Here is a 72,089-nt window from a genome sequence, read left to right as displayed (position 1 = left end):
TCTCCATTACACAGGCAATAAAAACATGGGTTAGCAGGGGACACTCTTCCAAAATGTATTTTCTATATCTTTGATAGTTTTCTCAGTGACAAGTTTGTTTGAAATCTGAATTCTGGGTCACTCACCCAGCTAATTATACCTTATCTTGGCCATATTTCTCTTGCTGTACAAGCCTGTCATAAATAACACTATCAAAAGCCCTAATAATGCCAAGGCAGATTAAATTTACAACTTCCTCTCTGTTCAAATGACATGTTATCCTAACAAAGAAATAAAAAATATTGGCTCAACGCAACTTGCTGATTATAATTCATCTCATTTTGGTCTCTTAAGTACTTATATATATATTTAGAATTGTCATTCCAGAATTTATCTGGAAATTGGAGATAGTTGACTGGTCTAAACCATTACCTACCCCTACTTTTCCTCTTTCCCTTCTTCCTCTTCCCTATCCCATCCATTTTCTCAGCACTTTTCCCATTTTTCAGAGAGTGCAAGCAGCTCTAATTTTCAAACAATTTCAAACAATTTTAATTTGGGCTTGAGTATTATGTTGGCTGATGCAACACCCTGCCTCTTGCTTGCTGCTCTAAATTCTCTTATTTGAGAGGACTACTATTGAATAGCTCTCAACGGTATAAACTGCAGACATATCTCCCAAAAAAGGTTTACAAAAGTTTGCACTTCACATAAAGTAAAAATCTGAACAGGAATATGTTCAAGTAACCAGTTAAAATTCTATGAAACTTTTACATAAGAATGTATCAGATAACCTATTTAAAGAAAGGGAAAAAAAATCAAGGACTGGAAACAAAGAGTGAAAAATATGAATATATTACAGTATTACATTTACACTAATAAGCATAATAATTTATTTCATGGCATATTTTTGTTTTCTCTCCTCATTTCTGAATCAAAGTGTTTGAATAGTCAAATAATACTAATCACTACATTTGCAAAAGTAGAACACAGAGTAGCCTGAGAAAGGAGAGAATTGATGGAAATGGAAGACAAGAAAACAATTCATATCTCATAACAGATGTCTGGTCTTTGACATTTTGGATATTCTTCCTTCATGTTTGCTGATTCATTTCTTGACTCTCTCTTTCCTGGAAGTCTCAACTACTTAGCCACACCCTTAATTACCCTTAATTTTTATCTTTAAAAAAACCCCACAATTTTTACCTAGTGCTGACAGCTTGTCATCTTCCTCCCAAGAACTCACACTGAGGGATGCTGATCTTGAGGTGTATCCAACCCTGAAAGGATCTGCTTTTGGTTTTCACTTAATTAGCTAAAATCTACAAAGAACTGTGGTACGTGAGGTTGCACTGAAGTACTGAAATCCATTTTCATCTACAACTCTTCTCAGTGCAATTCTTTAATTTTTAACCCTTTATTTTAAGGAAGCTTGTCAGAGAGAGCCTTCCTCGTTTGAGAAGAACTTGAAGGATTACAGCTCAAGGTCAGAAGGACATAGATTCATTTTCCCCCAGAGCAATCATCCCTACCTGGAACTCTGTTTTGGTGCAAAATACTTCCAGTTCCTTGTTACAGCAGGCTTTGACCTCCTCTCAGGACAAGGCCTCCTGGAGTAATTTTGCCGTTCCCAGTTCCTTGTTCTTTCTGCACTGAAGGGTTCAGAAATTAAGGGCTAGCCTACAGAAATTCTGGGGTTATATTGTCACTAATTTTCAAGCCTGAAAAGTTGTTTAGAAAGTCCACATAATTCACATGTGGATAAACTCAAAATCTTGACATTAAAGACAAATTGAGTTTTTATTATATACTAAAATCCTCAATAATTAGGCTAGGGAAAATCTATTTAAAATATATCTCACGTATTAGACCACTAAAATGCCATCTCATACAACTGAAGAAGATGACGTCTAACAAACACACAAAACCCCCTGAAAATCCTGAGAGTAGGGTGGATATGCAAAGGAGCAAATAAAACTATATAAAAGTAATGGTTTGTTTAGGTTTTTGGGTTTTTTTTGTTTGTTTTTTGTTTTTTTTTTTTTTTTAATTGAGAGAGAAGGTCTGGGTGGCCATAATTTAATTACAGGGAGCATTATCCATGTTTAATAATAAAATGGCAGTTCTCAAGTGCTTTTATGATGTGGTTGTATCACAGCGAATATACAAAACTCCCTACTTGCATTTGCAGTCACACAGGATCCCTGCCTACCCTGCAGAACTGGATGAGATACCATCCTGGAAGCACGGAGAGCCTGGAGCAGTGCCTGCTCAACATGATCAGCCAGCTGTCTGAAGGCCACCAACAAGTGTTCTGCACATCAGAAATTCCAGAACTCTTCAAGGAACAAATATTTAGTGCATCCATGTCTACAAAAATGTTTCCTTGCTACATTTTTCAAACCCACAGAAAAACGTTCAGAGACATAAAGGCAGGGAAAGGTTGCCAGAAAACACCATTCCGACATCTGCGCATCTTTAAAGCTCTGCAAAACTCATACAAACTCACACATGATCATAAATGGAATATATCATAATTTGTCAGGGCAATACAAATCTGAGGATAAAAATATAAGCACACTAGAGTGTCATTTACTTTTGACCTTTGCTATTTAGGAAAGGGCAAGCAATTTTTGGTTCTGCTCTGTTAGGAAAAGCCATCATGAAGAATGAAGAGCTGTGTTAGGACATTTCAGACATAACCCTAAGCCCTGCTCCTGCACAGAGTGGTGGTAGTACAGCACCACGTACTGAAAAAACCCCAAATCAGGGAGTGAACCTAACTTTCCCTAGCTTTGCCTATCAGGTTGGCTGCAAACTGCATAATCCCTCTCACATGTTGATTATCTGATTTACAACGAAGCACAAGTTTATATTAAAGCCACTCCTCCTGTCAAGGCATTGAGTCTCTTTCACCCAACTAGGAGGAACTGTGTATCTTCATGTTAGCCAGCTTGGTGTTCATATCAACCAATAAAACCAGCATTTTGAGATAAGAAGATACAAATCCTTTGGCAGCAATGCTTCAAAGATAGCATTAGGCTAAGAGGAGGGAGGCTGCAGAGACGATGTAGTGTGTAGGAAAGGACTCCTTTACACAATATATTTGCTTATGAGTCAAGTATTAGCTGGCTCTAAATAAATTCTCTTCAGTAAAGTACTGACAACAATTAAAAATTTCCAAAATTGACTAAGGTTGATTCTAGTTCTAAGGTTTGGAAGCCTTGGTTTTAACAAACTTATTTATTCTCTTGAGCCTTTGAAATGTTTTCCTCCTGACCACAAAAATCTTTTATTTTTTGCATAAAAAAGGTTGAAATGAGAGTTGTTCAATTCCTATATAATCCTTTCACTAAAAAGGAAGATCTAATGCAAAAAAATTAGAGATTATAAATGTTTTAAAATCTGCAACTACATACCAAGTGTTACCTGTACTATGACAGGATGTTTTGCATACTGGTCATTGGTAGTTGGTTAAAAATCAACTATAAAATACATTACTCATAAAAGTATTCTATCAAATGAGAAAGCAAAACCTCTGCTTTTTTGAAGACACTGCTTTTGCAATATTCAAACAGTAAGTATTGGTTATGGTTTAACTATGAAAGAAGCTTTACAGGTCTATGTCCAACAACCACTGCATTATAGTGTGACTCGGTGCTACAAGGAAGTAAGTTATTAAAAAAGTGAATCACTTAAGTTTATAAAAGAAGAATTTATGTCTTTCAGTGTTTTTGTTTTTTTTTTTTTTTGGGTTTTTTTTTTTGGATTTTTTTTTTGGTTTTTTTTTGGTTTTTTGTTTTTTGTTTTTTGTTTTTTGTTTTTTGTTTTGGTTTGGTTTGGTTTTTTTTGGTTTTTTTTTTTCCAACTCTGTCTTTCCAAGAATGAAGATCATGGATCCAGAAAGAGACATCTGTACAAATATGGCACATTAGGAAAGTTTGGTACATTTGGAAGGAATTAGACATTAAACTACTATGACAAGTCACTCAATCCATGTTTGAAGCACATACAATTTCAGATAAATACATAAAACAGGAGGTGAGAGTGCTATAATCTCAAATTAACCAGCATCTCTAGGAATACTTACTAAAACTTGTAGAAGTACACAGCATATCTGACCTTATTAGACTGGCATCTATTGACAGTTTAATTTCCCGTATATTGACAGTTTTATTGACATGACCTAAGCCAGAGATGAGCAACAAGAAAAGCTTCATACCCACTGCAGTTTCGTACTGAAGTACAAATCCGATGTGTAAACCATCAGCCATTTAAGTTTCCAAATTGGCAAGGCTACATCTCCACTTATCAGAGCACAGTATTTGGTTTAATCCTTAAAATGTGGGTTGTTTTGTAGCTAACAAAAAGGTAAACGTGTCTATGCAGAATTTAATTTTGCAGGGTACCTGGACTGCCAAGTTTCAGCTGCATGTGTTGGCTTAAATCTGTCAGACTAAACAAGGATTGCAGAGCATGTCTCTCCCAACCTCTGAGCAGTGCTCCAGTCACCTTAACCACAAGGCAGAAAACAGAATGACTGCTGGGCCTTTGTGGTTTTGGAGATGAGACTGAATATATATTCTCATTTTTTTGCAAGTTGCTGAATTTAGGCAACTTTCTTTGTTAAAGACCTACTCAGAATTCTCCAATATGATTTTAGATAAGACAAAAAAATAAAAAGGTACTTTTATTCAATAAATCTTTATTCTGGGCTCAATCAGTTTGTTATTTTCCCTACAAACACATCTGAAATAATAAGGCATCTTGAGGTGTACAATTATTCATTCTAATTAAAAAATATCAGGTGCTTTATGACCATCAGGTTTACTCAATGCGTAAGTGACAGAATTCAGAAGTTTTTGGTTTTCTGGGTTTTCTGAACTGTTTGACTTGAAGTTCCACCAGAGATAATAAACATGTAACAAATAATTCTTCTGGTTTCTAACTAGCCTTTCATATCCCATATGGAAGTATACTAGTATCCCATAATTATCTCCTACTTTGTGAAAATGCAGAGCACTACTGCTACCTAATGGGTCATTTTCTTCAGAGCAAGAGGCAAATGACCTATTAGATAAAAGACAATTTTATCTGCATGCTTCTTTTTCCATGCCAGAGAAACAATCAGGAGGACACTTAGCAGTGGTAGTTCTGAGTGTTAATTTTTAATGATGGTACTCACTGACAGCAACACTTGGAGGAAGCAGTTAACTGCATAATAATCACTGTGGTGAATGCCACTGCACTCAGTTAGCAATACACTTACCAGTTTATCAGCTTATTAATCAAAGGAACCATCTTTCAGCCTTGGCCCTTCTACTGATATTACATTTTTGCATATCTTATTCAGAAACATGTACCTCCGAAATCAATCTGCATCCATGGGCAAATCTGTATTCATGGGCAATCTGTATTCAAGGGCAAAACAACTGTCTCACAGGTGACACAGAAGGGAAAGCAAACAAAGTCTCCATTGGTTATTGAAAAGGAGGATAGGGAATCAAATCACTTGTTGATAAAGGACAAAACAAATAATAAATTACATAAGAAACAGCATGCAAATGTTTCCACTGTATGCAACACCTTTTATTTTGGCCCTAACTCCATTGAGCAATGAAACACTTTCCATAAAGCTTTTGCCACTCTTTCCAAGCTGCTCCAAAGCAGGTCCTTCTCTCCCACCCTACTGTAAGCACCGTGAAACAGCAAGGGAAGGAAGGCCATCCTTCAACTTTGGCACACACAGACAGACCCAGCCAGCACTGACAGATACCTGCAAAAGCCAGAACAAATATTTACTACAGATGACAGATCATTTCAAGTTTTAACTGGAACGTTAGAAATGTTTTGTGTGAGCTATGCCAATTTTCTCCTACCTGTGGGCAGCTAGAGTGAACAAGTTCCATCCTAGCAAGTATTTTTCTTCAGTGCTTCTCCTTTCAGAAGTCAACCAGCCTGTTTTTACTTAAATTTTCCTAAAATAATCTATCAATAGTATTGTTGGGTTGGGAACAAACCTCTTTATTCAGCTTACAGGTAAAGGGACATAAGAAGAAAGCAGAAGCTGAGAAGACCTTGGATCAAGAATTTTACGTATAACTAATGATAAAAATAATCAGGGTGGGGGGGTGCAGGGGGTTTTCCAGCTTAAAAGCTCTATTCTAGTCTAATTCCTCCCCTCAAAGTAGCCTTGGAAAAAAAAAAAAGATGTTCAACCTTTTTTGGTGAAGATACTAGTAAAGGATGACACTTGAGATATCCTGATAATAATAGAAGATAAAGACATCTGACTTAGAGAAACATGCAGTGCAACTTTTTTAATCTCCTAATTCTTCAGCATTCATTACAGAGATATTGCAAACTACACCCTGTATGTCAATCTCAGTCGTCACTTCCAAAAGTGTTTTCAAATAGTAAGAAACGGACAATTTAATTTTTAAAAGCACAAGCCCTGCGGAGAGCACCAACAGGCAGATCTCTCCTCCTAAGCGAGGTGACATATTAGCAACTTCCTTCTCTTGGGGCTGAAGTATCCTGCATTCCTGATTGCACCTTAAGCTTTTTCAGGGTGCCCAGCTCACAGCCTTGCTCCAGAAGTCACCGTGAGGCACGGAAACCCGCGCAGCAGCCGCTGCACCTTCACACACGCTGCTGCCCTTCCAGCCTGCCCTGCTTCGGGCACGTTTCTCCCCCGTCTCACTGGTTGGTTTAGCTGCTGACTCTGTCTGATTGCCACGTGGCACGTGGCAGGGTTTCACATGTGGCACAACCACAGCCTGTCCCACACCCAGAGCATCATGCAGAGAGCTGCCTGCCTGAAAGTGAAAGCCATTCCCACACTACCCACTCCTGGCCCTTCTCCTGTTATTTGGTGCCCCTGTTCAGACAGGAAGAGCCAACTGTAGAGATGCAATTTAACAAGGAGAAACCTATGTGGGAGCTGGCTGAGGCTGACACTGCACACTTATGCATGGCTTTGTCATTTTATTCTCAAACAACTTCTTTCTTTGCTTCCTTTGAGTGCAGTGATGCCAACACATGGTAAGAGGTCAAGGTGCTGAGCAGTGCCTCAGTCTTTGACAGGCACACATGGCCCCAGGCCACAGAGATTCATCCCTTACCCCTGGGGCAGTCAGCACAGGAAAGTCATGAACCAACCCCACCTCCATGACACCCAGCCATCAGCCCATCTCCTGCCATGATAACCAGACTCACATCTGTGTTTCAGGCTATCTCTGAAGAAGGAGTTATCATCAGACTGATTTCATTCTGGCAGGCTCCCTATGGAGTGAGGAGAACTGATAATGGAAAAAAACAGGCTAGCCCTTAAGCTTTTCCAAAGGAGATCTCCAACATTTTAATATTAATGTTGTACCAGAAAAATCACGAACACTTCACCTTCTTGCTATTCTTTTAAATATTATTTTAAAAGAAGTAGGAATCTGCCTTATTTATAATCTTCAATTCGTGTCTGTGGTGAGGCAAAATAACCAAAAGTATTCTCACAAAGTGATTTTGGAGCAAAAAGCAAAATGCTGTAGCCTTCTACTCCCCTGTGCCCACAAATTGTGCAGAAAATCTGGGAAGGGGAGGTTGTCACATTCCACTGCCTGTGAACATGGGACACTTTATCATTTCCATGGAGCCAGTTCCCTTTTAGCCCTCTCAGACTGGCACACCAAGCCATCCATCCCTGGTGCACACCCTGGGCACAGGAATGAAGAGGGAGGGAAGGAATCCCTGAATATTTGATAACTTTCTTACCAGCCGGTCTGGCACTGCCTTGCCTTTGGATAATCCTCCTGGTTCGACCTAAGCCTCTCACCCAAGCTGTGCTCCAGGGCTTGGTAGTGGTAACTCCAATCTCGACAATCCGGAGCACTTCTAAAATTTCTGGACCTGGCATCTTTTTGAGATACCTCTAGAAAAGGGCAATGAATACACTTAATTGTCACCAGAAGGATCTGAGAGGCAGGTGTCCCACTGAATCCAGACATCCAAGGCAGGGAAGCTGGCATCCCATTGAATTTTCTATAGATGTGCCTTGTGGAAAATGTCTTGATCACTTTCTGAGGCTTATGTTGGAAGCACCTCCCCAGCCAAGGAGCAGAAGGATGTCCTCCAGTTCCCCCTCCCTAATGGGCTGTCCTATCTTGTTCTGATCAATTTCTGACAGCAATTTCTGGTCAATGCATGGGTAGATATCTCCATCTGGGATGGAGACAAGCTTGAAAGGTCACTGTAGGATGTAAGTTTTCTTGACAGGCTCTTAGATAATTTGCCAAGGCAGAAGTTACTGACAATGGAGGGCTTCTTCACAGGTGAATGGCCAAAAAGATCTTTTGACAGTGTCACTCTTGTGCCGAGAATGACACAGGAACAGGTGAGAGGCAGTACTGCAGAAAGAGCAAAGAAGGCTTTATTCAAGAGAACCATGTGGTTCATACAGAGTGATACCATGCATTCTATTTGACTGGCTAGTTAACAAAAACACCTTTCTCATTCTCCATCCTTGAGAAGAACAGAGAGATGAAGTAGAAAAACATTATCTGCAGATTGTTTATACTAACAAGTTATTTCATTCTTACAACTCCCTGAAAATTCTCACAAGTTGCTGTGAGAAATGCTAGTTGTTTCTCTCTCTCTGTGTCCCATGGCATCCACACAGAATCAGGGAGAGGCAGTCTTCCAGGGACCTTAAGATTCCGGTTAACTTTTAACCTGGTTAAAAGTTATTCCAGAATCCTTCCTCAGATGGCTTCTAGATGACCAGAAGACACTTGTGACTTGACTTGTTACAGCCTTGTGCCACACATTGACTCCAAACAGTGTGATCAGGAAGGACAGAATAGGAAGGGACTGATAATCTTTGAAGAAGAAAAATGGAAAAGCTGGTGATACCCTAGCATTTCCCACGCACTAAGCAGCTCTTGGTAAGCTGTGTACATACAAACAGCCACATGTCAAAGTGCACTGAGAACCCAGCCCAAGAGAAATCAGATGGAAGATGGGAGATGGAGTCCTACTGGGGGGATGACAGTGATGCCCACGCACCATCATGTCCTCATGTTGTTCTTTGCGCAATCCAGCATCAAAGGAATGTACTTCTGGTATTCCAGTCCAAATTCTCGTATAATGCTGTCTTTGCAGTTTCATACGCTCCACTGTATCAACTGAAACACTTCTTGTGAGACAAACTTGGCTTTTAAACAGTTTTGTGACCTATTTGGATAGCACTGGTTTGTTTCTGCTATTTTACTCAGCTATGGTGAGGCAGCAGGAGCGGGGCTTCAGGGTCTTTGGCTGCTGTGGGACCAATAGAGTTCATGCAATAGTTTGGGTTGGGAAGGGACCTTAAAGATCATCTTTTTCCAACCTCCCTGCTGTGGGCAGGGACACCTTCCACAAGAGGAGGTTGGTCAATGCCTCAGCTGACCTGGCCTGGCTATCTCCATACTGAGACCCTGTGTGCAACTTCTTCTGGGTCCACTCTCTATTCACCATCTCCAAGTGCTAACAAGCCAAGGTGTCTCGGTTTATACAACAGTAAAAATTTCTTTTATTCCTTTACAAGAGTCATAGAATTTGGTACTTTCTTTGCTTCTGTCTCCTACACTCACATAGAAACTCTTTTCCTAAAAGCACACAAACCAAGGGAGTTCTCATTCTTCTACCTGCCAAATAGTAACAGTGAGCTCTGATTCCCACTGAGGAGAGGTTTACATGCCAGGGAAATGGAGGGGATAGCAATTTGAACTTGTGTCCCAGATCTGCAACTAGTGGAAGCAGTCCTTACATCTCCTGAACACCTCAGTCCAAATCCATGGAAACAAAGGTGCTAGTTTATTCACCAACTGGCACTGGGGAGGATTCTTGTCCAGGTTCACAAGCTGTGTTATGACCACCACTGGGTAAAGTATTTGCATTGAAAAAAAACAGAGCAAGGCACAGGAATATTAAGCTGGGGCAGGATAAATGCAAGAAGAATGTTCCATGGATTTGAGACTGGTATTTTTCCCAAGAGTGCTCCAAGTAAGGCTGCATTTGCACAGTCCCTTAGGGGATCACAACAGAAATGTGCAAACACTGTGGCACAGGATCTCTTGCCAGGGTGTTCTTCAGAAGCAGCTCAAGGCAGTGTGTGTGATGTCCCAGTATCTGCAAGGCTCTGTCTCTGTGGAAGATACTGCAGTTCCACCACAAGCCCTCCTGATTTAGGGGCCCAGGTTGCCAGTGGTGGGCTAGCATTCCCAAAGAGACCCCTAGCTCCCTGCTGAAACCCCCATCCACCTCCTGAAATGTCCCAGTCACACAGTCTTACCTAAACACATCTTCAGCTGCCTTGCTCACAGCCTTGCCCTAATCTTGGCCATACACAGACAAAAGGCACTAAATTCTATCATCTGGGTCAGGAAAGATAACAGATAATGCTGGGTGTGACATACAGAGAAAATGCCACAGCTTCTCAGTGCCCCTATAAAAACACATTAAATAAAACACGTGGCAAAATGGAGCTCTGTCTGTGGAATAACTTCTGAATTACTGGCCAGTTATTTTTCCTTCCAAAACTGTACAGCCCAGAATTCCAACAAATAAACCGGGGATGAGAATGAAGAGATGTGTAGTATATTTCTTTAATACCTCTAGAGAGGAAGGGGTTAAAAACTGCAGAATCAGGAAGCCTTTACTATTACTATACCAGCCTTTATTAGCTGCATCTCCTATTGGTGTTGTTTCTTCATAATTACATGCCTTTTTAATGAAAGAGAAAGAGACCCAAATCTTCAACACAAGGTGGGACATTCAAGAATATGTTTCTGAAATCACAACAGCCTATTAAAGACCAAGTAATTCAACAGTAGTAATTGAGGATGCAAGGTATGGAGAGTCTCAACAGTCATGTTTAGCTCGAGTCTTCATCACCATTCTGAAAAATGTCACTCTTGAATATTTTGGGAACAATTTGTTAATGAAATTTAAAGCAATAAAAATAAAGATCTACTACTGGCACTCACTTTTTTGATCCATTTTCTGTAGGTTAGAATTATTTCAGGTCTTTTTTTAAAGCTGGTGGTGTTATCTCTGCTGAGGGAAACAACACAAACCAAAGGCAATAAAAGCCCAAACATCTCAGAACAAGCACACACATATCCATTCAAATTTAGCCCTTTAAAATGGATGGATAAAACAAAAAACACAGTACCTGCACACTGTTCTTACGAAATACTGTGGCTAGATCTTCATGTAATATATAAGCATACATTGTTAAAAAAAGAAATTCAAGTCTCAGCGTGCGCTGTTTTGATTTGCCAGGTGATGGTTATTGGGCAAACTGCATTATTAGATCATATCTTAATTGTAGTTTTTCTTAACCACCTCTTTCTTACCCACCCCCTCCCACTGTAACCACACACAGATCACACACTCAAGGAAGAAAGACCCATTTGTAATGGTTTCCACTACTACTACGACATAATTTGTAATCTTCAACGATAGAAATGTGTTTGGAATTATTTCAAGGCAACTCCAGGCAGCAACAAAATAATTTTAAGAAATAATTCAAATATTCAAAGGGGAAATCTCAAAGTTCAAGTTTCAAATCTGCAAATTAATCTTTTGCTTACAAATAAGCTAGGTATGGTAAACTGGGGCTAAGCAGACACAGGTTGCAGGATTAGGCCCACAAAATCCACACTTACAATAAGAATTCTCTATTTAAAACCACTGTATTCAAACCATTTGTATAGATTTTTTAAAATTAAATAAATTTTAATTTAATTAAAAATTAAATTAAAATTAATTTAAAAATTAGGTTTTAAGAACAGGATTCCTCTTCAGGATAGTTTACCATCATGCAATAAACGCATCTTCTTGATAGTTAAGTGTTCATCTCATAAGGTTTTTTAAGTGGATGAATTTAAATCAAGTAAAAGTTGATAAAGTAAAACCATACCAAGGCTGGAAAGGTATGATTAGCAAAATCAAAAAGCCTGAAGTTCACAGAATTCATCATATTTAAGTAAGATTTCACACTGTGAAAAAGGAGTTAGCTTTATGTTATGTAGGAAGGACACAGAATATTTCTTCCTAAAATAAACATTTAATCAGAGAGGAGATTTCACCGGAAAAACAATAGAAAAACTAACAAACCCTCCCCTCCAATACCTCTTTCAGATGCAGAAAAAATGTCTTTTAATTAATTTAGGAACAGACCTAAACCCTTCATTGGATCTGTAATTGAACACAGACATTTATTAATCTAAAGCAAGGATAAAAATAACCTGCAGCGCTTGTATCATATTTCCAAGATTTAAGACCTGGTAATCATTCCTCAGGTAGTCTTCTGGTTCTAAAAAATTTGTAGATATTTAATCTTACTCCCTATCAAAGTGGCTCCAATTAAGTTGCTGTGACTTTTCAGGGTGATTTTCTGGCTGCCTTTAAAACCATCCTGGAGGAAGACTTCCAGTTTAAAAAAAAATTAATTTAAAAGCATATTAAAAGAAAAAAAGGAAAAGCTAAAAACTGGAAGAAATTGAGTATTATTTCAGGGACAGTTTGCCTGAAACCAACTCACTAACCACATTTTCTCAAAACGAATAATGGGCAATGAAGGAGAGGAGAAAATTAAAAAGTTCAATAAATGCGTTTTTGTACTTGTATATATAACACTGTAAAAAGAAAGACCACTAAGACACATAGGTTTACTCAAATCATAAAAAATATTTTATTATAATTTTGGAAAATAAACTCCTTAAAGCACAGCACCAAACTGAAAGGAAATTTCACAACCCTGAAATACAATGAAATTGTCATAATTTCAATATGGGTTAATATCTGCAATGATTATTGCTGTTACCAAACCTCCCCTCCTCCCTAAAAAGTCACTTATTAAAGTAGGTAAAGTAGAAGAATATGCACTGACAGAAACCAACAACCAACCCCTTCTTTCTTCTGCGCCTCTCTAAAGCAGGAACAGTATTTTCATATTTTTTTCCTGCCTGAAACATTCATTTCTCCCACATTCAGCCTCATCTGAGGCACCGAAACAAACAAGAATCTGCTCAAAGCCTGGCGTGGTGAGGAGCACTGTCCCGCTGGAGCTGCCAGCAGGCAGCGATGTGACCCGGGGCACAGTCCCGGCGGGGTTTCGGGCACAGCCCAGCGCCAGCAGACACCACCCTGGGGAGGGAGGCCGGGGCAAAGCCCGATCCATGCACCGGGCTGCCGGCAGCGAGGAGCCCGAGTGCCACCATCTCCTCACCACTGGCAGAGCTGCCCTTGGGAGACCTCCCCTGCCTCGTGGTGTTTTCTCAAAACACACTTATTTGGCGTATTGCTCTTGATAAAATCTTTATTGGCATCATCCTGCGCAGCAAGACAGGAAGGGAAAGTAATTGCCCCTTCTATTCTGCAGCTTGACAACAAAACATTCCTGTGAGTTTCCCACATGCCCATAAATCTTATCTTAATAGTTTTCCAGAAATGTTTTTCTCTTTAATTCTTGCCAAAGAAAAAGAGATCCATACATTACATTTGAAAGAACTGAAGATCTAATTCCACATTAAAACCTGTTTATGAGTCAGTTTGTGTGGTTTTTTCAGTGCTCACCTCAGTGACAGGGCAAATGATTTGAACACAAAAGGTACCAACAATAATTTATAAAAAGTGAGTGTTCTAGTGCCATGAACACAAAAGGTACCAACAATAATTTATAAAAAGTGAGTGTTCTAGTGCCATGATAATATTACGTCCTTTGGTGTAGCCCAAATGTAGCAGATTAGAACTTACCAGACCGGAGCATCAATGAGAGTTTTGGGTGCACAATAAACATAACTCTGAATCCCAGCTAAGTAGGGATTCTCTTGTGCGTTCAGATTTATTTAGTGGAAGGAATAGGGGCCAATATGTCTCTTTTTCTCCCCACCTTCCCCCCGTTAGTTACAAAAAATTCAACAATCAGACATATTTATTCTTAAAAATAAGAGCGTAACAGTGGTCATACTTTTCTGAACTCCACCAGTTTGCGGCAACTGGAGCATATATTTTTTATTCCAAAATGACATAAAAATATTTATGGCTTTTTAACTAATGTTATTCAATAATTCTAATGGTACTGTAAATTTGCAAGAAGCCTAAAGTCAAATCTAAAGTCATGATCAAAAGAGCTTTTCAAGCTGACAAGCAACATCTGGAATAAGACAGCAACAATCCCAGACATACTTAGTCTTTGGAGAACTGAATCGTAACAAGAAATTATGTGCTTTGCAATCATGTAGTTCTCATGTAGCAATATCAGTATTCCGGTAGAGGTTAATATGTAATGCCTACTTTTCTAAGAATGAATTTGACCATGTCAGTGTGATCTCTAAATTTAAACTTGTTTGGAGAAATTGTCCTCAGGAAATGTATTGAACGTGACATATGTTCATACACAAACAGCTAAAATTACTGGTGCCTTTCAGTTGTTAGATACACAATTTGCAGTACTCTCTTTTATGGCTTAAAAAGTTATTTTCAAAAATAGCGTGAAAGAGAAAACTACACACATTTGCAACAAAGCAATGTGTTGGACTACAGCTTTCCAGAGACTGCTTATTTGGTATCTTACTTAGTCAAATTACCTACATTATAAAGCTAATATATCATCTACTATTAAAACAGTCAGCTCTGTAAATTCTCCGGGTATGAAAGTGAAAAGGGACACCTAATGTCTTGGAAATTCTACAGAAATATTTCAGCTTTATTCTACCTCTAAAGGTTTTACCCACAGCCCCAGACAAGCTGCACCTAATTCCACTCCAGAGGAAGAAGTCTCTATTACAGCTCGGCATCAACTGTGTTTTGCAAAATAGGTAAAGAGATACCAGTCATTTAAACAAGGTAAGACTCAGCTGGGATAGACTTTTATATGTTCAGGACTCTTTTCATGATTTCTTGATTAAAATGGGTTGTTAAGACAATAGTCACATAATCAACCTTAAATTCTTTCATTTAATTTTTCAACTGGTTGGTGTTTGGTTTTTCCTTTAAAAAAATACAGAATTCTTCTGAACACTCAAATTTGATCTTTTGGCAGGTAATCTTTTCAGAAAGAAGCCCCAAATTAATCCTAAATCACTAAAAGAAAAACTTTGAAAACAAAATGCATATAGGGATTCAAGATCTTTTTAAAAACACATAAAAGTTACAGACAAAGTTTGAATATTTTACATACAAATATATCAAATACAAGTTTATGCCACGGTCCAGGGTTAGGTCACATAAGAGGGATTGACTGGATCTAAACACATGATATGGGGCAAAGTACAGATCACACCACCTACTTGTCACTTTGACTGAATAAAAAGTTTCCCATACATTTACCAGACTTCATCTTAAAAAAAAAAAATCAAATGCTGCCACTACTGAAGAAAAGAGCAAAACTCTTGTAAAAGACTGCAGCATCACCTTTCAGTCATATTTTCATTAATTCATTAAGCTTTTACACTGAATTCTTCCATCAATTACATTATTTAAAGAAAAAAATAAATTGAAGCAATTACCAGTCTTCCTGATGTTTCAGCCAGAAAACTAACATAAACAAAGAAGCTAAAAAAATATTTCCTTTATATTTTGCGCCCTGACAATCTGCATAAACTATCTCATTTTGTAAACACACATGTACTGTTGTAAGAAATTGGAAGAACTACCTGCCTAGAAGGAAAGTTGATTTTGGTGACACAGTTTTGTGTGACTGGAGCTTCATAGTGCAGTGTTTTCAAAACATTTGACTATTGAAAGTGCAAGTCTCTAAGTACCAGACCATAGAACAGATATTCACAAATTTGCTTGCATTACACCAGGTGCTAATCTCCTCCCATAAGAAGAGTCCTTTGGCATTCTCTGAGTCGCACATGCCAGCAAATTGAAATGCACAGAGATGTTTTAAGACAATATTTGACAGAAGAGAAAAAAACAAAACAGTAAATGAAAACAAGCAAAAAAGTGACACCTTAAGACACAATAAGAACTAGATAATTTAGCCATGAAAGAGGAAAAATCCTTGTTCAAATTCAAGAACTGAACACTACATCACATCCAAGCTGGCACTCATTTAAGGAACAAGCAAGCACAGGCGCTCCTTGTGTTGATACTGATCCCTGTTCTCTGCCCAAATCGTAGTCATGGGTAATCATTAGTGAAATCAAGCAGCTCAGAGCTGAAGGGTGGAAAACCTCCTCTCTCTTGAATCTTGACAGAATACTTCTGAAGAAGAATTGACTAAATTCTTTTCCAAAGAAAAAGAAATGAGAAATGTATAGCCAATCTAAAGCAGAGTCTAATTCACAGACAATAAAGGGGACGAAGGACCTCCTCACACAGGAAGGAAGCAGCACAATTTCAGTTCAAGAGAATGGGAGGAAGCCATCCTGAGCATTCCACATATTTGCTCCTTAATATTCTCACCTCACTCTCTATCTCCCGTTAGAAAAGCACCCATGTGAGAAGAAAGAGGGGTTAGGGAATCAGCTCTCTGTGCTCATGCAGAGCAGGAAAAGTGATGCAGAACTCAAAACTCAGAAAGTTTTTGGGCAGGAGATGTGAAGGGAACTCTACTAAGATATTTAATACCCTGTTTTATTCCAAGCCTTTTGAACTGCACATGAAAATTTTTGCATTTTGAATTTACCAAGAAAAGCACATCTTTCTACATGTTTGCTTTATAGAATTTGGGTGTCTTCCAGGCTGAAACACCTTCCTGAGCCATCCACCATTCTTTCTCAATCCTTTCAGATTCCACAAAATGATTTTGAGGGGGAAGAGAGCAGGAGGGTGAGGGGGAAAGGGTGCAGACGACAAACTGTGCAGAAACCGTCCATCTTTCGCTTCTGAGCCCATGCCAAGAGCCTGGGGTAACCCTTGACCGGAGACAGAGCCCTCTTGGCAGTCCCGCCTTCCACAACCGCTCCAAGGGCAGCTGAGGGAGCGAAAGGGCAGCGCATCAGCTTTCAAGCTAAGCCGCTCCCCTCTGAAAAAGACACTCCACAACACGCAGTGATTTTTTTTTTTTTTTTTTTTTTTTTTTTTAAGGATATCCTCCCCGCGGATGAGCGGCTCTTTCCACGCGTAGTGCCAAGATCCATCCTTCCCTCCCCGGCCGCACACACGGCACTCGCTGGGCGTGTAGCCGGGGCTCTATGTAACCCCGGGCGGCACAGCCCGGCCCGCCACAGCCGCTCTCGGGGATGCCGCCCGCCCCGGGGGCCGCGCCGCCGCCCCTGCCCGCCGCCGGCCCGCGGGCAGCACCGCCGCGGCGGAGCAGAAAGTGAAAGTGCGGCGGCCGGCGGAGCCCCATGGGAAAGGCGAAGCGCGGCCGTCCCGCCGCCGCTCCGGACAGCGCCGCGGTGCCCCCGGGCGCGCGGGCGCCGGGGGGCTGCTGAGCCCGGCCCGGCCCCTGCCGGCCCCTGCGCGGCGCTCCGCGGGCTGCGGCCGTCATGGCCCACGCGGCGCCGCCACCATGACCGCGGACCCGTCGGCGCAGCTCCCCGACAGCCTCCGCACGGACCATGTTCCATGGTAAGGAGCGCGCCCCGCACCGCCCCGCTCCGCTCCGCAGGAGGCGCCCGCCTCACCTGCCCCCGGGCCGGCCGCGCTCCGCTCCGCGCCCCGGCCGCGCTGGCTGCTCACCTGCTCCGCTGCCTCCGAGCCGGCCCGCCCGCTCTGCCGGCGCGGTGCTTCCCGGTGCCTTTTAAACCCTTGGTGACGGCTGGGGAAATTCCCGGTTTTGCTTTTTTTTTCTCTTTTCCCCGTAGAATGAAAGTAAAAGAGTCCGGTTCCCATCACGCCTGCTGCCGGGAAGGGCGGCTCGGGAGTGGCAGAGGCAGCGGGGCAGCGTGGGGCGGGGGAGCTGCGGGAGGCACCGCTCGGCGCCGGTCCGCGCTGCTCCCACCGCCCTTCCCGTGGGCACCTGCCTTTCCATGGGCACCTCCTTTCCCGTGGGCAGCTGCCTGCCGTGGGCACCTCCTTTCCCGTGGGCAGCTGCCTGCCGTGGGCACCTCCTTTCCCGTGGGCAGCTGCAGCCCCGCGGGTGCCCGGGGAGCAGGTGCGGCGCAGCGCCGGGGGTGCCTCGCCCCCGGGCGGGCGGGAGCGCTCGCCGCTCGCCTCTCCGCACGGGTGCAGCGGGACGAGGAGGGAAAAGAACAGCAGTGACCCGTCCCGTTCCCCGCGGGAATTGCGGGCTGCGGAGAGGGGAAGGGGGCAGAGGGAGCGGCCCCCGCCGAGATTGGGGTTGTGAGACACAGGGGCTGCTGCGAGGATCCCGCTGGGTGCCGCCGAGGACGTGCCCCCGGGTATATGCACAGGAGGGGGTTTTAACGTTAAAAAGCCAAGAGGTTTTGGGTTTGTTTTTTTTGTTTTTTTTTGTTTTTTTTTTTTTTTTTTTTGTTTTTTTTTTTTTTAATATGTGGAAATACTGGAAAACTAGCTCTTCCTGGGTTTTCTAGGAGAATTTTTGGGGCTTTCCAGATATGACTTTTGAGTTTCTGGGAGTTTACTGGAAAAATGGGTTATTACCAGTAATGCTGTCTTTCTATTGAATTGCTGGCCATATGGAGCACTATAAACTCCCATTCTTTCGAAGTTACCCAACTTCAAGAAAATCCCTTTCAATTTTCAGTCTAGATCTCATAGAATTTTTTATGACACATGTCTAATATTTTTTCCAGAGGACTCATTCAGGAATGTCTGAAAAATTTTGATTACCATCCTGCAGTGGCTCAAGGGACCATATGAGTGTGCAACATGTGATCTACTTTTATTCTGTAATTTCCTCATTTAAAAAAGATTGGTGATCTGTACAGTATCTTGTCTCTTATCTGTACTTGTTGCTGGGCAAGCCAAGTTTAAAGTGATGGAGTCAGATTGTTTTAATTTAGAGGATTGCTATTTTCGTCCCTTCAAGTATGTTTGTGAAGCAGCATATCCAAATTGTTTGTATTACCCTACTGGTGAACAAGCATTGCAGTTCATCTTTTGCACTGGAATCAAGAGGTGCAATGGGAGATTGGAAAAATGTTGCCCTATTGTTGAGTTCTTCAATGTTTTTTGTGTCTTTTAAAATACTAAATCTTAGTCCTTCAAACAGTTAAATCATTCAGCAGAGATACAGTTAGCATAGAGATTTACAAAGATAAAGCTCTGTGGAAGTCAGGTGTGTTCACTTGGAGCTTGAAGATCGTAATAGTCACCTTACAGAGTTTTAAAATTTACTACATGTAGCATCCATTTAAGATTCACTTAGCCCATCAGGTTAGATTTCTTGAGACATTAATAGACCTCGGTTGATCAGTATATGAAAAGGTCAGAAAATCTGGTTTTCAACCCATGAAATTTCCAATTAGAATTTCTCAGGCAGCTTGCTCAAGAATTCTGTGATTCAGCTTGTACGGGTAAAATCTTTACAGTCCTGTTTCTAGGACAGAGGTGTACATACGTTCACATGCAATCTATCAGAAAGAGAAGGCTTCACTAGTCACTATGCATTTTTCTTTGAGGATTCAGTCTGCTGTGTGTGGTGGGAGCTGGCTGGGATGGGCTGTAAGGGACTGTGTTTCTTTTAATGGCAGTGAGCATGAGGCGTGCCTGTGGTTCTTGCATTTTGCATTGCAGAGGATAGGTGGGTCAATGCAAATTATCGCCAAGTTTCATTGCTGTTTTATTAGTTGCTCAAAATTGCTCTCTGAGGCCATGATTTACTAGTGATGCCCAGGTCCAGAGGTGCCCATCTCTTGAGTGCTGGACTGGCTGTACCCAACAGCCCATCCCTGACAGAAAGGAAGGAAAGCAGCAGCTGGGGCCAGGGCATCCCCTCTTCCTTTCCTGGCTCCTGTCCCACAGCTACTCTGTGTGCAGTTGTTGTTCTTACCCAGTGGTGAAGATGGGCAGAAACACTGCATACTCCTCCAGGAACTTGCTGTGATCTTTGCTAGTCCTCCATCATAAATTTCTACCTTTGTTTTTCCCAAACCTTCAATTTAAGCATTCTCCTAGCCAGACTAGCAATAGGCCAGAGTCCGATTATTCCTGATCATATATTATCACGTACTTGGTCTCCTTCTTTCCCACCACCAGGTGAGTCACCTGCGGCCTCCTGTCAGTTTCTTCAGGCTCTTTTGATGTTTTGATCTTTTCTCTCTGCCCATCCTCACAGAACTCATAGTTTCCTGGATGTCATGCAAAGACAGAAGACCAGGGGTCAGAGCAAGGGAAAGCAGTCCAGTACAGGGACAAAGAAAGTGATGGGCAGTGAAGTTCGCTCAAAAAGATTGCAGAAATCTTGTGGAGAAGGTTGTGTTGCTGCTTTATCTCGTGTTATGGTCAGTAAGCATGGATTTGTACGTTTGGTCAGCCTGAAAATGTGTTTAAACACGCTTTTGTTATGGAGGTGTGTTCATGGGGATTTGTAGAAGTTGTCAAAGGAAAAATGGACAGTCAAGATCCAGCTGCAGGTTAAGACACTTGAATGTCTAAACACAATATGATTAAACACTCCTCTACATGTGTCCAATATGGTTACGGTCAAATAAAATACCATGTGAATTCAGTCAATCCTGAGGATGAATTCAGCCCAAGCAGTCACCAAGTAGCTGGTCAGCTCAATAGCTGTAGGCTCTTATCTTTCACCAGGACATTTTCTGGAAAATTCCTTCGCTAGGATTTTTCTCCTGAGAAGCTGAGAAGCCTCAGAAAAGAAATGTAAACAATAATTATCTGATTGCTTGGAATGTGTTCTGGAGGTGGCTTACCAACAGGTACATCTTTGATTGGTTCCATGTGAATTGATTTTAATTAATGACCAGTCCCAGTCCAGCTGTGTTGGACACTCTGGTCAGTCATGGGTTTTTCTTATTCATTCTTGTCTAACTTTCTGACGTCTCCTTTCTCTTTCTTTAGTATAGTTTTAGTATATAATTTCTTTTAATATAGTATAATATAAAATAATAAAATAATAAATCAGCCTTCTGAGAACTTGGAGTCAAATTCTCATCTCTCACCTCATCCTGGGGACCCTCAACAATGCCACAACACTTATCCACACTGGCTGAATCATGTTGTGGTATGGGGGAGTTTAGACACCCAAAAAGTGTCTTAATCTGGAGATGAATCCTTCCCTCTAGCAAGGCACAAGTAATTTGGTTGTACAAAGATCCCTTTTAAACTATTTTAACAGATTACAGAATGTATTTGTTAATACAGCACACAGTCTGTGACATTAACTAACATGTACCTTACTGTTCTTACAATCCAGCCTTTTTTAGATCTACCTTACCAGTTCTGCCACTGCTCCTTGTTCTGTCTCCAGTGAATGCATCTACTTGTGCAATGGGAAATAAAACAACAGAAATCCGTGTGAAGTATGAGAATGTACTAAGTCACGACATCAATGAGCTGGTAGGTAGCAGCTCTTGGGCTTCCAAAACATGCTGATTATTTTTATATGCTAACAATTATTAATAAAAGCTCTAATGTTAAAACATGATAAAAGACCAATTTAAAGTCACACATTATGCTGGAATGGTGGTTTTATTTGAGGAGGTGCAACAATTCAGTCTCTTTAAAATCTCTGAAATCTGTGGATAGTGCCTATTTGCATGTACAAATACTGTGATACAGTTTTTTGTGCCTGTGCATTATGTACAGACACATGTACTATTTGGCCATACATCATATATTTGATTAGAAAGTACTTTTTTCTAAAGTAATTTCATTACTACTTCTCTTTAAATGATTTTATCAAGAGAAGAAAGCATTACAGCTGTAATTTGTTCTACTACTTAGAGTTCTTGACTGAAGTTTTATGTTGTCCATTGAATACAAATGCACAGTGGCACAAAATTCATATGACAGTAAAAGTTTGTTTGTGTCCTAATAGGTTTCTTTGTACCTATTAATATATCTTATTTAGCCAAAACAAGTTATCTTTTCTAGATAGCAGCAGAGAAGAGCTTAACATTCTCATGTGTAAATCTCCTCCATTATGGCTTTATCAGCCACATTTATTATAGCTTTGCAAAATAATTTCTTAACAGTTTACCAGTCCATGCCCAAAATTTACCTTCCAATTCTTCCTCATGAATTATTAGCAATTAAATTAGTCTGTCAAGAACACTTCTATGGGGGAACACTTAAAACAGTTGTATTAGTAGAGGCATTCCCACAAAAAATGTGATTTTCCTGACAGATTGTCACTAAATGAGAATTCACCATACTGTTGCAGTCTTAAATCAAGATCTATTTGCATGAAATACAAATAATATGCAACCTTTTTCCAAGGGAAAAATCAGGAATCATTGTATTTCTTCACACTTATGAACTACCACCATCCTTCAGAGCATTATGGCAGTGGTCTCCAACCCAAGACACATCAACCCTCATCTGGAAACAAAATACCTTTAGGGTCAAGGAATGATCTTTTAACATTTTGATCATGTTATGTTGGTTGACATTATGAAGAGAGAAAGGTATTTCTCTGCAGATAAATGACTTTATCCTGAATGAGGCATCAAATTTAGAGAGAATATTAATGGCCATATTAGAATAGAGGAGTATTCCCTTTAGTTTGCTGTTATATTTTTGACAAAGAACAAGTATTGCCTGGAGAACAAAACCAAACTCTCTTGGTGAGCAGTTAGAAGATAGCTGACCTGTAAGAGGAAAGGATACGAAGGAATAACATCCTCTGGGAAGCAGATCCTGCTGCCTTCTGGTGCTGGGGATCCAAGAGGTGCATCCCAGCCCTGCTCAGGGAGGCTGGGGGACTCTCCTGGCCTGGATAGGGCAATGCCTTGCCACTGTCCTATTGTAGGATGGAGCTTGATGTTATATATCAAAATAAATACATAAATAAAACCTTAATGAATTAATATTTGTGAAAACTAATGGGAATGTACTGAGCTCTGAAGCTTTTACTTCCTAGAAGACATACACAAGCAACTACTATGTAAGTTTCTTAATTTTTTCTGCCTTTACTTTTCACTGTTTAAGAGAAATTAAGAGTTGTTTCCTGCAACTGCAGAGCCAAAGTCAGTAGGTTTCAGTTCCTCAGCCAGATGTTTGGAGCAGCTGTGGGTTTGCTGCAGAGCAGGATAGTGAGTCATATACTAGATCTCTGTAAGGTAATTAAATTTTCACTAATGCCTTTTCTGAGCTCAGGATTTCCCTTAGGTTGGTTTAGACACAGCCAATGAACTACCTTCAGATGTGGTTACTGTACATTATACTAAAGGTGATCTGAGGAAGCTAGAGAGGATGGGAAAATCTCATGGAGTTAGCAAATAAAGTGACAGATCTCTGTTGTGGTGCAAGAAAAGATGTGCATTAGCTTCCTGATGTTTGTGGTTTGGGCTTTTTAATTTGGTTTTGCTGTTTTGTGGTTTTTCCTTTGTCAGTGAATATTTGATTCCCTAAACTCTTGGTTTTAAAAATGCATTTTGGATAAAGTTCTGTTTATCTTGGGTGACCTTCTGAAATTCAGGCAATTTCTGCAGAAAAACTTTAGGAATTAACTGTCTGATGTGCTCATACGCATGGCTAAGTGAAGAGATCTAAAACAATACTGTTGTGAGCTGCCTTTTTTAAAGCCCTTTGGCTTAACTAGAATGTCTCGATACAGGCTGAAGACAAAGTTTCTATTGAGTTGACTTCCATTGTCATCTTGATGACAAGTGTGAAAGTGGAACAAAAAACTACAAGAGAGGATGAAGTGTTGATAAAATATTATAATCAGGCAAAAGACCATGTGATGTTGCTTAGGCCATCTTCTGTTATTACATATACAAAGTGGGTGCTGCCATCTGTTTAGAGCTGAGACATGTATTTATTGAGACAAACATTGACAAACACTGTATTCAATGCTACAATTCAATTGTAAGATTTAAACAGTGCTCTGTGTTTCAAAATTTCCAAAGAACAAAGCAATTTGATAGAATGTGAATATTTAAATTGAACAGATTTGTGTCCATTTCTGGGCTCCCCAGTATGAGAGAAATATGGAGCTACTGGAGAGAGTCCAGCAAAGGGTCATGAAGATGCTGAAGGGACTGGAGCATCCCTCTGATGAGGAAAGCTGAGAGAGCTGGAGCTGTTCAGCCTGGAGAAGAGAAGGCTCACAGGGATTTCATCAATGTCTAGAAATACCTCAAGTGAGTGGGCAAAGAGTGCAGAGCCAGGCTGTTATCAACAGTGCCCAGTGATGGGCCCAGGGGCAGTGGGCACACAGCAGCACACAGGAGGTTCCTTCTGAACATCAGGAAAGAGCTTTTTACTGTCAGGGTGACTGAGCACTGACACAATACTTCCATGTCTAAACATATATGATATTTTACAGGTAAATATGTCTGCAGAGAATTATGACTGGTGCTGCAAGAAGAAAAAATATGAAAATATCAAAGTGTTTTTCTGCAATGATACTGAGGTAAAATTTAACTTTTCAGAATGTAGAGAATACAAGCCCAAGTGAGTTCTTTTTACAGTCCAGGATAAAAGAGGGTGATAGGGTAGTATTTGGTTTTAAAAGTCAAATCACAGTATTCAGGATGGTTTGTTTTTTGAATCTGGAATTATATGTGTTGAGTAAATTGATATTTTAAACATTTAAATATTAAGCAATTCCATATTCAAGAAATATGGGGTTTTATTCCCTACTATGAAGATTCTTCTATATTTTTTAAACAAAATAGATACTTTTCTTTTTACCAATGGAAGTAAATATTACAATTTCCCAATCTCTTTTTAAAATTTTTTTACAGAAAGTTTTATTAGCTAAACTTTTCACTTCAGACCTGAAAGCTTTACAGTAGTAGTTTGGGCAGATCTCAAATGCCAGAAAGCACAATTGTCAGCTGTTGCTACAGATGTTTTCACGACTTGGTAAAAGGACTGGCTGCATAAATCATTTGTTTTCCTAACTGCATCAATTGATTTGATTACAGCTGTGATTTCTCCCTAACATACTTATGCTACTATTATTACTACTAAAAGCTGCTGCTTTAAATATCTCAAAAAGATGGCAGGTAAGTCAGATTACTTATGTATTTTATTGAAAAAGATGTATACTATGAAAACAAGAGAAACCAATAGTAATTGATGGAGAGTTTGGGGTTTTTTAAAGATGGACCAACATTACAAATAATTAATGGTGCACAAACTTTTCAGGACATATTTTCCTTGCTCTCTTGACAGGAAATAGAATCACTACAGAGCATGGCGTGCAACATGCTCAGGTTCTTTTATAAGCAGAGGATCAACAAAGCCTTTAGACAGAAAGCAGCATTTGTCTCATGTGGGACATTACAAGTTCTACAGTGTAAATGTGAAAGACGTAAAAAAGAAAAGGTGAGTTGTACTCAACTTTAGTGAGTAATAGTTTAACTACTCGCCTTATTTTCTAGAGCTCTTCAACACAGACTGCTCTTCAACACATCTGCCTCTAAAAGATACAACCATCTTGCACATGTTCCATGCCAAAGGAAGTTTCCTCTGTATAATATTTATCTTGTAATAGACATTAAGCCCAGTGCAAAGACTCAGAAAATCATCTGGAGGTCTATGGTGAAGATACCTGCTCTGGTCCAGTGGTGAACTGAATTTCACTAACTAATTCTCCAGTGAGAGACAAGGACCAGACCTGTGAAAAGAAGGCATTTAAACTTCTCTGGAGTATTGTCAGAGTTGTAACTTCTCACTAACTCTAAGAGTAATGTTTAATTTGGTTTCTCTCAACAAACAATTAGGGTGAGATTCTCTCTTTTCTGTAATATCTTTGGTCTTTATTTTAACCACAATCTCTCAAATTCAACAAGAACCATTGGGTATGATAATATTTAGGTTTTTAGTCTTTGGCAGAATCTTCTTTTTGAGGTGCTACTTAAATGTAGCACAGTGTTCTACCGACTGCTGTAGCAAAGGAAGAATGTTCTTTTAAGTGTGGCTCAGTGTTACCTATTGAACACAAAAATATTAACCAGCATCAAAAAGTCTCCTCATAGGCACCAAAAATATAATGTTTAATCACATGGATTGAAGGCTTCATTTAGCTTTTTACTTTTCTCTTTGAAGTAGAGAGACAGCCTGGGACACGATCTTCAGAGAAATGTTGGTGTTTATATTTTGCTTTGTCACCTCTGGTGAAGCCAACATTTGCCTTACTTTAAAGGTATCCCAGTCAAGTCACAGAAGTCAGTGTCACCCTTGCAACTTCTGCCTAACCTTATGGATTCCTGCTTTTATTTTAAATATTTAATTTTAATTAAAGTAATTTAGAAAAAAAATATGAGCAGTCATTGAATATGAACAAGAACTACAGTAGTTTTGTCTGGCTGAGATCTTGAACATTAGAGCACAGCATCAGCCCCTGGAACTGTTCTGTCTTGTTCCATTGGTCTTGACACATACAGTCAAAGTTTAGCTCACAAATTAATTTTCTCAGTCTTTCAGACAATGGAGGATAAATTTTAATCTGTGATGGAGGATGTACATGTTCTCGGTTGGACACGCTTGTTTCACATGTCCTTATTTGCTCTGAGTTAAAGCCACATTCTCACAGTCCCATGGGCAGGGTCTCTCCAGTATTCAGGTGTAAAGCAATTGGTTTGCTTTGAAAGGTGGCTACACAAATAGAATAAGCAGTTCTCAGATAACAATTCAATCTGTTCTCTTTCAGGTTTGCTCAGATGTATTTAGTTTAGAAGATACAGAGACAGGTGAACAGTCCAAAAAGAAATGTAACCAAGAAGTTTGTGAACTGAAAGAAAATATATCTAGCCTTCGATCCTGCTGGAATAAATTTGAAAAAATAATTTCCAGGTGATTCCAGGTGCATCCTGCTCTTTTCTTTCAAAGTGGCATTACTTGGTACCTTTGCATTTTATATGCATTCTTCAAGTAAACTTGCTCGCTTATATGAACACTTTATGCTAGCATTCTGATGGGAGGCTACTGTACCTTGTTCCTGGAGATGACAGAAACAGAAATGGCTGAACCAAGCTGCTGAAGTCCGAGAAGTGGAAATAGAAGACCAGCATTTGAAAAAAAGAACTCTGCAGAAGTCTGTGTCCACCTTTTGTGCTCTGGAAACTATCCTGAATTTTCCGATTCTTCGAGTAACTTTATAGTACTGTCATATGAAAGCAGCCACTTACATGTCTACTGGATTTTACAAAAAAATCATGGAATCTGCAGGTGAAGAAAAAAAGAGTATGAAAAAATAGCTGGTTTCTTTATATCTATGCAAAACACACCAAGGACCAAAAGTAACAATTTACCAAAGCAGCAGATTATCTTGGATATGTTCTCCTGACACAGAAGTGGTTTTGGTGTGGGTCCGATGAGTCTGCTAACTGATTTGGGTTTGGAAAAACAGGGAAAAAGTTAGCTTTTTGAAAAACTGAAGAAGGGTACTGAGGTACTGATTTTTGAGAGATGCAGCATGCCTCTGCTGGCTGAAGCACAGGCAAGACTGAATCCTGTGGAAGAAGAAAAAGATGCCTGAATGTAAGTTGTTCAGTTGACTGGAAACAGCACTACACTCATTCATTTTATCAACCCAGTGTTAGCTGCAGGAGGAGCTAGAATTCCTTAGCTTCAGATTGTGATTTCTTATATGCAAATATTTTATGTAACATGTTTTAAGATGTTAGGCAAACATGACTTAAAATATGTGAATATTGTCAGAGAATAATATATTGGCATTTAAGTAATAAAGTGCTCATATTTTATTTTGAATAAATAGAAGTATTTTTATAGTTATTACACTTTTGCAGTTTCTTACTTTGATATAACTCCTTTGGTAATAAAATATTTGTCTTCTATGAAATTGGGCTGTTCACTTTTTGACTACAATTACTCGTTTTTTAGGTTTTATTCAGAGATAGTCAGTCATTTGAAGCCCAGCTTCAAATTCTCATCCTGAAATACCCATTTCTTAGCTGCTTGTAACCTGCCCAGTTTAGGTAAACATTTTCATACCTGCCTTGGACTGAATACTTCAGGAAAGCTTTAGTTTAGTCAGCCTGTTGTTTCCTGGTTTGAAGTAAACTAACATAAATTGTTTTATCCGTGCTAAAAGAATTTTTCTGTAAAACTACTCTGTAAAAATGTTGGTATTCAGAACAAACACCCTAAAAACCAGTAGGATGTGCTTCACAGACGTGTTTGCTCAGTTGATTGTAAACAGCACTAGTTTATGTATTTTACTGGAATAAGATTGCTGTACTGAATCTGAGAGGGAAGAGGTTAAGAGCAAAGCATGCCATGCTTTCCTGAAATACACCCTCTCCAACCCCCCATGTATTTATGGTGACGATGAGGCAGGAGTGGTAGCTTTGTAAACTGTGACTGAGAATTTCACATATCCTCTAGCTCTTTGTATAAGAGATAGCAACTTGCTCCAAACACCTTAAAAAACTGAAACCAACCCCAACCCATAAATCTTTAATGGAACAGGGAAACATTTCCCAGTATCAACTGCAGATAAAGAGAATGTAACCACAATTGTAAGGACTTCACTGGAAATCCTTTCTTCTGAAAGAGGACCCAGGAGACTGCGGATTCAGTTGGTCTCCGAGACTGAAGAACAGTTGTTTTGCTATTTTTTTGGAAATTCAACAACAGCTGAAAGCCAGCACTTATTTCCTAATCACCATTTGGCAAGCAAAGAGCAGTGTGAGTTAAAACAAAAATACACAGATGCAGTATTAGCTACTACAAAACTGAAAGGTCAGTCAGTTTAAGTTACTTAAGCAGCAGTCCACAACTTAAGTCTTGAGAGAAATAAAGCAATTCCAGGACTACCCTGGGCCAAAGACCAAGGGTAGATCCAGAGCAGAAATTTAAATGAAGTGATTATGAAATTGTGGATTTCTTCTGATTACTTCTCTTAATGAATATCCTGCCTGATTTTTGTTGCCAAATTTCCTGTTGTCACCACTTACATGTAAACGTTAACTGCTAAATGCATTGATTTGTGCTCTTTGATTTGTTCCTTCAATTTGAGAACTTCCTCAGGTTTCCTGAACTTACAAATGTGGCACTAAAGCGCTTTTCAGCAACTGGCAAAGGAATGAAAACTGTGCATGGTATCATCACCATCATGCCTACCTCCCTGCCACCTTCACTTATGCATTTAGTTACTTATTTGGCCACAGAAAAGAAATGAGTAGGTCAAAACCATGATTTTGAAGTACATGGAATTTATGGGAAAGTGTCAAGGATAAAAATAGAGGTATTTAAATGGAAAGGATTTTCACAATGTTGTTGCAAGAGGTTCAGGTTTGAGACCATCTAAAGAACCTGCACAACTCCATGGGACCTGATGTAATATACCTGTGGGTTCTGAGGGAACTGGCAGAGGAAGTGTCCAAGTCACTATCCATGATATTTGAGAAGTCATGGCACTCCAGTCCCTTTGGATGGCATCCTGTCCTTCAGCTTGCTCAGGGTGCACTCAGTCTCACTGTGTCATTGATGAAGATACTGAAAGAGCACCAAAACAAGAGTTTTAAAACAAGAGTCCTGAGGGACAGCACTCGATACCAGCCTCCACCTGGACATAGACACATTGACCACAACTTTCCAGCTGAATCCATTCAGTCAGTTCCTTTTCCACTGAACAGTCTACCCTTCAAATCTATATCTCTCCAAGTACATTAAAGAGCTCAGTAGAAGGAAGTTTCCCCTAAAAAAAGAATGATAAGAGGCATTGATCTCTATTCATCCATATTTAGCCAAAAAAAAAAAAAAGCAATCCAAACCCTTATTGAAATTTTTGCTCACATAAATGAACTTCTGAAGAAAAATATACACAACTTTCCTTTTTTTCTTAATAATTTCATCAATACAACAGTGCTCTAATGTCATGAAGGAGAACAAACCCAGATCAAGCTAACTATCCCTTACAGTTTTATTATTAAGAAGAAGAAAAAAAAGAAATACTAAAGATGTCACAGTGATGGGCTCTACATAAAGTAAATTGTCAGTATAGCTGGGGAAATAGAGGAGATAGAGGGTTAACTTTATATAAGCAGATCACACTGATTAAAATATCCGGTATGTTTTTCAAGGTGACTTAGGAATTCAAATCTCACTCAATTAAAACCTCTATTCTTTTGGTACCTGAGATCAGACATCACAATACAATTGAAATTATATTACCTACCTGTATGCTGTGTTATAGAAGATAATTTTACATTTGACTACAAAAAATTGCACATCACAAGAAGCTTTATTGGCATATTTGCTTTATTGTTAACAAGTGCCAAATTAGCATTAGGTGGTGATTTACATTTATTAATTAGAACTGACACTTTAAAATAAACATAATATAAAAAGTAAGAGGCAAACAAATCAAGGAATGCTGGCAAAAAAAACACCTCACTGGATGGTCGCAAACAAATATCCCATGTACTGAGGGGCAAGGCAAACATAATAAATGCAATGGTGAAAAAATTAATCACGTCCAACACATGAATGAACACACAATTTAAAAACACAGAACATGAATAAATAGACTTATGAAGAGAAACATTTATGTGTCATATGAAGGATGAACACCAAGAGTTAAAGCAATCAAATAAAGTAGGTTTTGTAACAGTTGTACTGTACTCAGCACTTTACAGATCCCACCCAAATCCATTCATGGTTCTGTCAGAAAGCCAAACTGAAATACAGAACTATGGTAAACCATGCACTTCTGTTTGGAACGTGCATTCACGTTCAGTGGATTCAGTATTCAGCCATATTAAACTGAGCATTTGATTTGCTGACTAAAATGTTTAAATTAGGAAAATATAATTTCCCTATTGATTATTTTTGTTAAGAACGAACACTTATTAAGAGAAAATATGAGGAAGCTGCTTTCTGGCAAGATGAAGTAGAATGGGACTGAATAGGATCCTCCAGAAATGTATATTATTCTGGACTGATGTAACATCAAAAAACCAAACCCAAAACAAAATAAAAAATGAACTAGTATGCAAGAGTAATCTCTTATACTATGAATACTGGAACAAAAATATCAACCAAGTAACTACTGAATTCAGCTAATGAAGTCTTTTACCTAACACTTCTTCCAACAACACAATTAGGTCACTCAAACCTTACTTAGCAAGATGGAAAAAAAACAACCAAACCAACCAGCAACAAAACAATCACAAGTTAGAATAAGCTGTACTTGAAAGGCAATTAAACTATTTTCACCAGTCACTGAAACAAATTTTACCACAGATGAAAATTCCACCTTCTCATACAACCCATTTAACTATTCATAGCTTAGTCAAACTGGATAGAAATAAAATTGAAAAAAGTGCTCTTACTAAACACAATTTCTTCAGCCAAGATTAAAAACACTCATAACAGGTTTGTTCTTTGCAGATATACAAAGTCTATGTGATGGAAACTAGCACTTCTTGTGACCTTTGTAATACATAGACAATACCATTCTATTTTATATGCAGACTGTTTACACAGTCTACATCAGTGTGCATGTATCTTGTTTATTTGAAGTACTGCAGTCATACCTCCTCCCTCCCGCTGACTCGGTAAGCGGGCATCACGGAAACGCTCTCCCTGCATTTCAGGCACCAGCTCTCAGCTGTGATGGTGAATTAGGAGCTAGTCCCTTGCAGATGGCAGAGCACTTCCATGATCCATAAAGCCTGGGTCAGGTGTTACAATACACCCTGTGCCTTGCCCTGCTGTGAAGGCACAGGACGTGTGGCTGCACTGGAGCAGCCGCTGCCCCAACACGCGGGAGAGGCTCAGAGCTGGAGCACCAAGGAGAGCTGCCCGTGCCTGGCCCCCTCCCAGCCAGGGAACGCTCAGGTGGAGCTTTCCCCCTCCCTCCAGTCTCTTTGGCAAATTTGAAAAATTCTGCCTGTATGTCATTTCATAGTTAAAACCTGAAATGGGGGTGAAGCACTTCCCTGTGCCCACCTCCCTGCAGTGGTGTGTAATTATTCATATAAATACATATTTTAATTACTGTATATTTGGAGATTCCAGTTCTGAAACTACCTAGGTTGTGGGCATCATGCATAAATATAAGCCAGTGTAAGGTACATTATATAGCAATCAAGCTTTATGCTATGCTGTTTTTACTACTGAAGCTGGCATTTTTCATAACTCCATTGCATTTTATCAGCATAGTTCCAATGATCCTGCACTACTTCCTGGCTCAGAGAGGTCCTTCGTAAAAGAGAAAATCACAAAAGTAGAATGGGAATGCAAACTCCCTCAAGCCAAACACCAAAAGCAGCCTCTTCTTGTTTCTATAAATGGAATTTTACCGTTGACCTTTTACACCCCCACCTTCTTTAAAGAATGGAAGAACCTTGGTAAGAACATTAGGAAGATAAAATGGCAGACAGTAAATCTGTCATAAGGTTATACACTGGTATGGGAATCATCACAACGATTGCATCACTATATTTCACTATAAACAGACAGTGCATAGTTCATGTTTTTTCCTCCCATGAAAACCAAGGCATTAGGGTGTAGAGAAGACTAGGGCAAGAGGGTCTGGATGTAGATCACCAATAAATTAAATTTGGGAACTTCCTGACACATGTAATATACTAAAGATTGAAAATTCAGTCCAACTCCCTGAATTTTTTTTTCTTTAAATATAAAAAATTTGTTTCCCACATTCAGTTTTTTGGGGATGTAATGAAAACCAATCCACTGTATGGTACAAACATCCACTGAGATGAAATTACACCGATCTGTGCTGATACCTTGAGTAATACAGGCTAGGGTCTGGAACATCACAGAATTCAGAATACTATGTCATTCAGTAACAAAACCAGTTGATAAACACAAAATATATTGGGCCTTGTAAGTTCTACCATACAGCACCAAACTACACAGTCAAAAAGAATTTCATTATCTGCTTATATTTACTGTGGATTACAACACATACACATTATCCAGTTTTACTATCAATAGTCAATTTTGTTTCATAGACCTTCTTTGTAGGGCCAGATAAAAAGATCAGTCTTAAAAACCTTTTTTTCTGTTCAGGTTAATTCCCTATCTAATCCTCATGATAAATCACATAAGTGTAAATGAAACAAATTATGAGCTACTCAAGTAATTTACTAAATGCTGCATTGAAAGCAAAGAATCTCACAGAAGCTCACAAAGCAGAAAATACAGTAACTGTATGAGTATTGATTTGAAATTAGGAGATCTGCCACATACAATTCAAAGGAGAAAGAGTCAATATGTTTTTTCCTGGAGTTACAATAATCCTGGAAAACCTGAAAGATATTTAGTGCTGTACTAAATATTCCCTTTGTAGAAAGTATTTTTAATAAATGGAAAAATGCATTTTACAGCAGAAACAACTGCAGCTTCATCAGGCAGGAGTAGATTCACTATCTGATCAAACCTGTTCTGGATTGGTATCTTTGCTGTTGGACTCTCAGCTCACAATACACCAGTCTGCAGACCTCCATGGCCCAAGCCCAGGGCAAGATCTCCAAAGCAGGCTTATCTAAGTAAAGAATGTAGAATTCCAGTTTTTTCTAAATACAAACATGAATGTGCCATAATATGGATCCTAGAATCTAAACTCCTAGAAAATAAACTGGCCAGGATTTGTCAGTTCTAAGTATCATTACCAGTCATCCATCCTATCATGCTCAGTAGCCAGTTTACACCAATTGTGAAAAGATTACACTGAATGAAGTATAATTTATTTTAAAAAATGTATAAAAAGTGCAAGATATTCACTGAACTTATTTTAAAACATGAATAGCTTGTGGCTTGCAACAAAACTACATAAGTCTCTTAAATCACTCACTCTTAGATTGGTATCTGCTTTGAAGATGTTTTTCTTCAATCATGCTTTCTTCCAAATTGGCACCATTGATAACCACAATTTTTGAGAATGTAAGCAAGGACCATAAAACTATCATGGAGCACTACATTATATTTTATCTAAGTTGTAAAGAAATTAAATGAATTGAAACTAATGGTGTTTGTGAGCTGAAAGTACCAGTTTCTAACAAAAAATGTATTTACTGTGGGAAAGGCACAGTTAAGTTATTGCAGATTGTTCTGTTACAAATAATGAAGATGGTGCAAGTACTTCAAAGCAAAACTTCACAAAATAAATTACAATATTAAGATACAAGTTAAGTGATTTGGCTTGTGAATGGTTTTATTACTAAATGTGTAATTTACTAATTTACTGAGTAATTAGTAAAAAACCCTACAACTTTGAGTCTCTCCCTTCTTCCCAATGGATTAATGTGAAGTCTATTACTAACTTGAAGAAACTGCTGTTTTGGGATCAGAAATACATAAAATCACCAAAAAAATTAAAATTCAGGTATTGACACATATAGCAGTGAAGCACAGTTACTCCCCTATTCATTCGCATGTGTAAGCTGTGCTATTTTCACAGGAATAAGAATAAAAAAGACTCACTACTTACATCAAGATCTACTGCTCTAATAGCATTCCTTTTTATAGAACTATTATTTTTTTGGTATTGGATACATCAAGAAGGCTGTTTTCAAAATAAGAGTTCAACATTTAGGTAGGATAAGCATAGACTTCGACTTTGGTTGAGGAAATGAGGGAAAAGGAAAAAACTAGGAGGACCTTTGGAAACAGGTCAAAGCACAACACCTTTAGATATGCTAGGCATGGTGGAGCACAGGAGGAGGAAGACAAGTATTTTGAAACAAAAGGAACTTAATAAAATGAATAATAATAAAATTAATAACATATTTTTCCTTATAAATACATAAAAATATTAACACATTTTTACTGAAAAACAGAACATGGAAAGCCACTAAAAGAAAATCTTGCCTTTCTTCTTAGATGCAAAGAGAATTCTCAGGTAGTCTTTCCACTTTGATTCTTTAAAAAATCCTAGGAAGCAACTGGAAAGTCCAATTAGCATATTACTGTTAAAGAGTTTAAAGATCTAAACTTTTTACACTTTTATCTAGGAATTTATAAGGAGTTCCTCATGTTGTTTTCACTTAGAACACAGCATCTAAGTTACTGTCATAGATGAAAGAAATGCCTCCACAGAGAAACTTTTGAAGCCCAAGTTTTTCATGGCTAGTTCCCCACAGGTAAGCATTACCCTACATAAGAGATTTAAAAAATCCTTTGCCTAGTAGGATTTACAAAGAAAAATAGCATTGAACCTCTTCTGCTACCTAGGTTATTTAAAGCATTTTTACCTTACTTTTAAATATTTTCAACAAAGAGTAAAGAGTATTTCCTTGAATGGCACAGTTTTAGGTAGCTGCTATTTTATATACAGTATATATCATTGTTTATAAATAACTTTGTAACCAGAAGATTGCACTCAGAAAATTAGGAAGTGATGTTTTGACTTTTTCAGCATGAAGTCTAACTGGGTGGAGTACTCAAGCTTTCCATGCACAGTACATAGCAGATGTTCCAATTTCTTGTTTCTGCTTTAAAGAATGTGTTCACACAGCCATTCTTCGAATTCCACACTCACAGCAGAACTTTGCCCATTCCACTGGATACTTCGTTCCACATTCATGGCAGAACTTGGATAACTGCGCAGGTGAAATTCCTTCGCTGCTTTTTGCACTTCCTCCATTCACTGAGGAAGCGCAGTCTCCATTGTCATACCCAGTTTTCCCATCAGACCTGAAAATTCCCAGATGAAGAACATTCTCTGTTAGTCAGTTCAGTATAACAATGTAAAATTAGTATAATCCTTGCAATGAATATAGTTACTGTTACTGTCATTTTAATTCCATCACTTCCTATAGAGAGTGGTATATTTTATATACAATGCTAGCCAGGCTCCCATACATATCTCCAGATACCCACCTTCCCTGCAAGAAAATAAAAACCACCAGAGTTTGAGGAGCAGGATCAAATATTTCATTGACTACTTAGATTAACTGGAGTGTTTGAAAACTTAAAACTTAGCTTGTCAAAAAGGAAGACTAAACCAGCAATACAATTTTCATCCTACCTTTTAAAAGGGCAAGACAATTTGTGTGCTTAGCATGCAGATTTAATGCAGTTTCTACAGAAATAATATTTGGTTATTTTTTCAACAGCTCCCAAGCAGTTTTTCACATTTCCAACAGGGAAAATGCACATGACAAATGATAAAGGCGTGCTGTCCGATGATAAACATGCAAAATATATCGAGCACCTTATACAAGACAAATAATATTGATCATCAATTAACTGCAGAGAAGAATACATTCCCTAACCTCTTTTGTGGTAGGAAATCCCCTTTAATGAAGGCTCTATCAATGACAAAGTCCACAAAGTCAAAAGCTACCTTAAGTGAATGTCTGAATTGCTAGTTTTCCTTCTGTTTGTCAAAGCACCCGTGCTCATGGCTCTTGCCACACCAGGAGGGGTTGAAGTCCGGGTTTTTGTTGCGCCTCTAAAGTAGAAGAAATATCTGATGTTTTATACACACACAGAGAAATACATCCAAATATATATGTAGATATATACACACATATAAAAGGGCATCAATCTACACATTAGTTATCTGTATGAAAAATAACTCATTTCCTACCAGCAGACAAAGGAGCTTTGGCACAAACTTGCATGGTTTAAACTGTTATGAATTGAACCTTACAATGACAAGCTAAATGAAACAGTAAGTCCCTTCCCATTCATGTGTCTTACTTACTAACAGGTAGATCCTGCATTACTGATTGCTCAGTACATTCTAATGTCTACCTTGACAAATTGTAAGTCACTTTTTAGGACTGGCAGGTCTCTTAGGGAAATAGAGAGCAGATGACTGCAGCTTTTAATAGTTTAAGATCTGTAGAAAGGATACCATATTTTCAATACTTTGTGACCAATATGAAGTGAGTGAACAAGACTTTTTTCTTCTTAGATAATGATGTAAATACTTTTTCTTCAAAGCACAATTATATTTATGAATATAAGTAGAAGGAGAAAGTGTATCCAGGTGGGCATTAGGGCCTCAATTTTTTCTAAACTGTCACAGTGTTCATCAATAGTATCCCACTGTCACAGTGGGATCAATAGTATGACCACACAGATATGGAAACTGCTCCCCTCTGGACTCGTAAGTATTACGAGAAGTCAGTATACAATGATCAGCATATCCCAAACACTGAGAACATCTTGCTGCTGGCTTTGATGAGTAGAGGAACATCAGAATACCGCAAGGAGCACTAAGAAAAATAAATTGGAAGGGGCATCATTTTATCATTAGTGATCAAGGACAGAAGTTTTCATCATTGCTCAAAAGAACTACAATACACTGGGATTTCTTCTTCTTTGGCAAATTTTCAGACTATGACATCTTGTGCATGACCGAATTTTTCTGTTCTTATTCTTGAACACCAATACATAAATAAAATTTAAGTTGGGACTCACTCAAGGACATTAAAAAAAATTAAAACAAGACTCCATAAAAAAAATTAGTCACCGAGACACCGAGAGACCATTCACCCCCTTCAGATAAACCTAACTGCTCCTTTAAGAATTATAAACTGCCTGGTCTTGGTTTGGTTTTCAAACTACATACAAGGAAATGCATTCAACTCCACAAACTTCAAATGCAACGCTGACACAATTAAGGAACATGTAATAACTCCTTAATTATAGACATGCTGCATAAAACATTTCTCCCTTCATATCATGCACATGGAATAAAGATGGCTTTTCAGCTCCTTCTATCACTTCAAACAGTGGAGAAGTGATAAAATAATTAAGCACAAAGGTGGAAACCAGCAACTAAATGCAAGATTATTTAAATAGAAATTATATCTAACTAAAGCATTCAAGTTTAAAAATAATGGCTTCTACTTGTAGCAGGTAGAGTGGAATGATCAAACATTATGGATCACTGGGCAGAACACTAACCTTCTCCATTAGTTTCCCTGTCTGCCCCCTTATTTTGCAAGGAGATTCTAAAGATGGACCTAACTGAAAAAAAAAAAAAAAATTGTGCAGACTGAAAAGCACTACATCAGCTATATCAGAATTAAACTTAGTAGAAGTTATGTCAGTCTTTCAGGAGTTACAGAATTCTAGAATAAAAGTTCTAAATGTAACCTAAGTTACACTGCTGCGATGTACAGATGCTCAATGCTCATTTTGTGCTATTTTCCCCATCTCATTATACAGTGAAGAGGGACCTTTGCTTAAAATTGAGTAAAACTCTTTAGAGTTCCATAGTAGAAAGAACATACTGGACTGTTACTTTACCTGTTATGGAAGACAGAAAAGCATATAAAGAAAAAAAAGAACATTATGGGAAACATAATAACACAGAAACATTATGGGATCATCATGGATCAGGGATGATCATGCAATGAAGCCAAGAATAGAATTGTGCCTCAATTCCTGTTCAGACAGTTTAAAGTAATTGGAAAACAAAAATTCAAAATTATTACTGATGCCATTTTCTCTGCATTTTCACATTGGGACCAACATGCAGCTTTTTCAAAACTAACAACATTAATTTCCTAAATTGAAGTCTCTTCAGAGTGTACTTTGAATCAATTTTGAACATTATGTTAGGAGTCCCAGATATTTGAAATAAACTGATGTGAAAACCAGTCCACTATTCTCCCCTGTATTTCAACTGTATCAAACACCCTTATCTCACTAAGTACTCTGAAAATTCACATGGTGCTTTTGTACTAGGTGTATACTAAAGAAATGTCAGAGAAATCAGTGTCTTAATACAGCATTCAGGCCACTGAGCTGGGGAGGGGAGGACATCGAAATACTGAAAAGCAGAGTGCAGAGTCCACCCTGTATAAAGGAGTTAAAGTCTCATGAACAGATAAAACATGGTTCATTAAAGGTTTAACAGGGCATCTTCATTCCAAGATGTTTAAAAACAGCTTTTTGCATATTTCTGCAGTCTTTTTCCACAACTAGTTTTCTAAAAATATAGAAGAAACCTAAAATATATTTTCAGAACAGAAACTTCCCTTCCAACCTTACCCCTTCCGTGATTTCTGACATTTTTGATGAGCAAATGAACACAAGGAGTAGGCTGCCACTGTCTACAACTTTACTCAGCCTAAATCTGGACACAAAATTAGCATCAGGTTTCATGTATGTTTGGTGACAAATCTTGAAATTGCATCCTTAAGTAACAATCTGATCTCTAGAGACAGTTGCCTTCCAACAAAGTCAGGTATTTTTGGTTATTTCAACTTGTCCCAGCACAGCTTGTTTTCTTCTGATCTGCCCCATCTCTGCCTTCTCTATATCCTTGTCCACTTCTGTTACTTTTCCTGTTTGGTTGGGTTTTGTGTTTTGTTTTTGAAAAGATATATAAATTCCTGCTCTACACTGTATCACATGAAGTATGAATAGAGCCTGACAGCAGATGAGGCTGTGTATGAACACCAGCAGGAACTCCTAAAATCTAGACATATTCTGAAGAAATTTATTATCCACTTTCTATTTTAAAAGAAGTAAGATTGAAAGTGACTACCCTTCCTAAAGCAGCTCATGTTGTACATCTAGTTGAATTACCACTGCTTGCAAAACAAAAATCTGAAAGTAATTTGTAAAAGAAGCCTGTATTTTTCTATGTATGCATGTATGATTTGGTTGAATTCTATCATAAAAAACTGACACATAAATCTTGCTTCTTAGAGTGCTTTCAGATATCCTTGTTACCCACAACAGCTCATAGTTCTGTGTAAAGTCATAAATAACTTTCTGCTGACTAATGGCATGCGTCCCAAAGTCCAGAAACCTTTGCCATAAACTGCAACCACCCACACTGTTATGCTCAATTTAAGAAAGTTTAGGAACTATTCACACTTGCTGAATGCTGTTGGCATGCAATATACTGAATAACTTACTGCCTGTAAGCCAGATTTAATTCTTGAACTAAGTAGATACTTGAGTAACAACAGGATTGTATGAAGAGCAGAAGAAATGCCTATAACTTTCAAAGAATTTTTCTTGAGAAGAAAAATCAAATCACTGCTCTATGCATAGGGCCTGTTTTAAGCAAATGTAGTAATCCACCAAGCTAAATTTTCAACCTCTTAATAATGTATTACAAAATGAAAAACAGAGCTAATTTTTGATGGTTCACAGGATTTATAACTCTAACCAAGCATGCAAAAGAGCAAATAAAAACAAAGAAATTCTGTTTGTCTAAGAAGAGCTCCCATTCCTTTTATTGCTTTTGATTCTTCAAAACCAAAGTCCCTGTCTCAAAGATACTACAGCTTTGGTTACAGCATTAAGAGATTCAGACACATTTCTACTATGTAAAGCAATACATTCCATGTATGTGCCACATAATTCATTACTTATTTCTCTTTTAGAATATTAAAATGCAGCCTATTTGAATTTGGCATCTTCCAAAATACAACAAAAGCTTAACTACAATTTAGTATCTATTTCCTTTCTAAAAGGTTAGAATAATTGGAATAACCTTCCTTCCTAACTTAGACCTTATAAAGACTTCTGAATATCCAGAAATTTTATATGAGGTAAGTTGGACTTAACCAAAGACTTCACCTTTCATTACAAAGTCTGCATTCCTCATATTTTTGGATCATCACAGCTACCTTACAGATGTAGGAGTTAGAGAAATATTTGACCTCAAGAGAATAAAATTACAATTTTACTTTGTCAAAAACCAGTATAGTTATCAGGCATAAATGCTTACTTCAGCTTTGCATCATGCAAATCAGTTTTATCTCGGGTTTAGAAAGGCACCAGTTCATTACTTTTAATCTGCAATCAAGATGCAAATTTGTTACTTTTAATCTGTAATCAAGCACTGACAGAAGAAATCAAATCTAAGGGAAACCTTCATCTACCCTGTCCTATGAGGCTGTTTACCTCACTCTGATACTAATGATATAATCTACTCTTCTCCCACAGCATTTATATGGAGGGCATACTGGCAAACTGGTGCTCATCAAGGACACACTTTTCTCCTCAGGAGAAACATTTTTGCAAAATAGATAAACTACACTGATTTGTAATACTCACTTCTTTACTGGCAACAACTCATCTGGCCTTTTGATGGTACTGTCTGTTTTTGTATCAGTGTCATAAAACCTTTGCACATCTCTTCCAGTTCGCAGTGGTGGGCCTAACTTGTCCATCTTGCTATCAAAATATATAAAGGGGTGCTCATAAAGACAGCGCTATATTGCTATTCAAGTTATGCAAAAAAAGAAATTAAAAATACTCACAATTCAACAGTTATATTACCAAAGAAATCCCATTGACTTAAAAATAAAAAAGAGTACAAATCAGACTTTAATTATCCAGCAAACAAAAGGGTTTCTTATTGCTTTGATGAGGAATGGATTTCATAGACATTGGATTAGGTCTCCAATATATTATTTAAAATTCTTTTTCCAACAAAACACTAATGCCAGTTATTCTCAAACTCTGCACAATTTATTCACATTTGGTTTCTTTAAAGAACAGCTTCCATGATACAATACAGCTTTCCAGCTTTCACACAACACATCTAAAAAAGGGGGCTCATAATTACAAGTCACAATAAATTTAAACATTAGAAATATTTAAGAGATGTATAAGTGCAACTCTAGAACTAGCAAGAAGAAAAAATTCCTTTTTCTTTTTTTTTAAATTTGTAATAAGAATAGAAGACAGCTTGAAAGAAACCCAGCTTTGTTTTAACAACAAAAACCTATCAAAATAGATAATACTATATACACAGCCAATAGTTTAATACTTATTTTTTAGTATTATGGATAACATTTCCAAGCCAAAAAGAATAAATCAAAAATCAAATTTTCAAAACATTTTTAAAGAAAGGCAATCAACAAAATAATAAAAAAAATCCCTCACATCATCGTAAGGAAAACTTTTAGCTTTTCAGAAATTGCAACTTAGATTGGAAAATCAGATCTTCAAGTTAAGTTCTGCATTTTTATCATCTAATCATCATAAAGTAAAACCTACAAATAGCATCCCAAATAGATGCTGTAGTTCAAACTAATTAACTCCTGTTTGACCCAATATATACTCTCTACATACTCCTAAGAAACTGAGAAGCAAGGCTGAGGTCTTTGACACTGTAAGACACATACTCCAACCTAACAGGATTTTCTTAGCTATTTTTGAACTTTAACAAATTATCAGCATAATCTGTGAACTCCAGCATTACAAAGCATTACAGTATTCTTTCACACCTTAACAAAACCAAAAAACCAAAGGTGACAGCGCTTTCACATTCTGATGAAAAAAAAAACGTGATTACAAGAATTTTTGAAATGCAAAGATCTTGAAGACAACTACTTACATATCTTGATTTCATTAAACAAAGTCCTGTAAGTTACGGTCTTCATAAAAGGAACAAACCGCTTTAAAAAGATAATGCTTTTAAAGGTTACAAATGCTTTATGGCAAACATGTAAGTGGAATTTAAAATTTACTGTTATTGATTTGGTGTGCTGCTCATATTGTATTTCAGCTGTAAGACAGTAGTGGATGTATCACTAGCAGACATGATTCCCAGGAGGGAAACATTAACATTAAAATGTAGGTTTCATCCCCAAAATAAAACAAAAATTAAACATTAATTTCTAAGGGTTCATTTGCCATATTAAAAAAATATAATTTCTAAGTCTCATTAAAAAAACCCAAACAAACATACCTGTTCACAAATGAAACATGTACAGACAATCTGTACACACAAAAGATCCCTGTCTGGCCACAAACGGTGTCCGGTTCTGATGGACAAAACAGTTTGCTTGTGGGTGTGGGGTTCACCTGTTTGCTTATCCTTAGGTTAGGAAGAACCTACCCAAGTTTTTCTCCTGAACATCTGATTACTTCTGACAGCCATATACCTCAAGAAATGTAAGACACCACTAACCTGTATACTGTAAAAAAAATGCATGTCAAACTTTGCTTCATAACATGATATCAAATTATAAGCCTAATGACAGATAACTTATATAGAATTAATTTTCCTTTTTTCAGTTCTTCAAGATCAAAAGGATAAAAATCTATTTTCATCCAAATTAATGAAGATTTTCCTACCGACTACAACAGTCATATGCAACTCCTCACTCACTTCTGTATGACCCTGAAATGATGCCCTTATGCAACACTTTCATTCATACTGGAAGGACTGTCTGTGTCCTTTCTCTGTCCAGGCAGAAAAACAAAACTCACAGCAGAACTCAGCTGACACATCCTGATCTACTCACACAAAGCCTGACTGGCACTAGCACAGCTTATGTTGATGATACTGTGCTGTGTTCTCTCAGTAGTTCTTCACTTGGGGAGCAGAATGGGAGAATTCAATTTTTTTTTTTAAAAAAAAGGACAGTGCACAGTGAAAATAGCTTACAATAACTGAGGTCGTAAGTTAGGGTTTCACTCCTGCCTGTACACAGTAACAGTGCCAGCTGCTGCTGCGGTGCTGCACAGGAGCTTTACAGGCAGGGATTCAAAGCTAGGGCGCCACCCCTGGCGGTGCACAGTAGAAGTGCCTGTTGCTGCGATGCTGCACACGAGGTTTACAGGCGAGGATTCATAGTTAGGGTTCCACCCCTGGCCGTACACAGAAAAAGTGCCTGCTGCTGCTGCTGCTGCGGTGCCGCACAGGAGCTTTACAGGCCATGGATGGGTAATTCCCAGCTCCCGCCCTGGACCGAGCTCTCCCGGCCCGGCCCGCGCTGCGCCAGCGCCACCTGGCGGGCGCGGGCGGCACTGCGCGCTCAGCACAGCGCCCCCTGCGGCCGCTCCGCGCGTCCCTGCACGAACAGCGACCGCGGCCCCACAGAACGCAGCGGTGTCCTCATCACCCGGTACACAGAATTCATCCTTGATATTGCACAGTAGAATTGCAATTCTACTGTTAAGCCCCTCTTCTACTACGTCTCTGGGAAAATCCAGAATTACAAGAATCTGGGCAAAGATGGAAGGTTACACCCTGAAGTAATACCTCAAAACCCACCAAAGTTACAGCTTCCCTTACTGCAAACTGCAGGAACTTGTCTCTTATACAGCAAAACCTGAAATTTAACCTGGTCAAAATAACGTGTGTAGGCTCTTTAATATTTGTCAAGGAGAAAAGAAAAAGTGATTGATTAACATTCCATTTAAAAGATTGCCTTTAAAAATAACCCCACACAACACTGCTCAGCAAATTGTTTCACTATCAATTCAGAAGAGCACAACATCTTATCCTCCAGCATAAGCTCTGTCTGATTTCAGTGTAACAGAATCCCAAATCTCACACTAAGGCTTCATTCTACTGGTTAAATCATAAATGTAGTAAAAGAAATAGATCTTGTTTAATCCTACTGAAGGGCAATGTTCAAAAGTTCTTCTATTTTAGAAAGTAATTCCAGCTGCACTTATCTATAGGCTAAATTGTAAGATGTTTTAGTGTTTAAAATCTGCCACTGCAGTATTAATTACTTTCACTCTCATGCAGGACATTGACTGTCAGTGTCTCTATCCCTGCTTTGGTAAAGTTCTGTAGGTATTTCAAGAGAACCATATGTATTTCCCCTTCATGCCCCAATACTGAGGCAGAAGTTGAGATGATTAAGGTCAAAATTGTCACCAATGACCAATCCAACAAATCCAACTTTTCCATGATGTAACTGGCTCCTACAACTCTTTGCTTCAATATAACTTCTGACAAATTTTTCCCCAGAAGTGAATACAATGAAGCTAAAAAAAGAAATGCCAGGTCATAGATGCAACACTTAGGAACCAGGCACATGTAACAGCCACCTGTGGAAGGTTGGTTAGTACAAGCAGCAAATGCCAGAAGGGCGAGTTGGAAAACAGAAGACAATAAGTTTTTCAGAAGGACTGCAGGCAGAAACACACTCATCACACCCATATTCTTTAAATGTGGAAATTGTGTAGGCAATTGAGGTTATAAGCCAAGCTAACACTTACTGTCTTTCAGCACAGATTATCTGAGAGCTGTGCCAGCCAGAAGCCATCTACTTGTGCTTAGCAGAATGCATAAACAGGGAGAACCTGGGCAAACACCTCCCCAGCTGCCATTTGGCTTCATCATGTCACAGATTCTTCTCCAAGCAACAGTGGAGAAAATGGAAGACTACTGAAAACAAAGTCCAGTAGGCAAATGTGGAAAATTGCCAGACTTACTATGTCAAGATACAGAGATGCTGTGAGTTTCTGGGGAATTCATAAGGCTGAGCAAAACTGTGAGCTGAGTCACTTGCTAATCTTGCACTGGGCTGGAGCAAGGCTTAACAACTGAATGATGCCTGGGGTGAGGCAGAGGTCTCAGCCCAGTGGTGTACCAGGGAAGCACAGGAGCGCTCCCAGACCTCAGCATCAGCCTCACTCCACCTTAGCCATCCACAACCAGCCTCTGTCACAAATCTGCTCCTTTGGGAAGATGATGTGAGATGGTAACATGCTGACAGGAGTAATGTCAGGCGGTCTTCACTGCTCCCTCACCTGGGTGGAGGATGATGCTGAATTATTAGGGATCTGTGCTGCCTTTGTTACAACCAATTCAGCCAAAAGTATCCAAAGATAACTAATACATTGGAAAAATGCACCCAGCAATATGAAAATGAGAAAAAAGCTGCTTCTCCACCAACTAGGATCACAGTAACTGGTAAGCAATTATATTTGACTACAGTAATACCTCCACTTTTCCAAAAAGTCTAGAACTGGTATTTTAAATCCTCCATTTTTAGAGTATGAGAACATGACCTTACTTCATAGACAATGGCCTTGCTTCTCTCTCCCCTCCCCAAAGCAGGGATGACTCTTTGGTAAGATTTGTGCCTCTGGCTGCATCAACAGTATAGCTGGGAACAGTTATACAACATTTTGGAGATCTACTTCATTTATCACCAGCAATCTAACAAGAGTCAATGATCTGCTGCTTCAATAAGCTACATTATTTGTGAATCTGGAATTGTATAAGTTCATATTGAACATAACTAGCCACAGTGCCTAACTGGTTACAATCAGAAATGAAGCCACGCTGCCCTCAGCCCCTCTGATCTCTGAGGAATAGATGGAACACAAGGGTGTTTATTTTCTACCAAATTTCATATGCTTATTGCAACACAACTGACTGGTAAAATTACATAGAACTTCCTTGTTAACAAGTGAAGATCAAAATTGCTGCATCCTCACTGACAAATACAGACTTCAATTAGGAATGTTCAACAGGAAAAAACCTTTCCCAGACAACTGGATTACACCACTGGATTCAGAAACATGCCTTCAAATTATTTCAGCTGACTTTTTTTACTGTGGTTTGCAGACCTGCTTGTTTGCCACTCATCAGTAGGTGCTAATTCAACTTCTAAAAAATGGAGAAATAAAGAAAATCACTGAGCAAGGGGCTGGGATTTTCTGACAGTCACAGCATAGATGCCTACAAATGGTAGTGAAGCTGACCAAAGACTAGTGAGACACCAGGAGAGGGGGGAAATAAAAAAAGAAAGATATCTGTCAACCTTATGAACTCTACTTGTGACCTGTGTCTGAAAGAGTGATCATGAGTAGACAGAGCAGGGAGGGACAGAATTGAATCCTGATCCAACAGGGCATTAGGAGAGAAGCATGACAGAGCTGTAAATTCATATTCATGTATAACCTGTAAAATTTAAGAGTGATAAATTAAAAATCTCTAGTTTTATGTAATTGCTGTCCAACCCCACGAGTTTTCAAAATGTCCTTTTTCTTCCTCAGGAGCTTAAGACACTGGTTTTCTTCACATTATACTGTCTTCATCAATTGGATACTCATTTTTATAGAAATAAATCTTTTTCAACCACCAATGTTATAACTGCAACCACTTTTATGTTTTGTGTTTTCAGTGCTCCTTGGTGCTCCTCAACAATTTCTTTTCAATCCCTTCCACAGATTTCTCTATGAGATTCTGTGAAATGTCTACCCCTCCAGCAAAGCATGAGTCACAGCCTTGATCACAACAGCATTTACACTGAACAATAATAATCTCCATGTAGCACTCCTTGCTGCTGTAAGTGCACTGGTTTTCTCTTATTTGTGCTCACTAATTTGTTGCCTCTTAGGAAAGGGAAAAGAGAAAGCCTCCATCCTTTTGTGCTAAGAGAGAAGATCCTGTCACAATTGCCTTCTAGTCTATGGCAGAAACCTCTTTCCTATATTTCCATGCAGTGTAGGAAATTATGCCTAATATTTTCTCCTTTTTTAAGACCCTTCACTTTTACCAACAAAAAATTCATTACTCCAATCACCTCTGCCTATTCCTTCATTTTTAGTATATTTTATTTTTATCGCTTGACCACCTTTGTTGTTAAATCAACTTGATAAAACCTTTGCCTTCTCCAATGTTCCTTAAACATCAGCTGTATTTACAGATAAAGAATAAATGCAAAACACTGTACTTCCAAAGCTCATAGGAAAAAAATAAAAAGTAAGTGAACCAAACCATAAAGATTTCTAAAACTAGAACAACATAAACATGAAATAAAGGACAAATGACAACATTAGATGGAACTCACCCTGCCTGTGGGTTCACCGCTCCCGGGGAGTTTTTATGACCTGGTGATAATGTCTGAATTTTGCTCCCACTGGATCCAGATGAAGACAGTGCTTTACTTGAAGAGACACCTTGCAGTTGAAAAGCAAGCACAAAAATATAAGAAAATGTAAGATTTTGCCGCTGAAATGATACAATTTATTAAAAAATATTTTAATTGCAAAATTCCTAACAAGAGTTTTAGAAATACAGAGGTGTGAGTCAGTATCAAGATAATACAAAAAGAAAATGTTTCATGAAATGTATAGAAAATAGGTAATTGAGATATAGTATTTTATTCTAAGAAAAGATACTGTATCACAATTACTTTGCTCAGGAAAAAAGGGGGAAGAAAAGTCCAAGTATGTACAAACAGAACATGCTTGATATCTGAAACCCAAATTAGACTGCTGTTTGCATCATTCTAATATACATGCCTTGACTATGTATTTTCACCAATTTATGATCATATTCAGCAGACAAATCAGTTACAGAATTAAGCATGAGAGAGATCAGTTTTTGATACAATCATGCATTACTACCCCAAAAGATTTTTCATACTCAATTCAGAAAAAAAAAAAAGACCTGGTATATAAACCAGAATCCTAAGTGCTCAAGAGTCTTTTTAGAGAGATGACAATCAATGCCCCTTCCAAATTTATTTTAAATGAGATTTTACAGACCACTATATCAAATAAACAATCAATTTTTACTGCATAGTTTGAGAATTATTATTTAGAAAAGACATGGAACAATTCATAACATCCATTTCATACCTACAACAGTTTTGCTAACACCACTTGGCTGTGGTAAGCGTGACGATGGTGATGGTGTTGATCCTACAGAAGGCATCTTCTTAACTGGAGCAGGTTTGTACTGTAACAAAATACAACCTAGAAATTTAAGCAATTAAATCAAGCTATCTCTATAACACAACAGGTAGTTCTTTCAGGTACTGTGGGAGAACAGAGGATGATTTCCTACCAGGTAACCTGTTTCTGGTATGAGAACATGCAAACGGTTTCTGATAGTCTGTTTTCTAATACCTACAGATGATACTAGCAGGAAACATTCCCTAACTTAGTGGCTTTGTTAAAAGTATCATCTCATTGCAAATTAATTAATTAATTAATAAAAACCAAAGCGAATAGTCAAAGGTAGAATTATTTTTGTCTTTCAAAAATCCAAATCTTACTTTCACCTGTGTGGTCTGGACCAGTCCGTGCACTAATTCAAAATACTGTGTAATACGTGTGAATCCCTCTAAAGCCTCTAATTAACCACTATACTGCTGTCAGTTGTCCTGTAGTCAGGTACCTTTGTCTGCCCCTTAAGCAAGTCTTCAACTGAATTTAGAAACTAGCACAACAGAAATTCAACTTCCTTTACAAAAACTGCATCTCTCTTTCCTCCTGCTATCTTTACTTGACACTTGAATATTTCTCAATTACATTTATGACTGGTTTTCATTTTGCAACTGCTGCCATCTGACTTATGGATCTCTGCAGTTTAAGAAAGCAAAAGCCTCATTCATGCTTAGTGTCTAATTTCAGAGAGTGCAAATAATAAAATTACAGAATGAAATAGTTCATTCTTTTTAAAAGCAGCACACTATTTAACCAGCTTAATTTGCTATTGAATGCAAGTTACAAGTTAAGAAAAGTGTTTTAGCTCACCTGAGTTCGAGCAGGAAGCTTCCCTTTGGTATCAGCTGCCAATTTCCCCTTATTGGTAATACGTGCAGCTTGCTCCTTACAGAAATTGATGTGCCTGTCAGCTGCATTTTCATTAAATCTCCTCTGACAGTATGGACACTGAATGTAATCTTAAAAACATAGAAATATAACATTAATAATCTGTTTTAAAAATGACAGTGTTTTAAAGTCTTTTAAAGACCAGCCTCCTCTCCAGGGGAAATGATAGCTTTTTGAATCTGAAAATGAAATACTGATTGCTAAGTAAAAGCATATTCTGATTTGATGGATAAGAGTAGCTGAGGATTAGAAATAACCTAAGCAAAATCAGAAACACTTTAAGTGATGCTATTGTGCAGAGAAGGTAGCCAAAGAGGTAAAGGGACATGGCACAGAGATCAGCTGGAAGGAAGGAGAGAAGAAGCTAAACAAACAAGCAATCAAAAATTTAAAGAAACTATTAACAGTTCTGTTTGTTCAAGATACCGGAATACATTAAAACCTTTCCCACACAAGCAGCAAAAGACAACAAATCTGTTTTTTCTGACAAACTTGAAACAACTGAGAAATACCAACTGCAATACTGGAAGTGATCATTATAAAAAAAATTAAAATTTAACAAATAAAGAGAATCAGAAGAAAATCAAAATAAGGAGCTATCTCTAGAGAGATGCAAAAGAAAGTAACCGGTGGCCGTGTTACTTCTGCAAGATTAATTGAGTCACATTGCAAACAGCATTACACACATGAATCTTACTCTCATTGGGGATAAAACAGAAAGAGCTACAGAAATGCTTAATATATTAAAAGATACATAATCTGTACACTGGAAATACACACCTTAAAATACAGTGCCCTTGGAAAATGATATGTTCGGACTACAGTTTCAGACAACTGTGTATTTCAGTGCCCAGAGATATAAATGCTGTATGCTTAGATTAGACCATTCAAAACCATGCAAGCATCACAAAAGGTTGACACCAGCAAAGCAGGGTAAATTAATGTGTTTCTAGATCATTTTAGAATTGTATTGAAGAAAATGAGATGAAATCCAACAGTCACTGCCTCCAAAATTACAATTAGATATCATAAAATCTAAAATAAGTTTTGGATTAAACGTTACTAGTCCAAATGCAGAGCAGGCTTAAATACTTGTTCCTTTAAATATTTATAAACAGTTTTGAGTAAGTTAAATGATGTAATGGCCACCAAACCATGGACTGTGACCCAAGAAGTGTGAGCTAAGGACAGAGGAAGAACACAAAGAAGTGACAGCATGGGAATCTCATGGGGTAACAACAATAATATTTTATTTATTTATTTTACATATATTCTGCTACTGTCAGAACACTTGAACATCAATTATACCTTAGGAGACAAAAAAATCCAGAAACAGAACTGTAATAGATATGTAGTTAAACCAAAATTATTCAAAAGAAACAAAAAAAAAAAAGAGGAAAAAATAAAAATAAAGCAGCTGTGAAAGCCCTTAGATAATATGCCATTATTGGCTAATGCACAGCTCAGTTTCCGCAGAAAACTTTCAAAGCCCACAAATGTATCAGACTAGAGAGGATGAATGTATACTTTCAGGAACCAGGAATTGTATCATCCTTTTGTAAAAACATAGTGCCAGTCAGACACTTTGCTCTCTAAAAGTACTGCTCATACTGTCCAGAAGAACCTCTAGGATTCAATGTAAGCTTTATAAAACAAAAATTAATCAAAATAAGAGGGCAGTACACATACAGTCAAGTTCAGGGTGACTTAAGGTCCTTCTTAACCTGAGGCCATTCTGCACTTTCTCAGAAAAAGTGGAAGAGGAGATGAAAGATGCAGCAATACTTGCCAGCTCAGAGCAGTTAAGTAGAAAGTATGAATATGAGACTCTTTCCATTAAAAGGAAAAAGACTTGCTGCTTATTAGAAACAAGTGTGCCCAAGACAGAGCTGAGTAGGAGAGGAGGGATACACATGGTATGTTCACAATCTTCCCACTCTCCTACATGATAAGTAGAAAAGGAGCATCAGTAGCTGCTCCTGCTCTGTTTGTAAGAAGAATATGCACTGATCATTTTGTGCATGGTCTCTTCATTCCTGGTTTCCTCTTCCTAAGTCTAGCCCACTGCAGTGGATTGAAGCAAGGAGAATAACAACTACGACTAGACAGATTATAGATATGCTTTATAGATTATTAATGATTCTTTCCATGATCAAGCCTTGTGATTCTCATCCAGAAGCATTTCCAATTGGCTTTAAGATGGCTTTACTTTTTAAAATTAGTTATATGGTTTTTCAGGATTGTGAGTACAGAATGATGAATAATACATCCTCTTAGAATGAATGCATCATTACAATCCTAATGCTGGACTAACACATCTTCTGCAAAGAAACAGGGTAGGGAACACTTCACATCCTCACTTGACCACAGAGATAGGCAGAAGCAAACACATGTTTTTTTTCCAATCCTGCTGGAAATAGCCATTCAGCTAATCAAATGGTTTAGCTCTTAGGACAAGAGAAAGAAATCTATACTTCAGCCTATTATCATATCCCAGAAGTTAAATGAAAGGTGTATTTCCTTCTCATTCACATCAAACTGCTTGAACACTTTACCCAGGCTCAGTTCAAAGATATCCAAGGACTGTCCTGCCCTTGCTAACTCCACACATCTCACATACCAAAAACACACGAGGCATTAAGGAATACACTGCATACATTAAACTAAATGTGAATTCAGCAAGAAATGGCAGAGATTACATTTGAAAAACACAAAAGTGCATTCCCACAATGTTGATATGTTGTGGGTGTCAGTTAATCAAAAGGGCAATCTGCTACTGCTGTGAGCACAAACAAGGTATTAAACAATTTGTCCAGCCTATGGTGTACAAGACAGTAGCAAGCTGCAAATTTGCCCCAGCTATCTTTCCACACGTTAAAAACAAAGTCATGGGCTTTGAAATCTACACAGGGTGTGAGCCAGCCAGACCCAAAGTCACAATCCAGCATCTGCACAGGGATAGTGAGTCATCTTCAAGAACCTGTGAATGTTGCATTCCAACAAATTTGTTTTCAATTCAAACTTCTTCACATTAACTTAAAAATCTCTAAGGAACTTGACTGTTTTACATACCGGGGTCATATGATGGTGGAGGTGGTGGAGGGAGTTTTCCACCGTCTTTGAGATTGAGTCCTTTGGCTGCTCGTATAGTTGCTATAAATTCCTCATGCTTTCGTCTCCAGTTAGAAGGTTTTTTGGGTGGTTCTGGCTAAGAGGCAAAAAAAAAAAAGCTTTCTCTATTTGAAGTTTTTACTTGAAGCTAAGTATGCACCTTATTTTAGCACATAACATCATAGTTAAGATTTCTTCCTAATCTTAGTTGATCTAATTAACACGAACTGCCAGTAGAAATAAGTCTTACTAAAATGCATACACAGTATGCCTAAAATGCTCATATTCAGAGTAAATTATAACATACCCGTGGCTTAAGAGGTTTTACTGTGGGAATGTCAGTTCCTTCTGCTCTCTGTCGGCTGGAATCGAATGTCTTCCTTTTCTTGGCAGAAGTTTTTTGGCAAATGGGTCCATGCTTTTTCTGTAAGCAGAAGCAAAATAAAAGAAGAATACAGAAATTAGTTTTGAAAACAGAACTTATTAACACATTATTTCCCTCTTTCTTGATAAAAATATTAGCAAAAAATCCCCACCTCTTGATGAATAAGCTCAGACTGTTTTCCCTCAAACATTTATGCCAGCCACTACCTTTAAAACAGAACTACAGGAATTCACAGATGTATATAGAGAGTCACAAAACCACACCTGATAATGAAGAAATGTTGAAGGCATCTACATTTGCTCCTTACACATAAAAAACTGATGATAGGTAGGCAGCTTTTGGTGGCCATTTGAGTGGCAAAACAAATCACAGGTGTCTGAAATTCATATTCACATTTAAGGACAGACTGATTTCTATTAGCAATGGAGATGACAGCCATGGAAATGGCAAACAAAACACTTCATTTACTAGCTGAGACTTAAAACTACAGAAGACAAGGATTGATTCTGTAATCCTAGAAAAGATGCTTTTAGAGGCATGTATTTCAGAAAATGATGGGATCTTAAAAGAAAATTAAACCCCTTCTAAGGAGCTTCAAACCTGAGCCAACTGGAATCAGTAATTACTTGGGAGGGGAAAAAACACAAAACCCCTACCAAAACAAAGCACCTAGATCCATTTTATTTAGCTATAGTAAGCCCTGCTTAACTTTCATATCAACTTATCAAATCTAAAAGACAACAGGGCTCACACCACTTACCAGCGCTGCTGGAAAGAAAGTTCTTCCACAAATCTTACATGGCAACAGATCTCCAGTTTGCACTGCAACCTCACCTTAAAAATAAAACATAGTTCTTTAAGGAAATTTGATTAATGACTAAACATTATTTCAAAAAATGCTAACCTCACATACACTTAGCCATAATAACATTTGTTACTGTAACACTATACATACTTTGATTTGTGCAGAGGCTATGCAGATGAGAAAGGCAAAAATTATACCAAAGTCTTTAGGTACTTTTGGAAGGTGTCAGGCCCAGCAACACGTTACCAGCAATTCTGTTTACTTATAATACATAACTCCCCTCCCTTAAAAGGATGCATATCAATATGGAACTAAAAAATCCCTTGTAAGTCCCAATGACAGCTCAAATACACATCAAGAATAAAGCTGGTTAGTGGGTATTTCTGTGCCTTTGGAAAAGATCAAATTTAGTATCAAATACAGAAAGGACACATTCCATTATTTATTTTGCTCTACTAAGACAAACTATTCCACTTTCCCTGGTAAAGAAAACAGTCCTGATGCTGTTTTTACTATATATTTTATTCAGACTATTACTGATGGTTTACAGAAGTATTTCTGATGCTGCTATTCAAGCATTGGTAACAAAAATGTAAACAGCACATTTGACATACAGCAGATCCACAGAACCAGACAAAAGACCAACAAGTCTAAGTATCAAGACCTGTGCAAGCAAATATATTTATATGGCATGCATTATGCAAGAGTTGTGGCAGAGACAAAAAACTGCAGGGCTTCCCAATAAAAGGCATCTATTATATCTAGTAGTATACCAGAGGAATACAGGGATGTTTTTATATCATGTATACATCAAGAAAGAAGCAGTAAATTTGGATTATGTTTGAGATGTACTAGTAGCTTTCTCTGTACTCAATCTGACTATGGCAGACAATAAAACTGCCTCTATTAACACCACATTAAAATAAAACCACTGCAAATTGACTTGTATTTTAGGTGAAGCAGCATCTTAAACTAACAAAGTTATTAACATAGCAATGTTCAATCATTTCATCAGCTTTTGTTCCCAGCTTCCCAGTACAAAACTGTTTTCCATCTATATACTGTTTTCCATACACACTTGCTAACTAAGTGTATGACCAGTCCTAAAAAGTGAATCATTTAATTAAATACTTCAAAGCAAACATTCAGGCAGCCATGTTTCCCACTGAAAACCTTTTTTGCCCAAATGCAAAGATTAAAACTGAGTGAGTTCTGTATTACCAGTAAGCAATTATTGCCTATTTCTGATTTTTTCAATTCCTTAAAGCAAATTCACCCCCAGTAACTAACTGTATGCAATGTAATAGTTGTATGAACATACTACAGAGCACAATGCATTTTAATAATCATAAATCACATGAAAAGTGCAGTTTAAAACATTTAGTCCATACCTTTAATTAATTTATATACCTTTTCCATGTAGATATGAATACAACTATCCTTACCACAGCACAGCAAGACTGCACTGACAGTAACCAAGTTCTTCAAATGGAAACCATAATCAAGTTTCCTTTTGTGCCATCTAAATATCTGTGCATTTAGATGCACACAAGTACGAGAAGTAGGAAAAAAACCAAAACAGGCAGATGAATATTGGTTTTTTTCTATTCATGTATTTGAAGTGTACTTGAATGCGATAAGGATTTACTAGGAACTTGTTTTTTAACTGTATTTTTTCAAACTCTTTTTTAAAAAATCACATCTGAAATTTTTTCCATAGGTCTGTTTTCTTAAATCCACAAGCCTGAGCTCATGAACACTGGTACAAAGCTTAGATGGCTGGGAACCTGCCCTCACCACTGATCTGAATGAAGGGTAAGCAGCAATGATTTTAACCTTTTCTCAATTAGTTCACTCAAAAATACAAAATATGCACAGCTTTGTTTATTTTATTACTTCATTCTTCAGACTCCCTAGCACTCTTAATAATGATAACCTACATCACTGCAAACTCACTTTTGCTAAAGAGTTCAACTTTTTTTTTTATGACATCATTCTGATACAGCCCTCAACTTTGCAGAAATGAGTGGGAGAGGCATTTTCCAAAAATATGAAGTGACACTGTTTGTGTCTTCAATAAATTAGCTGAAATAAATCAGAATTAGTGGTCTTGACACAAGGTATACAGTATGTGATTAAGAATTTGGCTGAGAAGAGAATTCTTTCAAATACCTGCCTTTGTAAAAGAAGCTACATATCACACAGTTTTCTTCTGTGTTGTAGAATTTGAGCTGGTGTTTAAATTCCACATGAAAAGAGGCAGACTTGAGAGCTGCTGACCTGAATGAGCAGTATTTACATATGACATACCAAAGCACGAGGAATGCCAATTACCACTTTGTGCAGCTGCAGTTACAGAGCTGGATTTCCTCACAGCATTCCCACCTTCCCCTGGTGCTGGCAGGTAATCACATCTGCCTAGAGCTATTTCTACTGCCAACACCTCCCATGTAACACAAATCACTGACCCAAAGCACACAAGGAAGTTCTTTTTAAAAAATGAAAGTTCCTGAAGTTTTGTTGAAAATGGAAAGCCAAGTGTCTTTTATGAAGGGGCACACTCACCCCTTCAGCTTAACTCCTCTGTGAATTTCCTCACTTTCAAAGCAAAAACACCCCAAAACCAAATAAATCAAAACCACAAAACCTTAACATTTCTTTTTAGGAGTCCATGAGTCTTCTCTTATAGAAGGGTTAGCAATGTTATCCACATGAAATTTGATAACTTAAAATTAAGGCATGGGAATAAAATTTTGAAAGTAGCAATTGAGTTAATTTTGGCATTGTTTTATTTTTTACAAAAAGACATTAATGTGTGATATCTACTGCAATTTTTTTTCCTGAAAAAGTTAACTGAAATAGTTTTCAATCTGGGATGCACTGCAGAGAGGAGGTTAAGGAAAAAAAAAAAGGAACACTCAAATCAAGAATCAGAAAGAGGATATGCTTGAGAAATTGGTCTTGAGAATAGAAATTGGTAGTAAGATAGTGTCATGGCAATTTTCTTCAGTCTCTTTAAATTTAGCAACAATGCGGGACTTTTTAAAATAATTTTATTTATACAGCAGCTACACTTCTTTTCCTTTTTACCAACTTTAATATCGCTAATCACCAGCAGTTGAGATGCTTGTATTAAACATGAATGAATCTAGTTAACTTGAAGAAGGACTGAAATATTTATTACTGTTTATCTAATCAAAACGCACCTCGAGAAAAGATCAATATGATCAAAATTGTTATGTGAATACCACAGAATACTGAGATAAGCTCACAAGATGCTGAGCTTTACATCCTATTCTACTGCCTTCGTGAGACCAGGTCTCAGACAAAACCACAATGCACAACCTACTATGATGCTTAACCAGACTGGAAGCTCATTAGCAGGACTACAATAATCTTATCATTCATGTTTGTAAACTGCCCCTGTCAGGGCTCCTCGTCCTCCAGCTCTACTTCCAAATCACAGGGTTGGCAGCTACACAAGTTACTGCACACAACCCTTCTGAGTATGGCTACAATCCAGTTGCCTGTACTTTCTGATGCTGAAGTTAAGAGTTCAGTTGTAAAGTCTGAGTGGACCACTAAGTCTGACAGCACAGCTATACAGTCTCCAGATGTATCATAGTACTTTCAGTATTATAGATAAGCTTAGACTTCTTTGAAACCTAGATTTCAAGAGAACAACTTCATTCTTTCTCTTCTCTCATATTCAAATAGCACAATTGATTAACAGCAGAAAGGGCAAGCTGCCAGTTCTATTTATCTTTCTCAGTACAATGTGGGGACCCATCAATACATACAAGTTTGATCTGACACAGTTACAGCCATAGCTGTCACAGTCACTTGTTCTTGCCGTCATGCTTACAGATAAACCAGTTGTGTAAATAGACTTCACACCTAGAGGGAGCAGAAGCCTCCAGTATTGCTGAATAACTGAAATTTTGTTACACTTTTCTCATCTGGAGAGCTCTATATACCCAAATATGTGGTTAAACTTAGATACAATTTGCAGAAAACAAGGCTGCACCTTGTAACAGTATTTCATCAGGTTGTAAAATCTGACTGCCCATCAAAACCTTTCATTTATGGACAGCAGTGATAGCAGTAAACTGTTTAGGCCAGACAACAGCGATAATCAGAATCATCAAGCCTCTCTGAATTCAAACATGCAGAAACAGCCTGGTACAATTCCCTGCCTTGGGACTACTTGAAACCAACAAGTAATCTGCAAGTTTGAAAGTCATCACTTGAAGAGCACTTGCCAAATTATTCCACTAAACTGTATTTATTGCTTTTAGCATAACTCCATTCTCATCTCCAAAAGCAAGGTATTTGTCACTTATGAGTACCACATATTTATAGTACAATAAAAAATGCTGTTCATTCCCCACATTAGTTAGAATCTGCATCAGCAAGCCACAGCATCTGCTTCTCTGAGGACTGGCCAGTCTCTAACATATGTCCAACAATCAATAACAACTAGGTTATATTTTTTAATCAACACACTAACTAATCATAGCCTAACCAATGGCAAATACTACAAGCAAGAGCCACCTAAAAATTAAACCAATGCAGTGACACAGGTAGGGAACACTTCACAGAATCATAGAATGGTTTGGGTTGGAAGGGGACCTTGAAGATCATCTAGGTCCAACTCCCTTCCTGTGGGAAGGAACACCTCCAACTAGATCAGGTTGCACAGACCCTTGAACATTCCTTTAAATGAGAGCATTAATTTTTTTGATTTATAGCATTAATTTTTTAAAAGCAGTTTTGAAGAGAATTAAATAACATAATGGAAATATGAATGTACCAAAGTAGGAAAAAAGTATTCAAATTACGATCAAAGTTTTGCAAATTTGCATTATTTTGCCAAAATGAATTTTGAAATGAAAATGCAAGTAAGGTAAATACACTGACTGTAATTCTTAACAACAGACAGTACTTGCTATACCTTGGTCAAGTCTGCTTGATAAATGATACTGTGCATGTTTTATCCCACCAAGTACATCCCTTCTCACCTGTGCTATTCTGCAGTTTGCAGAAAAGACAGAGGAAGAGGAAATCATAGTAAGTCCTGCTTCTTAGTATTCAACCATCCATATACTTTGAAATTTTTAAGCAGCTAAGTTTTGACAATTGTCTAACAAACAGCAAATCAATCTACTTTTATCTATCTACTCCCAATTTTATAGGAAAGCCTCATGAATTCTCCTGTACTCCTGCATTGACAATCTTGTATAAACCTGTCACTTCTGTTTCCAAAAGATAACACCTTAGCACTGTGGCATCCATTCCCTCAAGCTGAAAAGACTTTCATAGTACCTCTGCACATTTTTGTACCAGCTTTTCAGTCTGACAATGAAAATGCATTATATTTCAAAAACCCTGTTATTGCACTGAACATGAATGAGTCTGATGATGGCAAATTTCGTTTGCATTTCTTGAAAATAACACATCAAGGTGAGACCCATTGCCTCAAAGTGACAGCCTGGAGGAGGATTCTGTATAGGTTTTTTTGGTGACTGAGAAATGAGTTCCATGCAGTCAAGAATGATTGTAACAGCAGCACACACAACTCACATCATAGTGAGTTTACTATACCTTTTACTGTAACTGTCTGTCCTTCTTTGCTTCCTTCCTCATATGAAGTGTAACTTTTAATGTGAAAATGTGCCACTCACATTATACATCCTTAAAAATAACCAGCTCTCTCTATGGCTGTTTCTCATGGGACTCTTGCAAGCAGATCCCCAAAGTCACAGACTGCATTCCTGAACTCTGGGGCTGAGATCTATTTACCCAGCTCCCTCCTCTCAGGATCCTGAATTCAACCATCCTACAGTCACTGCAGGAAAGGCTGCCCCTGACCTTTACATCTCACATGTCTGTGCTTATGAAGTACTGCAGCACTGCCTCCCCTTGCCAGCTCCTTGATCACCTGCGTCAGGAGTTTGCCATCAATGCATACCAGAAGCCTCCTAGCTGCTTGCACCGTACTGATTTGTCCCTCCAGCAGATTAAAAGTCTCTTCAGAGGCTGAAGTCTCTCATGAGGACCAAGGCCTGTGAATACACTGACCTCTCCAATTATGAGGGAGACTTCATCTTTTTCCTGATCAAGTGGCTTTTAGCAGACAGCCACAATAGCTGTTCCCACACTGGTCTGCCTGCTAACCCTGATTCATACTCCCCAGGTGGTTCTACAGCAAAGCTCCATTGCATTCTCACTGCCCTCCCACGTAAAGGGCAACTTCCCCCCATGCTGTCCAGCTGGTTCTTCCTGAAGAGCCTGTAGTCATCCACCACAGCAGTCCTGTGTAGGTCTGTGAGCTGTCCTACCACCTACACATGATCCCAAACAGATCCTAGCCCTGCAACAGAGAGCAGACCTCTGACTGCTCCCATTTGTTCCCACACTGAGGGTTAATGTGCAGGCATTCTAGAGAGTAACTCAGTCGTGACGGTCACCCAGAAAAATCTATGAAACCTTCCCCTGCAAAGCCTACAGAAATGCAACTCAACCAAAATGGTGAACAGGAAGTACAATTTGACAGATCTGAATTCCAGATAAAGCTTGTTAATAGAAAGCCAGATGATGCAAGATCAACTAGAAGCACTAGAAAGCATATGACCCGCAAAACCTATGTAAATGTTACACAGTTCTGCTCTGGCTTCATAAACACACTGTTCTCCTGTATTAGGCTACAGGCACTGGGATGATGTGAGGGCAGTCAGGCAAACACTTGCCTTCTCACACCAGCCTTAAACCAAGACTGTCTTGCCATAGTGATCCCCAAAGCAAATCTGGGCTCATGCACTCTACAACAAGTGTAATTGGACAGAGCAATCCATACCTAAGTCTGCTTGCTTATCAGAATCTTAATTGGCAAAATATGATGTGTTAAAAAAAACCTGATAATAAACTTAATTTATAATATATTGATTCCTAGTTTGCCCCTCCCTCAGGATTTCTTTAGAAAGCAAGCCCACTCCTCAGCTGCTCCAGTCAAATGCTTACCACAGTCCTGAAACAGGTTTCAATGAGATGCAACACCTGCCTTTGATGACAGTCACACCGTGTTGTGTGCAGGTAAAACATGTTCATCTTTCCACTATATTCAACCAACTGATGTCAATTAGTAGATCAATCTAGCTACTGCAATTTAAGTTAAAAATGCAAGAAATCTAAAAAAAAAACTATAGAAAAGGGCATAAAATCTATTACTTCTAAGAAACTGAAGAAACTAATCTGAAACATTCCAATTCCTGTCTACACACATTCCTGTCTACTTCCTCTTCTTTAAAAGGTGAAACATATTCTGGTAGTGCACTTCTCCATATTGTATCAGCCTAAACTAGCTTTTGGGATTTTTCCTTAAGTAAAACAACCATTAATTAAAAACAATAAAAACATTATGGCCTTAAAAAGAGTAAAATAAATTGCCCAGTTATAGAGTGCTCAATGTCAAATTCAGATCACTTAACAGAGGTTCGAGTATGCCCAGTGAAGCATCAGTTCAGTGCAGACACATTTATCTTTGTGTTTAAATGGCTACCAGAGACAAATAACTTATTTTAAAAATTTACTAAAAATTATGTACATTGATATCAGTTTTGCATTTCAATCTTTAATAGTTTCCAAGTTGCTGATTTAAGAACAGTGCACAATAAAACAAATTCTTTTTTCTGTTGGACAAAAGATACACCTATTAAAAAAAATAAAAGCTGAAGCCTGAAGTCAAATGGAGCTAAAGAAAATGGCCACCAAAGCAAGGAAGCTGCTGCATGGATCCAGTGACACAAGACAAAGATCAACTCTAAAAGGAAAAGAACACTCACATTAATATTATTTTTAAAACTTAATAATTTTGTATACTATTAAGGAAAAAAATAAGATTGGGCATTCAGAAATTCTGACAAAGCAAGAATAAGCACTTGCTCTCACGAGTCACATTACTAACATAAAACCCAAAGGGGGGATCTTGTGCTGTTATGGGTGGAGCAGGGCATCTCAGACATTCCCCATGCCAGGGACAACTGGCGGCACAGACCCAGCTCTCAGCAGCAGATGCAGTACAGAGAGACCTCGAGGACACACCCAGACTGCTCAGGGTGTAGTCCCTAGGCTGACCCGCAAGGGAAAGCTCTGGGTTTGACACTGCAGGCTATTTCCTGAGGCAGCAGCCAGCCAGCCCCTCCCAACCACAACCAGCCTTCCCTGGCTGCTCGAGCTGGGGCTGGGCAAGCGCTGCTATCACCTACCACAGAGAGCTGGGCTTCTGCCCTCGGACACAGCAGCCCTCTGCCCCTTACTCCCTCTGCCCTCAGACACAGCTGCCCTCTGCCCCTTACTCCCTCTGCCCTCAGACACAGCAGCCCTCTGCCCCTTACTCCCTCTGCCCTCGGACACAGCTGCCCTCTGCCCCTTACTCCCTCTGCCCTCGGACACAGCAGCCCTCTGCCCCTTACTCCCTCTGCCCTCAGACACAGCTGCCCTCTGCCCCTCTGCCCCTTACTCCTTCTGCCCTCAGACACAGCTGCCCTCTGCCCCTTACTCCTTCTGCCCTCAGACACAGCTGCCCTCTGCCCCTTATTCCTCCTGCCCTCGGACACAGCTGTCCCTCTGCCCTCAGACACAGCTGCCCTCTGCCCCTTACTCCTTCTGCCCTCGGACACAGCAGCTCCTCTGCCCCTTATTCCTTCTGCCCTCAGACACAGCTGCCCCTCTGCCCCTTATTCCTCCTGCCCCTTATTCCTTAGGCTGGGATGGGCTGTGAACAAGTGTGGGAAGCGGCATTTAGCCGGCTCAAGCAGCTGTCGTCGGCATCCTCCCAGAAAAAACAACAGACTGGAGAGAAGCCGATCAAACACCACCACTGGACTGCTCTGGCTTAAATGAAGTCAGGAATTCAGTGCTTGGTTCCATCTCGCTCAAGCAAAGCAGAGAGCAACAAACAAGCCAGTGTGACAGCTTTCTTTCTGACATCCAGCTGTGAAAGCAACAAGAACATGTTAATCCATCAAAAACGGCCCTGAGATTCACCACATGGTGAACTACTCATGAACGGATTTTTAAGCTCACCTTAGAGATCACTAGATTGTCAGACAGAGCCAGTCTGTGGCTCTATTTTCATCAGTAAATTAAATGAATATTAAAAACCAGCCAAGCAGCATGCAAGCTGCAAAGTAACAAATGTTGAGATAGCGACTTTAGACTTAATATCAGATTTGGCATCTCTAATGACAAGTATGCACTCATTACTTCTACAAACCTTTAAAAGTACAAAGTTGACTCAATCTAGTACTACAACAATACTGATAAAAAATAACCTAATAGAGCAACAGCCTTAAAGGAGCAACAAAAGTAAACTTTAGAAGGAACTTTAAAGTGACATAGAAACATACTTTGCCATCTCACAGAACATTTAAACTTGCACAGAGTGAGAAAATGCAACCGTGACACTGAAAATATTATTTAGCTTTTTAAATGTCATTAATGCAGCTCCACATGCCAACCATTACACATTCATCTCTCCACTTTTTGGAAAGATCATTATAAACTGGGTAGAGCTCTTTCTTATTAATAGCATGCTTATATAAACCAAAGTAAAACAGATCTCTCATCTATAATGCTGATCCTCAGCAAAGTGAAAGCACCAGCACCTTTCTGAGGCTGGGAAGTCCAGGACAAGCATCTTGAGCCTGAGGGTGTCTGCCCCCATCACAGACTCACCAAGAGACTGCTGCCAACAAAGTCCTGCCCTTCCCCACGACCACGACCCTCGCAGGCACAGCTGCCAAGCTCCTACTGCCCCAGCCAGCTCTGACATGACATTACTAAGCACTAATATAATGAGGCAGCAGGCCGAGCCAGATTTCAGAAGCTGCCCATACTTCTGTGTCAGATGGGTATGACTGTGCAATTGCACATCCAAATATAAATTTAATCCAAGATGGCAGACAGCAACACTCTTCTGAGTTGCCAGTGGAGCAATGACTGAATAAAAGTGCAATATCCAATGAAATAATTTATTATTATTGTTATTGGCTTTGCTTACATTTCTTCTGTCCTAGGGCAACCTTTCTACAAAAACTTAATCTGAGCCTAAGCTAATAAACATGAACAGAGACAGCCTAAACTGAAAAACTGCAAATATAAGAAAAGCCACTTGCTTCACATGCTTTGAAGCAGAAAGAGAAGTATTTTATTTTGTGGTGATTAAAAAAAATAAAAACATGGCATAAAACGACCCATATAAATGCAGAAAAATGTTCTTCAGTTTCAAAAACTTCTGCATTCAAGGACAGTGGATAACAGTGTGAGATATGAGTGTTCACAAGGCAAGGATAACTGGAGTTTTAGACATAACTTATGTCCTGTGATTAATCTCTGAAATTAATCTCAAGCATTCAGAAGTCTGAAATTAATCTCAAGCATTCAGAAGAATAATTTCACATGACGGAAAAAATGCTTTGACAAGCTCTAGCTTTTGAAAGAACTTTCAAGAAAAGGTGAAGTAAAACATGAGATTTCACCCATGATTTAGCAGTTCCCTCCACTCTCAGTACCTCCTGAAATACAAGCCATTTCCAACAAAGTCAGGAGCTGGACAAATTTAATGAAAAAAATCACAAGTTTTTTCAGGATTCTGCTGTTATCTGTAGAGACTTTTCTCCTACCCCTGCAATTAAAGTGCTAGAGCTTACACAACATAGCAAGCACAGCTGGTCTTGGTAAATTAGCACACAGCCAAATCAATTGATAGATGTACTGCAGATGATGTGCAGTCTCAATTGCAGTCAAATGCACGGCTTACTCCAAATCAAGGCAAGCTCTTCCCTTCTGGAGAGGTAACATACCATTGTCCTGAGAGCTGGAATGCCTGATAAGGCATTATTTGATAAACACTTGACACTACGTTTCAAATTTCAAAGGCATTAATAGTCAGCAAAGAATGCCAAGTGAATCAAAGAAAGCTCTTGGGATTTTAATGCCAAGTTATGTCCAAATTTAGAGTCTTGATGAAGTCACTAGGCTCAGGAACAGGGTCTGATTACTGTAAAATCTACTAAAGACAGAACACAGGTATTCTGTGAAAATTACTTCAGTTCTCCAACTGTTCCAGAAGGGATAAAGAACAAAGGCTAGTTTGTGCATACTCCTATTTAAGCATTCAGTTACCTCTAGAGAAATAGAGCATGAAGACTTAATGACTCTGTTGTACAGTTTTTCAGAACAGGTATTTTTTAAAGTAGTATGGTTAAAGCAGCTTGCAAAATGTAGTAATGACAGGCCTACAAAAATGCCCAGATTGCAAGCTGTAACTTCATGAATTCCAAGCTGATATCCATGTTATGATGGACAACATCATCGATGAAAATGATGTTATCACTCCAGAGAGCAAGAACGTTTCCATTAATTTAACCGGCACAGGATAAAGTTGAAAATACCCTGTCAGCAAATTCATACCTAGTTTTCTTCACCGCACCGAACATTTCCCTAGCACGATAAGCTGATCTTAACACCCACCTCAGCCATCTGTTAGCAAAAAGAAAAACAACCACGGGCTCCTGGCAGAGATGCCCGCACGCCGCGCCGCACCCAGCCCAGCCCGCAGGGCCCCGGCGAGCGGGCTCGGAGCGCGGCCGCCGCAGGGAGGGGCCGCCGGGGCCGCTGCGGGAGGGGAGCGGAGCGGAGCGGCGGGAGACAAAGCGCGGGGAGCCCGCTCTGCCGCCGCCCGGCCCCGCCGCCTCCCGTCCCTGCCCGCTGCTCCCCCGCCCCCAGCACTGCCGGCCGCGGGGGCTCCGCCAACGGGCAAGGCGGTGCCCGGGCCCCGCTCCCACCGCCGCCACCGCCCGAGAACGCCCCGGCCGCAGCACAAAGGACCGGCCCGGCCCCGGGCGCCCGCCGGCTGCCCCGGCCCCGCCGCTGCCGCTCACCTTCCATCCCCTCCATGGCGCGCCCCGACCGCCGGCTCGGGCTGGGCTCGGTTTCCGACAGCCGCTGCTGTGGCAACGCCGCCACCGCCCGGCCCGCCAACAACCGCCGCTCCCATTGGCCGGGCGGGCAGGCGGGCGGCGGCCACGGCCCCGCGGGCGGGCGGCCTCTGCCTCGGCACCGGCACCGCCCCGGCCCCTGAGGGGATCGCGAACCCCGCTCCGCTCCGCAGCCCCGCTGCGCCCCTCCTGCCCTCTGAGGGGATCGCGAACCCCGCTCCGCTCCGCAGCCCGCTGCCCCCCACCCACTGCCCGGCGCCCGGTGCGGGAGTCGCCAGCCCCCGCTCCGCCTCGCCGGGCCCGGGAGATGTCCCCCGCCCTGGGAGATGTCACCCGCCCTTAGGCTGCGCCCTGTTGGGCTCCCAAGGGAGCAAGGCACCGGGTCCTGGCATCTGCCTGCAAAAACCAGGCGTATTCTGACTCAGGTGCGATCTGACGGGTCCTGAAGCCCGTACGTTGAGGTTATGCTGTGATCAGCGATCTCCTTCCATGAAATACAGGATCACAGAATCGTTAGGGTGGAAGAGACCTCTGGGGATCGTCCTGTCCAAACCCCTGCAAAGACAGGATCACCCAGAGCAGGTGATACAGGGACGAGTCCAGGTGGATTTTTAATATCTCCAGAAGGGAGACTCCATGACCCTCCCTGAACACGAAGACCAAAGCGAAGCACACAAGGAGAAATAATCGTGTAGTCGGCAAAGCATCCAGCGTCTCTGGATGGATACAGGCAGCTCGGATGGTGTCAGGGTCCCTCCACCCTCAGCACCCAGTAGCTGCACAGATGGGTGCTGATGTGTGGCCTTACTGAGTGTCCCCTTGCTAATGAGAAAACTAGGGCAACTACAGGAAAAACAGAGAAAAAAATGTTTTCAGGTTCATGTCCTGAAAACAGACAGTGTGTTCCTGCACCCTTTTCCCCCCTTATTTTCTTAACTGAAAGAGATGCTAATTAAAGATTAGTTATCTTGATGGAATCTCCTGCTACAGGATAACATTTGAGTATGGATATTTTTGGAAAATAGTGCTGCTAAATTGCCGTCGGCTAATGAATATAAATAACGCTTGATACATATGGAAATTTTTTCTGATTCTTTTACAAAAGGTCTCCACATTTTTAGCAACCAAAGCATTTCAATCTTTCTTTCTTCAAGCCATTATTTTAGAATCACTTCTTAAGAACTTTTCTTTGTCTTTCTCGTGGCAATATGCCATGAGCAACTAATAAAGTTTTTCTGAAGTACAATAAATCTTATAGAAATTACTGCTGTCTTTACAGGCACATGCAAATAATTTCTCTTCTTATGCTAGACATGTTGTTTGATACAGATTCACTTGTCCATAGAATCACAGTTACTGTCCTTATCACAGCACATCTGTGATTGCAACACAAAGAAACAAATACATTAAAACTACATTAAATTGGAGATTATGGTCATGTTGTCGTTTCTGCATCCCCTTAGCACAGAACAAATAGATCCAGATGCTGCATGCCAAACAGCCAGCATGTAAATCATGACTAATATATGATTAAAATCATCATTTGAGACCAAAAGCATGGGTACATATGGTAGTTCCAGCTGCAATTTTTTTCTAGTAATTTAGTAAAAGTACATTTCAAATTTGCCTTTGGTCTCTAGAGTTTATGCTTATAAAATTACAGGCCATGCCAGAAGTAACTAGTTCGCCACCAAGTTGCAAAGTTCTAAACTTTGCAAATGATCCTTTAAATCTTTGACACAGAACTTAAACAAGCCTATAGCTAGCAAGCATTTCCTGATAAACTTACAATTTGGACAGTGTACCAGAAGTACACTTCCTTTTATAATATTTCCATATGTGGATTGCAAATCCAAAACCAGAGGAGATGTTCTCAGTTTAGTGAAGGGTTTCCTATTAGAGGTGCATTTTGTTTGGTTTTCTTTATCATTTCTCTTTGAAATTTTGGGTTATTTTTGTTAAAAGCAGGGGCATATATATAACAGGGGCATAATAACTTCAGGCCACCTACCTCCAAGTGTCTACAGTGTGCTGTTCACATCTGAGGTAACTGTCAACTTCCCCAGCACAGTCTGTAGAGATTTGTCCCTATTGTTGATATGGTCTATGGGATCTGCCAGGCCAAATTATCATCTGTTCCAGGACAAGAGACAAGTGAATCACCAATACCTGCCTCAGAGCAGGATTCTGCTGAAAAACTAAAAGATTCTTTTGGCTCTTGTGGCTGGTGTCCAAACATGAGTTGTGCAACTGTAACTGTGGACAGCACACTTTAAAGGACTCCTGATGCTGAACAGGAGCTGTCTTTTAACTGTGGTGTCGTGTGGGGAGCAGGGGACAAGTCCTCTGTGATCACAGCCACTGTGCTACATGAATGCCTTCACAAATTTACCTTCATACTGACTGAAAAAAACCCAAGCCCGTGTTTTCCTTCTGTAGACCTACTGTGCCAAACTCAAGTCTTTGATGCAATGACATTCCTATAACATTTAGGATTTTTTTTTCAAACCATATGCTAAATTTATTAATTGCTAGTTAGCATCATGTATACTTGTGCCAAGATTTATTTCTGGCTTATGTATTTTATTGTTTATCTCTTTGATGCATTTATAGGGAACTAGCATCCGTTCTGTTTCAGTATATGGCTTGTCAGCATAAACAAAATAGAGCTCTTCTGCACTGACTTCAGAATCTATGCTTCCCATTTCCATAGCCACCATGGTACCCTGTATTGGACCTATTCCTTGTTAGTTCATATTTCATGTCTGATCAGAATCTTAAACTGTCCTGGGAAGGTGATCTTATTGCATCACTGGACCTCTTTGCCTCTGCTGGGAATGTTTCTATGAATACATCTTAGGTTACATTTGCTATGCTATGGTAAGCCTGTAGGCACCAGTATATATTTAGCTCCTCTTCCATATCAGTTGTTTTGTGGAGTCAGCAATGATGATAGAAATTTTTGCCTCTAAAAAGTAATGCAGTCTGAACAGCTTCCATCCTGAGTGTTCAAAGTCCTGAGTGTCTCTGAGAAGAATCAGGAAAACACAGCCCTAAATCCAAAAGCCCTAAATCCAAAAGCTATATATTCCTTACTTGAACTTTTTTCAAAGAATTGAAATATAAATGCTAGCACAGCCATGCTCACCTGTGCCCAAACTCCAGAAGTAGTTCCAAAGAAGAGAGATAAAAGTCAATCTGAGGTTTGCTCAAATATTAAGCAGGTGACACAGTTTCAAAAAATACTCAGGTCTCCTTCTGCTGGCCAGTAAAGGGACAGTTTTTCATTTTTTGTTGGTTAAAAAAGGAGCCTGCCCACAGGGATAAATTGCAAGAGATAAATGATGAGTTTGTGATATATTAGAAAAACCCATTTTACCTATGGTATGTGGGCATAGATAAAAGTTACAGGTTAGTCTAGATCATTGGTTGCATAAGTCAGTCATTTTCAAGTGCTTAGAGACATGGAGTCATGGCCTAAGATTTGAAAGTGTCCTGAATTTCAAAACTTAGGGAAGCAGTGACACCAAATCGTTCTGCCCGAATCTGTCAAGGCCTCTTGCAGAAGGACTGGAGGACGGTCCTCACAGGTCCCAGGTGTACTGCTGAGATGTAAAGTTGTCTTTTTGCTTGTTTGTGACCAGCAGATGTTTATGGCTGGCACAGCCTGACTGGCAACAATAAACTCATTTCCTATATGTAAGCCCCGTTTGTCATGTAACCACCCTTGTGTGAGAGATGCCTGGAAAGGTAAAGGATATATTTGGTAAAATGTAATGCAAAAAGCTCTGACATTTAGAAATACTCATAGGTCCAACAGTCACTCCACATGAAGGGGGTTTGCTGTAGGAAATGGGCTATGAATCTTATAAGCACTTTAAACAGGCCAAGAGGAGCTGTGGAATAAATATGTCTACCTGTATATATTAATATAGAAAAATCCCTATACTGTACTTTTCCAAATCTTTAGTCACTTTAGAAAAAGATTCCAGGATCCAGAGTTTTGACAATACCTTGCCCCTGGTTTTTGTGAAGCAGTGCAAATAATTTCTTTGGGGTGGAAGTGTCAAAAAACTACTAAGTCCTGTAAAATGATCAGAATTTCATTAACATTTCAAATGCTCTTTTTCACCATTTGAATCCCTGTCACAGTGACTAAAATCTTTATAAAAAATCAAAACCTTTCCACTATCTTTCATGTTAATAATGAACACTGGATAAAGAAGGATCTCCCAGAGCGGTATTTTAATTAATACACTTTGCACTGTAACTAGCTTCTGGGAATTCAGATATGCTTGCACAGGGGGACTTTAAAATTTAAATATTCCTAATAAGCTTTTTCTTACAGTTAAAGTTAATTGAGGACTACAGACAAGAATGATTACTCTCCTACTAAAATAATTCCTCAGTTGAATTCCTGCAATAATGCCTTTTGTTCTTTTGTGGGTTATAGTCAGAATTTATATTCAGGAATGGAGTATTGTGATTTTGCTATCAATCTTTTTAGCTACCCAATTTTTTTTTTCAGTATAGTTCTGTAGTTTTGTTTGGTGTGGTTGTCCCAGATCAGACAGAACAAGACCAGAAACCACAATAAAACCTGGTAAGCAGTACTGGAGTAAACAGTTTTTGCTCTCTCAGAACATGAACTGCTCAATTTATAAAGCTGATTCTAAACTGAAAAAAATAAGAGTAAATGACTTATAATAATGCCCAAAGGACCAAGAAAATATGAGTTTAAATTCTTGTTTGTCAGCTGTTGGGTAGATCTTCTCAAACTGAGTAGCCAGTAATAGAAGAAGACAAGCGACTGTGGCTTTATCACTGGATGTAGTATCTCTGCTGGTTTCTTTTTCCATATATTGGCTTTTGCAACCTGTATAACAGTCTTTTATATGTTGGGATGTTATCTTTTACAATTCTACTAGCAGGGTAGTGCTTAAAAATAAGAGGGCAATTCAGAATACACAATATGTAAGCTGAACAAATTGACTTTTGGTAAATCCCCTGGACTGTGTTTATTTTCCAACACACTTTCATGCTTCAGCTTGCTGGTTTAGGACATAATCTGTTTTATAAGGCAAAACGCAAGCCAAAAGTGAGAGATTACTGAGAAAAAACAATGCTGCAAAGTTGATTTTGCAAAGCCAGAGAGTTCCACAGAGCACTTTATGTGCTTGTCTTCCCTAAATGCTCAATTAGAAGATGGACTTTGCTAGGCAGACATGTAAAACTGGGGTGCATCTATGTATTCTATGATAAAATTCATCACCCAGCTGGTGAAATACTCTGCTGTCCTGGAACCCTGCAAATGCCTTGCATGGTGAATAAAATTAAATTTATACATATGTACCATGATTCTGTCAACAAGATGAGGTGATTTCACCCTTCAAGGCATTTTTTTTTTTAGATTAAGAAATTAAAATGGCTTTATAAATTAATCTACGTTTATATTGTAATTTGATAGTTTATTTATTCACTATGCAGAGAAACAGGTCATATTAGACAATGGTAAGACTAGAAATTCTGGCTGAACTTAGATTTTGTTTCAGAATAAAATATTCTGAAGGGGTAGATGGAAAAGTTTCCTTTTTTATTTATCACGTAAGATAATATACTCAGCTTCTTTCCCAGAATGTGATCTTGTGATCCATCTGTTCTTCAACAAAAACCTGGACATATTATGAAGTGCACATCATCCCTTATCACACTGTGAGATATGACTGAATTTGCACATTTGCAGTTCTTTCAGAATACTTAGCCATGAATATGCCAGTAGAAGACGTTCTTAAATCATTTTTACCTAATAGTTTTGCAAAGAAAGAAAACACTAAAGTTTCATCTAGTTGTAGATGAACATTTAGTTTTGTCTAATCCAAGTATCATTAAATTGAATGTACTTTTCCTTAAATTAAACAAAGAGCCCAGTGAGTGAATTCTCCAGGCCTGTTCCAGTTGTAGCTGATTTCCCTGTGATTGTCTCTTTTTATTTTTCCTTTCAAAGCCACAGCCTCACTCTCTACATTTCTTTGGCCTTTCTTGCTCTATTTCTTACCCGTAATATTTGTGCACGGCCAAGCTGAGAATTCCCAGTTCCTCATAATGATTTGTGATTTTTTTCCCCCAAATGCTAAATATCTGCATGCCCTATGTTGTTTTCTAGTATTAAGATGTGTCAGTGATTACATCTACTGAGAGTGTGGGGTGAAAACTGATGCTCCAGCCTCTCTAACACCCAGCTCCACAGGGTATTGCAATCAATTTCTTTTTAAGTATAGATCAATACACTAGAAGTTTTCAGCAAACTGAAAATAATTGTGACAAATGTGGTGGCCCTCAGTCTGAGCTACTCTGAGATGGCTTTCTCTGTATAAATTTGCTTTGCTCTGTAATTAAATGCTTGGAAAAAAAATTAATTTCACCATATGATACAAATCCACTGATCTTTCCAGCTTCATGTGAGAACTTACGGAAGAATCTTGACACATTTGGCACATTGTGGATTGTAAAACATTAC

The 72,089-nt window shown here is 39.0% G+C and overlaps 2 protein-coding genes across 4 annotated transcripts; one reads left to right on the top strand and one right to left on the bottom strand.

The window, feature by feature from the left end:
- Positions 1-17,456: 17,456 nt before the first annotated feature.
- IL7 (interleukin 7) lies at positions 17,457-27,835 on the top strand. Of its 3 annotated transcripts, none has more exons than XM_063170717.1 (5): positions 17,457-17,541; positions 21,272-21,414; positions 24,350-24,436; positions 25,204-25,356; positions 26,684-27,835. In XM_063170717.1, the coding sequence occupies exons 1-5, from the start codon at positions 17,532-17,534 to the stop codon at positions 26,828-26,830; spliced, it is 540 nt and encodes a 179-aa protein (XP_063026787.1). In that variant the 5' UTR covers positions 17,457-17,531; the 3' UTR covers positions 26,831-27,835. The 3 variants fall into 3 exon arrangements, with proteins under 3 accessions (XP_063026787.1, XP_063026780.1, XP_063026795.1); XM_063170710.1 differs by lacking the exon at positions 17,457-17,541 and adding an exon at positions 18,487-20,774; XM_063170725.1 differs by lacking the exon at positions 17,457-17,541 and adding an exon at positions 18,492-20,339.
- Positions 27,836-30,240: 2,405 nt separating this feature from the next.
- ZC2HC1A (zinc finger C2HC-type containing 1A) lies at positions 30,241-68,292 on the bottom strand. The gene is made up of 10 exons (XM_063151247.1): positions 68,124-68,292; positions 65,516-65,968; positions 53,529-53,602; positions 52,691-52,807; positions 52,345-52,480; positions 49,195-49,343; positions 48,295-48,394; positions 47,502-47,610; positions 36,314-36,421; positions 30,241-35,661 (listed from the first exon to the last, which is right to left on the bottom strand). The coding sequence occupies exons 1-10, from the start codon at positions 68,290-68,292 to the stop codon at positions 35,475-35,477; spliced, it is 1,602 nt and encodes a 533-aa protein (XP_063007317.1). The 3' UTR covers positions 30,241-35,474.
- Between the last annotated feature and the right edge of the window lie 3,797 nt (positions 68,293-72,089).

Source organism: Melospiza melodia, chromosome 1, assembly GCF_035770615.1.
Source record: "Melospiza melodia melodia isolate bMelMel2 chromosome 1, bMelMel2.pri, whole genome shotgun sequence".
NCBI classification, from domain to species: domain Eukaryota; kingdom Metazoa; phylum Chordata; class Aves; order Passeriformes; family Passerellidae; genus Melospiza; species Melospiza melodia.
Note: the sequence above shows the minus strand (reverse complement) of the source record. Positions and strands in the feature narration are given on the sequence as shown.

What these genes read in the sequence shown, in the direction of transcription:
- ZC2HC1A (XM_063151247.1), bottom strand. Translation starts at nt 68,292, where the DNA reads ATGGTGGCTATGGAAATGGGAAGCATAGATTCTGAAGTCAGTGCAGAA. An exon ending in AGAAATAAATCTTGGCACAA is followed by an intron (nt 65,969 to 68,123) that starts GTATACATGATG and finishes TGGTTTTTGCAG; the next exon opens with GCAGATGCCAGGACCCGGTG. An exon ending in AGCTTCCTGCTCGAACTCAG is followed by an intron (nt 48,395 to 49,194) that starts GTGAGCTAAAAC and finishes ATTTTGTTACAG; the next exon opens with TACAAACCTGCTCCAGTTAA.
- IL7 (XM_063170710.1), top strand. Translation starts at nt 20,747, where the DNA reads ATGTGTTCTGGAGGTGGCTTACCAACAG. An exon ending in GTCACGACATCAATGAGCTG is followed by an intron (nt 21,415 to 24,349) that starts GTAGGTAGCAGC and finishes GATATTTTACAG; the next exon opens with GTAAATATGTCTGCAGAGAA. An exon ending in TTTTCTGCAATGATACTGAG is followed by an intron (nt 24,437 to 25,203) that starts GTAAAATTTAAC and finishes CTCTCTTGACAG; the next exon opens with GAAATAGAATCACTACAGAG.